Source organism: Carassius carassius, chromosome 20, assembly GCF_963082965.1.
Source record: "Carassius carassius chromosome 20, fCarCar2.1, whole genome shotgun sequence".
NCBI lineage: Eukaryota > Metazoa > Chordata > Actinopteri > Cypriniformes > Cyprinidae > Carassius > Carassius carassius.
Genome location: NC_081774.1, coordinates 27,386,083 through 27,458,171, shown reverse-complemented (window position 1 = coordinate 27,458,171; position 72,089 = coordinate 27,386,083). Strand labels below are relative to the sequence as shown.

General features: G+C 37.7%; 3 protein-coding genes across 5 annotated transcripts; 1 reads left to right on the top strand and 2 right to left on the bottom strand.

Annotated features, from left to right (window-relative positions):
- Nucleotides 1-17,565: 17,565 nt before the first annotated feature.
- Nucleotides 17,566-20,100, bottom strand: asip2b (agouti signaling protein, nonagouti homolog (mouse) 2b). Its single transcript, XM_059500965.1, has 3 exons — nt 19,796-20,100; nt 18,409-18,485; nt 17,566-18,188 (listed from the first exon to the last, which is right to left on the bottom strand). The coding sequence occupies exons 1-3, from the start codon at nt 19,941-19,943 to the stop codon at nt 18,003-18,005; spliced, it is 411 nt and encodes a 136-aa protein (XP_059356948.1). The 5' UTR covers nt 19,944-20,100; the 3' UTR covers nt 17,566-18,002.
- Nucleotides 20,101-47,123: 27,023 nt separating this feature from the next.
- On the bottom strand, nt 47,124-53,934 carry LOC132096763 (sorting nexin-16-like). Of its 3 annotated transcripts, none has more exons than XM_059502355.1 (8): nt 53,793-53,934; nt 51,003-51,165; nt 50,067-50,153; nt 49,721-49,953; nt 49,575-49,644; nt 49,284-49,420; nt 47,782-47,889; nt 47,124-47,614 (listed from the first exon to the last, which is right to left on the bottom strand). In XM_059502355.1, the coding sequence occupies exons 1-8, from the start codon at nt 53,876-53,878 to the stop codon at nt 47,518-47,520; spliced, it is 981 nt and encodes a 326-aa protein (XP_059358338.1). In that variant the 5' UTR covers nt 53,879-53,934; the 3' UTR covers nt 47,124-47,517. The 3 variants fall into 3 exon arrangements, with proteins under 3 accessions (XP_059358338.1, XP_059358339.1, XP_059358340.1); XM_059502356.1 differs by having other exon boundaries at nt 49,808-49,953; XM_059502357.1 differs by lacking the exon at nt 53,793-53,934 and adding an exon at nt 52,574-52,696.
- Nucleotides 53,926-68,818, top strand: ripk2 (receptor-interacting serine-threonine kinase 2). The gene is made up of 11 exons (XM_059502358.1): nt 53,926-54,564; nt 55,702-55,855; nt 56,010-56,165; nt 57,057-57,214; nt 58,694-58,743; nt 61,222-61,383; nt 62,977-63,062; nt 63,201-63,281; nt 63,405-63,498; nt 66,284-66,508; nt 67,560-68,818. The coding sequence occupies exons 1-11, from the start codon at nt 54,374-54,376 to the stop codon at nt 67,940-67,942; spliced, it is 1,740 nt and encodes a 579-aa protein (XP_059358341.1). The 5' UTR covers nt 53,926-54,373; the 3' UTR covers nt 67,943-68,818.
- Nucleotides 68,819-72,089: the final 3,271 nt, after the last annotated feature.

Sequence of the window (72,089 nt, the reverse complement as noted above, 5' to 3'; positions counted from 1 at the left end):
TTTCATGATTTTATAATCCCTTCGATCTACTGATGAGAGTGAAATAAACACTACTTGAGCTTTACCCTCCAGAACGGTTTGTAACAAAAGAGTTCTTTCGCCATCTTTCCAACCTCGATCTTCAGCAACACTTTCAAACAAAGTAAAGAAAGCATCCATTTTTTTCGTTAAACCTATGCAACAACTTAGTCTTATTTGTAATATTTAAAGCAGTGTTTGCAACCAACTGCTCACCCGAGGAGTCAACACTTATACTGCCTATTTTCCCCTCAGCAACTAATTTCAGACGTTCCGCCTCCTGAGCTAATTTAGCTTCCTGAATTCTTTGTTCACTTTTAAACTTCTCCATATTTTATTCACGCTTTCTTTCTTGGACTCGCATTTTCTCAAATTCAAGCTGTCTATCCAACTCACGTTCCTTACTCTGCCAATTTAGCATTTCTAATTGTTGCTCAAAAGTAAACCTGCTCTGTACCCCTGTCATAGCAAGCGAAGTTGAAGAACTTTTGGGTGATAACACTTTAGATTGTGTATCCTCTCTACTATTTTCTCTTTTACAAGATCCCGAAAAGTTTTTAATTTTGTATTTTTAGTTACCACTTCTTCAAAATCTAAATGCTCAAGTACTTTATACAATTGCTCTTTTGTAAGCCCATTCAATCCCTCTTCAGTAGGAGCAGCCAAAAAAATCTTGTAATTTATCAATTTTACGTAATTACTATTACTTTTCTGAAAGCCAAAAATAAAGTTGCAATTTTACCGCAGCCTTAAATGCACAGGCCAGAGTAAAATAATAAACAAATATAAACTAGACTGAACTTACGTCAGAAGAAATTTAGAGGCATCCCATATCTACATAACACAACAACTAAATAACTCAACCCTAGTCTTCGGTAAGCCTACATGCAGCTCAACGGCTAATCCATCTACCCGCGTCTGACGTACCTGGAGCAGGTGTCGCTCATTTCCCAATCACTCCACCGGCCTCGCTCCATTCCCACGGCTCTCGGCCCTGCCCCACTCGTCACACTCATATTTCAGCAGCACCATTATTACGTACCTTACTGCACGTTTCACGAGTGACGCTAAAATGCAGGTTCAATATGTGACTCTGGCATGTTTTTGTTAAGTTGATATAGGCACATATTGCTGTGTTTGTATTACGTTGCTTCAGGTGCATATTGCAATGGTTCACAATTCAAATATCGGATGATCGTGGCTAAAAGTTAATGCTGTATTGTGTTGGAAATATCACCTACACCAAACCCAACCCTAAATTAAATTAACAAATGCAAAAGTGATATAAATACGCATTTGATGATTCAGCTGTGCTATTTTAACTTCCTTTGTGGATTTAAGCTGTTTTATTGAACTGTAGTTTCACAGGGTTCGTACCAAAGCTCCTCATTCACCAAGTTAAACGTTGTTTCACGTGAGCTACCGAATGAACATAGCCTACTGAATATTAAAACACATGCATATAAAACTGGATATGTGACGTTAACATTCAAATGCATCAGTTATGAAATCTCACAGTCTCACTCAAATTTTTTTTTTATTCATAACATAGTATTCATATCACATAGTAAATTAGGCTTTATTAATCAAAACTGTGCACCTGCAAATCATACTTTGTGTGAAAAGGACTACAAGTTTTACTGCCTCTAGTGTTCATTTCAACCGGAAACTGCAGCGATTTAGAGGCACGTATTTCAAATGAGCCTATGTTATGTAATTATTATTATTATTATGAACCCACTTTATATCACGGGCCAGATTTAATAAACAGGGCAAATTAGAGTTAGAGCACAATTCCTCAAAAGCACCGATAGGAGGGGGAAATTCTATATGTGATTTACTGAAAATGCACACATAGAGATGCAACCAGATAATTTCCATAATGACCAGCACAATCTACCAAGAGCAGCACAAATTACCGCCTGCTTTAAGACATTCTTCTTTTGTGTGTTAAATAATGTTCAAAATATCAGTAATTTGACGAGTGCAAACATTAGTAATTGATTCATTTTAGTACTCTCCTCCCATAAATTTTGCGTATGAAAGAGAAGCTCCTACAAATGCATATTCAATAAGGTGCAAAAAGAACTGTGTCCATGCCTTTTCAGTGCTTATTTTTCCACTGTGCGTCTTTAGTAAATCCTGACTGTACTATTTTAAATGCAAAAGAAGGATTGTGTTGGCACAGCTTTTAGTAAATCTGGCCCTAAAGGCCACTGCACACTAAGCATGATGCAAAAAAGCGAGGTGAATTGCCGATGAACATTGCTTTCACACCGAGCTCGAAACGATTGATTGACTGATTGATTGATCATCATGCATGCCTGCACACAGGGCCATCGCAAGGGGGTCCGAGGCCCTGTGCGAAGATGATGTGCGTCTAATGAAGAGATGGCGAGTCAGGATCAGCAACTTCATCCTTGCAACACCGACTCAGAAAACACTATTTATTAGAAAATAATTCAAATATTGTCTTCTTTTCCCCTGAAACATTTATGGTAATTACTTTTGCTGATTCTTTGTGGCAAGCTTAAGCCTATATTGTGTGTATTTAAAAGCAGAACTGTTCAGCTGCGCTGCTGCTGCAGAACAATAAACACTGTTGAGTCACTCTTGACAGTCACGCAGCAATTTTTTTCACTACTAATTGATGGATGTCTAAAATATAAAAATAAGGAGATGCCCAAAACAGGCCTGAGGCTCGGCCTGTGTCTGAACTATGACATGAAAATTAGCCTGAAGCCCTGCTCTAGGGGCGTAAAAAAGTTGCGGTGAAATGCAGGGCTCTAGACCAGCCTAAACATCCTAACAACAAACAAATTTACTGATTCTTATACACAGAGACTTATATTCTTATACACAGAGGCCCTATAGAGGTGCGAGGCCCTGTGCGGTTGCACACTTGACACAGACCTTGGCGATGGTACTGCCTGCACGGTAGGTGGCGCCAACCAGAAATGCATTTTTTTCCTACTGTAGTTATGTATTTCGTAAATAATTTTAGCATCGTTCGCTGCTCAATATAAAGTATTAAATTAAGATAAATAACTTTTGGTTCTTCATCAGAAACACAAACTAACCAAAATTATTACAAGAATACATGTGAAAATTAGAATTGAAAATTAGCATCAAGCTACATTTCAAAATGTTTTTGCTCAGACACCCCTTTAAACAATCAACGAGTGTGTAATAAATTCCATTTGTGATCTAAAATGGATTTTGATTCTATAATAGGCAGACATGCAGTCTTTGTATGTTTTATAATAGCCTGAACGCTACCTGCTTGTCATAAACATCCTTTATTGTTATAAAAATACAGTCAACTGTATAGTTGTATATATTATATATATTATATGTGTATAGCTATATATATTAGCTTTTTCATGCCCTAAATGATAGTACCTGGTGTGAATAGCCCCATTAAGGATCTATTGTCTTGATTCAGAAGCGTCATCGTGCCAAACATTCCCGCCGGTTTTCAAGTTCAGTAAGAAAAGGCCTTAGGCGTCCTTAAATTAAAGGGATAGTTTACCCAAGAATGAAAATTCTGTCATTAATTACTCATGTCTTCTCCTCCTCATCCCAACGCGCCATAATGAATAAAATTATTTTTGTTTTCTTTGCAAAAAAAAAAAATTATATTCTCGTAGCTTCGTAAAATTACAGTTGAAACCCTGATGTCACATGGACTATTTTACCAATGTCTTTGCTATTTTTCTGGACCTTGATTGTGGTAATATCCTTGCTTTCTATGGAGGGTCAGAGATCTCTTAGATTTTATCAAAAATATCTTAATTTGTGTACTAAAGATGATCGAAGGTCTTATGGGTTTGGAACGACACAAGGTTGAGTAATTAACGACAGAATTTTCATTTTTGGTTGAACTATCCCTTTGAGCATTTCATACAATGGTAAATTAAATGTAAATCTGTAAATAATGTCAGTGGCTACATCTACATTTGTTGACACCTCTAAACTTTAAACCCAAATGCCATTTGAACCTCCTTATTGTCACAGTTTTCTGTCTTTCTGTCATTGTCTTATGTGAGTGTTGTGTTTGTTTGGTGCCATGTGCTTTTGTCCTGTCTCTTTTCTTACCCCGCCTATCTTGTTACCTCATTATTGTTTTAGTTGCTACACCTGTGTTTCTACCTTGCTCCCGGACTCATTTACCTTCACTCTGCACACCTGTCTCTCAATCACACACATCTGTTGCTCAGATGAGCGTTACTTAAAAACTTCCAAGATGGCGCGAGTGTACCTGTTGGCATGCCGTCTCTCAGAGTCTGATGCACCTGTTGCACCTGCTTGTCCTGCTCGTCTGGCATCAGTGCTGTTCTTATTTTCCATGGTGGCGCACTGGTGTCGTTTAGACTCAGTGTTGACCTATGATCGCCAAGTTTTGTTCACCATCAAAAACTGTATGGGATTTCATCCATTTTGTCTTGCTCTGTATTCTCGCTTTCAATCCTCTTTCAACCAACCCGCGTTAGAGTGCGCTCGCCGGTTACCTTGCTGCATTCCTCTTGTAAGGAAGCGCCGTAGAAAGAGAGGTAATCGTGGTGGTGTTAGAGTGAGAATCAGACGGACAATTGCCTCCTCCATACAATCAGCGGAGTTTCCCTTGGATACTTTAAACTTGGAAGGACTTCACTTGACGCGACGCTCATGGGATTATAGATATGTTTTTCATCTGCCTATTCTCCCGGACTTCTCTCGCTCGTCAGTCTGCTCTCCCCCTCCGCGATCACGGATTTGCCACAGAGGAATAAACTATTCAAATCTTCGCCAACTAGATTTTGTTCAAATGGATCTGCCCTCGTTACCTGAATCTCATCTGAATATGGCTCTAGTAAATGCTAGGTCTGTGTGCAACAAAACTTTTATTTTAAACGACTTTTCTTCCAGTCATGATTTGGGTATTTTATTTTTGACAGACTTGGGCCAGTGCTGGTGAATCGACAGTATTCGAGGAACTCTGTCCGCCGACCTATACTTTTTATTAGTACCCCAAGGTCCGCTGGCAAGGGCGGTGGGGTTGCTATGGTTTTTAAACAGACACTTAACGTACGGACCAGAGCCATGTAAAGAGAGAGTTGCGACAACTCCATTGACTCCAATGAAACGCTTTTTTTACAGCAATGGCGGCTCGTGGAGCCTCTAAATGGTTCCCGGAAGTAGCAGTAAACCGATGCCGCGCCGTAGAGATGCAGCAGGACAAACCGTTTGCGACGCACTTTTAAAAGATAAGACGTTTAAATAATAAGATTTTATATTATCAGTGCATCTTAATAACAATAAATTGTAAATTAAAACCTTCTAGTAGATTATTACTCATTAAATGAATAGATTTAAGGGATTTTATCAGATAACTAACAGATTAGGCTAGGATTGGAGCTGAATAAAGCTAGTAACGAACACCCTATTGATTGTAAAATCTGTTCTCTTAATTCAGTTTCATCCATCGTGTTTGGAATTAGAAAAAAGGAGTCTTAACATATATATATGTATATATATATTTTTTTTTGCATTGTGGGGAAAGTTAGCTTACTTAGCCTATTACGTAAGTTCAATATAACGTTTGATCACGTGTGACAGCGGTGAGGGGAAGTGGTAAAAATGAGATTATAAAGTTGTTCCTTATTACACGTATTAAATAATTAAATTCCTTAATAATAAAATGCACCCTATTGACATAAATTTAGAGTGAATTGAGTTACATGCTAAAAACATGGGTGGAGTGTTTTTAGTCATTGTGATTAATTGACTATAACCTGTCTATATGATGTAATACTACTGTATTATATACTTAAACTTGTTAGTGTATAAAAGTAACATACTGTAACATTCTGTGGGTGCTGGTAGGTGGAGGATTTGTGGTGCCACTGGACTGTTCTGTGATGGAGCATCAGTGATGATGCAGGTCAGGAGTGCTGAGGGGACCTTTTTTTTTTTTTTTGAGAGCTGCATTTTCATTCTTTATTTTTCTTAGTGCTGCCTTTGCATTTTTTTGATATTTTTTCTTGTCTCTTTAATTTTTTTAATAGACCCAGGTAACTGGCTGATGGTTAACTGGAATGCTGACTGGCTGCTGACTGACTTGCTGCTGGCTGAGTGGGTAGTGTCATATGTCCCTGTCTCTCCTCTCTAGCCATGTCCTCTATTTCTTCACTGTCACTTTCCCTTCCCTGAGTGTCCTTATTCTTTTTTCCCTCAACCTTTGTAACTGATAGAGGCAGAATACATGGTATTGCTAATTTTAAATATTGAAAATATCACATCACCTCAAAATGAGAAATATTGCTTCAAACTAGTACGAGTTTGTACTTATTATATATGTATCACCTGAAATAATATAGCTGTAATCAGCAGCCATTTGCTGTATGTTTACAGGTCTAGGGGTGCATCGTGGAGCAGGGCCCTCCTCTTTCTGACCACAGGACGATGTACAAAGATTGTGGGAATAGCATCTGGTCTCTGCCTACTCTTTAATTTTTTGGTCATGACAAATTGGTTTGCCTCAAAGTGTGCCTGCAGAGTGACTTGAGTTTAGTTTCCACACACAACTTTTTTTTGTCTACCCACATACGGTGCATAGGTAACACTGATGAATCCCTGCGATGTCTCACCATGAATCTCAGCTCCCTGGGTTTTGCAAGGATTTGCTTGTTCCTTATTTCTAGTAAATCATTTTCCATGTAAAAAAGTGCAAATAAATGTAAGTATAATTACCTAACAATTTTTTGTTGTTGTAATTTTTATTTATATTTAAATTGCTCCTGTTGACTTGAGCCAACCATTATTTTCTCCTCTCTATGTCAGCTGGGAAGCCATACATTCGCACACCTTTCTCTGACCGAGTGGAGCATACCCATGCAGCACAGCAAACCATGGTGGATACTATGCAAGGACAACATGAAAGAAAGGACACATACAAAATGCTTGGCATTCTATTACATTTATTAGAAATGTATTCATGAATTGCTGTAAATAGTTAATTGCATTTATTTGAATAAAAATACAAAGTAAACTCGTAATATATAATTACAGTTTAAAATAACTGTTTTCTATTTTAAAATGTAATATACTCCTGTGATGCCAAGCTGAATTTTCAGCATCATTACTTATGAATGGAAGTGTACATGTTTATATATGATTATGCTTATATATGAGTATACTTAAGTTGTTTTAAACCTGAATATATTGTGTACATGAATAAGTATTGTAAGAATTATACTAGATATAATAGATATATTATCTATAATACATAATTATATTATAAATATATTATAATTATACTATATGTAATTGTAAGAATTATAAACATTAAGCTTCATTTTACATGTCTTTAACATGCTAATTACTGCTGCTGACAGTTAATTGGCCCATAGTGCGGTGCAAGCTGAAAATCACCTGTCACCAGCCTGTCTCTGTACTACCTGAAAGTCATCAATATGACATTAGTTAACATGAGATCAGTGGAAAAAAGAACAATATGTAACGTAAAAAGGCAACAGCAACCCGTGTTTATACAACTTAACTTGTTTTTAAAATAACGATAATTGAACACTAATCATCAAAAATTACCTGATTTGATATTTTAAAAACAACATCGCTGTAACTACATACTCATGATACATACACATGTTAGTGTGTTACATAAATATATAAAATAAATGCATTTATTGACTCCTTATTACCAGAAATCGCAGTTCTGTCTCTCTACTCTTATCAGTTTGAATGGCCGCTAACGCACTTCCTGGAACTATTTGAAGTCGACACGAATCACGTGACAACCAAACATTTCGAACTTCCGTTGTCACAACTCTCTCTCTATATGGCTCTGGTACGGACAGTTTCCGTTAAAGCCTATTCGTCATTTGAGGTTCAGTGTGCCGTGTTAGAATCTACTACTTCCACTTTATTCTGTGCCTTGATTTATAGGCCACCTAACCTGAACAGTGCTTTTATTAGCGATTTTTCAGAATTTATAACTTTTATCTTGCCTCTGTATGATCATATGTTAATTTTAGGTGACTTTAATGTACATTTCTGCTGCCCAGGTCGACCCTTTGTTGCTGAATTTTTTAAATGTCTTGGATTCCTTTGGTCTAAGTCAACACATAAATCAAGCAACATATGTCCTTGGTCATACTCTCGACCTTATATTATCGTATGGGACACGTATTGATAATGTTAATATTGAAAATGCTTCCTTCTCTGATCACAAGCCGTTATCTAGCTAATGCTGTTGAATTATCTATCTTAAATGCTGCCGAGTCTTCCTCTGGGCCCGATGACTTGATTACTTTATTTTATACATTTTGTTCTAACATTTTAGATGCCATTGAACCCTTAACCTGAAACAACCAAAGCAAAAATCGTATTACTGGCTTGATGATAATACTCGTTCTCTCAGACAGGCCTGTCGTAAAGCGGAGCGGAAATGGAAGCATGATCGTTTAACTGTGTCCTTTGAGATTTTTAAAGACTGTCTGTTCAAGTTTCAGCATGCTGCAAAATTTGCTAGATCAAGGTATTTTTCTGATTTAATTGCCACACATCTTCATAGGCCTAAGATTTTATTTACCACGATTAATTCAATAATTAATCCGAGTTGCCAACACTCAAAAAAATTTACTTTCACTTTTGCCAATTTTACTTAATCCGTTTATGTTGTGATTACTTAAAAAATTAATTTAACAATGTGAACTTAATTTAGTCTAGTCCATTCAACAAAAAAGTGTGAATTGTCAGCTTTACTTAAAAATTATTTGTTCAGCCAACATAACATTGTTGCATAAAAGTAACAGATTAATAAAACCAATACAGACTTGAATCCCATTGGTTGAGGATTTTGCAGTGTATTATGGGTAATTGTTGTTCTGTCACCCTCTTGCAGAAGTGTAGCATCATTATATAGGTACGTGAGTAATAAAAAAAATCATGTTTGATTTACTGAACTTGTTCTGATATATTTTAGAACAAAACATACAAACAAATGGTTGGAAATGCGACATTGCGTTTCAAACATGTTTGTGATCTGTTTGATGAACTGTAATTAAGAGATGGTTTATATGTTGAGTTGTACTGAGCAGCTGCACTCTTATTTATTGATTCAGTGTTATGGACTAATTAAAGGGGGTGGTGTTTCTGAAGTGGCATTATTAAAAAATTTTGTCATCATTAATTACAATTTTCATGTACAATTAACTCAATTGTTGTTTGTTGAATCTACTAAGGTTTGTTAAGTTAAGTTTACTTAAACTTCTTTTGTAAAATGAACTAAATTATTGTTTGTTGAGATTACTTAAACAAATTGTGTGGAACCTGTTGACATAATATTTTTAATTAAACCCAACATTTCATTTTTTTGAGTGAATTTCATGGGGAACCCTCGGCTGAACTTTGTGAGAAATTTTTAACATTTTTTTCTGACAAAGTGATTGCCATCTGTTCTTCCTTCACTTTACAGTTCCCAGACCTGACTTTGAATTCGTTGGCTACTCGGGTATGCTTTTATAGTTTTCAACATGTTTCTTTGAAGGATCCGGGTGATCTGGTCAACTAAATGAAAATAACTTCCACCTCACTTGATGTCCTTCCCTCAGATATTATAAAAGCATCTTTCTCTGAAATTGGCCCCAGTATCCAAGTATTAATAAATTCATCTTTGGATGCTGGGTTAGTGCCAAATTGTTTTAAGCATGCTGTTGTTCAACCTTTGCTTAAGAAACAGGGTTTGGATGAGGGTACTTTAAATAATTATCGCCCTGTCTCTAAGCTGTCTTTCTTGTCAAAGTTGTTAGAAAAAGTTGTGCAATCACAATTGATCCTGTTTTTAAATTCAGCAAATTTATTGGAACCTTTCCAATCTGGCTTCACTGCTTATCATAGCACAGAGTCTGCTTTGTTAAAGGTATCTAGTGATATTTTACTTGCCGTTGATGCTGGTAAAAATGCTGTTTTAATGCTACTAGATCTTACAGCTGCATTTGATACAGTTGATCATGATGTACTTCTTTGGCGTTTAGAGCATTTGGTTGGTATCAAGGGTACTGCCTTACAGTGGTTCACTTCATAGTTCATATCTTAGAGAAAGGTCATTTTCTGTGTCATTGGGCAAATTTTTCTCTTCTTCAGCTCCTATTATTAGTGGTGTCCCTCAGGGTTCCATTTTGGGCCTGCTCCTTTTTAACTTATATATGCTTCCATTAGGGAATATTGTTAGAGGGCACAATGTTTCATTTCATCTATACGCTGATGATACCCAGTTGTATATCCCATTGAAAGCTGCTGATTCCATTCAACAGTTGTTGGACTGTCTTGATGATGTCAAGAAATGGTTAAAAAATAACTTTCTCCAAATTAATGAAGCTAAAACTCAACTTATTGTTTTTGGTCCCCCGAAATTGAGAAACGGGCTTATTAAGGAACTTGGCAATCATTTCCCCTCAGTTTCTTCTCAGGTCAGGAACCTAGGTGTCATCTTGGACTCTGAATTGTGCTTAACCAAGCAAATAAATTCGGTTGTTAAAAATAGTTTTTATCAGCTACGGATTATTTCTAAACTTAAATCATTCTTGTCGTTTCAAGATTTGGAGAAGGTCATTAATGCTTTTATCACATCACGTTTAGATTATTGCAACTTCTTGAATTTAGGCCTTCCTCAGTCAACCATTTCTCGCCTCCAGATGGTTCAAAATGCAGCTGCAAGGATTTTAACCAGAGCAAAGAAATTTGACCATGTCACCCCGATCTTAACATCGCTCCATTGGCTCCCAGTCCATTTCAGAATTCAGTTTAAAATTCTTTTGTTTGTTTTTAAAGCTCTTAATGATCAAGCCCCTCTTATTTAAAAGATCTTATTATCCCACATTCATCTAGTAGATCCTTAAGGTCTGCTGATCAGTATCTTTATTATGTCCCTCGATCACGTTTAAAAACCAAGGGCGACAGAGCTTTTTCAGTTGCTGCCCCTAGCTTATGGAATCAGCTGCCACTGGATATTCGTCTAGCACCTTCTATTATCATTTTTAAAAAGAGGCTGAAAACATATCTTTTATTATTTTATCCCAGGCGTTTTAATCTAATCTTAGTACTGTGTTTTTAGTATATTGTCTTCCATGTTGTTTTATTCTTATTTTATATTTATTTATTATTATTGTTGTTGTTTTTTCAATACTCTGTTCAGCACTTTGGTCAGCTACGCTGTGATTAAATGTGTTATATAAATAAAACTTACTTACTTACTTACTCATTGTCATGGACTATATATTCTCGTCTCACACACCACTCTGTCTGGCTGTATTATATGTCTGATGTTTCATGTCTTGCATTTTGGCTGTGTCTGCTCTGTTCTCGTGATTTGTTTCTGTTTTGTTTTTGCCATGTTGGCCTTTTTGTTTCGTGCTTATTAAAGTTAATCTTCCCTGCATCTGGACCCTGACCTTGTTCTTTCCATGGCGCCGTCTCTACCGCGCAGTGACACTTATATGCAACCCAGGTTCAGGTAAAACTATACCCATATCCCAGTTCAATAGCAGCAAAAGTGTTTTGCAATTCAACATGAACATCCTAGGCACATTTTACCTAACAGTTAATTATTTTATTATTAAGTACATTGCTTTTAAAGACTCCTAATATAAAGAAGAACTATTATTATTATTTACATTTATGTTTGCAAATGTTAACCTAAAACACTTCAACTTTCAACAAATGCACCACAGACTCAAATCAAACCAAACACATTAAGATTCATTCTGAGATTATGAAAACATTGTGTCATGACATAGACATTATGTTCCAGTCTTTTGCTGTTGAAAGATTGCGCAAGGCCATATCCCATTTATTTAAAATAAATAAATAAATAAAATAAAGGACATTATTTGTGTCATGAAATCTTTTTAGCATGGTAGTATACATGGCAATGTTAATGTGTTTGGTCTTGGTGGAATAGATCTGTTACACTGCCACAGCAGAGCAACTGCCAATACATCCACAGACATGCTGCTGTGAGCATGAAAGAAATGTTGCTGCTGCTGTATTTATAACATATACAAAATAACCCTTATATATGACATACATGAAATGACCCTGTAGCAGGTCTATACAGGTGGAGCTGGGGGAGGTGGAGGTATTCTAAAGCACGCTGCAGCTGCTAAAGCAAGCACTAGCCAAGTAGAATGTTGAATGTTTGGCTGCTGATGCAACAAATATGAATTGGCTCTGCCATGTGAATGATAATGTGAATATATCAGATTGAGTTACAACCTGTCAGTCTGCACCATCTAGAGTTTCATGACAGAACTTTGTATGTAATAGCAAAGTAAATTCATTTGAAAGGTATCCATTTTCGATTGCAATTTTCGGCATCCATGATTTTGGTCAAGTAAAGCCAAAGGTTGTGCTTCAGCATGACCAGATTGGCCATCGAGCATCCTATGGCTTGGGCAGTGCAATTTGTAGCGCGCAGAGCTAGGTCCGTTGCGCTCCTCAGCTCCCTGAGTGTTGCAGTGTCCGGGCCTGACTCATCAGTAGCAGCGAGGAGTTTGGCCTGTAAGACCTGGAGCACTGCCATGGAATGCAGTGCAGCGCCATCCTGCCCAGCCGACAAGTAGGTACGACCCACGAGCATCGAGGTGGTCCGGCATGGCTTGGATGGATGGGTGGCCTTGGCCTTCCAATCCAATAGCCGTGGGCGGACAGAGATGCGCGGCCACAGACTAATCCAGCGGTGGCAGATATTCGTATCCTTTTTCCTCAGAACTGTCGAGTGAGGTGAGGGCTGAAGAGGAAAAAAGTGCGGAGGTCAGCTCACCAGGAACCTCCAGGAAGAAGGGGAAGTATCTCTGGTGAGGGGCCTGATGTCACCAACAGGAACCACTTATCCAGACGGCTGCGGGATGGTTACTCGGGATGAGACCATTCCAAGCCCAACTTGTCAATGGCCCTCGAGAGAACGTGGATAAGTTAGGCATCCACCCTGAGTTTCGCATGGCTGAGCTCAGTCCGGCAAACGACACACTGAAGCTGCTCTTCGTCAATCCCACCAGAGACGCGACACACTCACTGTGTCCGTCATCAGTGTGCAGGGGAGACTTGCACAAGCTGCAATTATGGGACAGCATTTGCATCAACGACGTAGAAATTTGCTCTCTTCTCGCCAGATGGCGGCAGGGGAAGCGATGCTCTGCAGCAGGAAAAAACGGCAGTCAAACCAATGGCCATGTAGTTTCATTGCGTGACTGAATAAGGCTTCAGTTCAGGAGAAATGTTTTTTTCCCCATAGCACCTTTAAGCAGACACAGTATGAGTAAAGTATTGAAAAGTAACTGTGTTAATTACTTGAGTAATAACAATAACTAGCCTATGTCTGATTACAAGCAGCTCCACAAAGTATACACAAGCATATGTAGTTCATTAGAATTATTGAGTAGTTTTTACTGTACTTTGACCTTTGAAGGTATTTTTGCCACATTCATTTCAATATACAGAAAATAATAATAATCAGCAGTTAAATAAATATGAAACAGTTTGAGCACTACACAACTTCACTGTGTGATGGATGTGCATTTCAAAACGTTAATGAATATCCTCCTGTGTGAGCTTAAATGTGCATTTACTTTCTACGTTATTCTTTGTTGTGCCAATAAAAGCTTCATAGATCTTTCTACATTAAAGTGGCATCCAAACACATAAGTAAGTTATATCTGAATATAGACAGCATGTGGGAGACGTTTGGCTTGTGTTCTCCATTACTCCTTGAAGTGGGTGCAGGTTTTCCAGACATGAAAGATGGCAGAAATGTTCCTGTTACTTTTGAGTGATGTTCTTGTGAGGATCATGTAAGATCAGAGCCTTGTCAAATCACTATAAAAACTTAAATGTGCATTTTTGCAGAAGAACACCATAACAGATATTTATGGTCCTCAAGACGACAGATCTGTGGACTAGTTCTGCCATGCTGCAGATAATTCATGTGAAGTTTATTTTTAAATATTGCGTAGTTCGTAAAAGTCTCAGGGATGGCTGGTTGTAAATATTCACAATGAAAGTGCACTTATTTAACAAGGGTTCATAAAAAGTTTATGGAACAATGATAGACGGCAAAGTGAATAAGCATTTTATGGTACTCCCTTTCTTGGTTGATGTCATAATGGGCCTCTCTCCAAGCCTTTAAAAACGAAATAAAATAAAACAAACAAAAAAAGCTTGGTAACACTTTAGTTCAAAGACCAATTCTCACTATTAACTAGATGTTGATTAGCATGCATATTGCTAGCATATTGGCTGTTTATTAGTACTTATTAAACACATATTAATGCCTTATTCTGCATGTCAGTATTTAAGATCCCTTAATCCGACTACCTTACTAACTTTTAGGCTTATAAACAGCAGATCAGTTGTTTATTGAGACACAACTAAAGAGACACCAAAACCTTTAAATCCTCTACTAGTTCTTTTAAACTAAAAATAAGTTAATAATAACTAAAAATAAATACTCTAGTTTTAGTACTGCTTTTTATCAGAGATATAACAAATTAGCTAACACTTTATTTTAAGGTGTACTTGTTACATGTTACATGTATTTACTAATAACAATAAATTATACATAATTCCATGCAAGTAACCTTAAGCCAAGCCCTAATTCTAACCATAAAGTATATGTTAATTACACTGTAACCTTAAAATAAAGTGTAAAGTGTATCTTAATTAAGATTTATTTTTAAGTTATAATAAACTCGTCAGCAGTCCAGCCGACCCTTGTCCTCTTCCTTTCCTCACACAAACTCACTACACCTAAGTTTACTTGTAGTATATTTTACAGTAAATTTGAGAAGCTTTAAAGTAAACTAGTTGTGGACTACTTCTGTTACACTTAAATTTACACTTTTATAAACTAAAACAGATCAATTTAGTACCAATATGTAAATAGTATACTGGATAAATGGATTTTAGCATACTTACAACATAAAATAAACCTTTACTTAAGTTTACTAAATAAAACAAGCAGGTATAGAGTTCTTATTCCTGTTGCCACAACAAAAACTGCTTAAAATGCTGCTTGAATGCCATCCCCTATTATCAACACCTCTTTAGAATCTTTCGTTTAATTAACATCCATTTAACTGACTTTAGCATTGCATTCTACAAAAAAAAAAGAAAAGAAAGAAAAAGAAATAGCCAGCTATATCTGATATTGCAGAATTGTATTCATTTGTTTCTCATCTCCAAAAATGCAACACACACACACAGTCTCTAATGTACAAGTTCATGTCCACACTAGAACACATTCCCTCGTCTTTGAAGACACACCACAACTTGTAATGAATCAAGCTCTGCTTAAATAGTATGCAAGGGAGATTTACTGTGTATTCCTGGCACCAAACCAAACTGCAAATAGCTTGAAGAAATATTTCAGCCAAAAATGAAAATTAGCTGACCATTTTCTCAGGCATTTCAAGATGTGAGTTTTTTCTTCATTGGAACAGAAAGGGATAAATTTAGCAGTAAAGTTAGTAAAGTGCCGTCAGAATGAAAATCCAAACAGCTGATAAAAACATCACAATAGTAATCCATACGATTCCAGTCCATCAATTAATGTCTTGTCAAGTGCTGCAAGTTTGTAAGAAACAATTACATCATTAATGAATATTAACTTTAAACCATCAATAAAATGTCCATAAACCATTAAAATGCTTCTTCCAGTGCAAAAGTCTATCCCCTTTTGTTTTCTCACATCAAAATCCACCGACATGTTTATTTAGAACTGTTCTGGGCTGATTTCATTTGTAAAAGGTGCTTGATTTGTGCATATTTTTCTTCTGATTCAGACAAGATGACTTTTTCACTGGAGAAAGTAATATTATGGATAAAGGACTTTTACGTATTTTAAGTACTAAGTATTTTAGCTTGAAGCAATGCTTTGAAGTTTTAATAATGGATTTTTTAAAATTACAAATACACAGGTTTTTGATTACTTACACTGCTTGTGAATTATTGTGATGTTTTTTTGGACTCTCATTCTGACGGCACCCATCATTCCTTCATTGCAGAGGATCCATTAGTGAACAAGTGACATAATGCTAAATTAAATCTGTTCAGATAAAGAAACAAACTATCTACTCAGTTACTTTTTTTGTTTGTATGTTTGTTTGTTTGTTTAAAACAGTTCCTTTGAAAAGGTATTCGAGGAAAGTAAAGTTCCCATGATGCAGTTCTAAATGTTTTTTATTATACAAAGAAAGCGCACTGAACATGTTTGTAAATGATTTTTTTTTTCTTCTAATAATATTCAGTCAATATGACCTGACAGTGGATAGAAATATATAATGATGACAACTTTTCTCAAAGAAGCTTTTCATCCACATTAGTATCTACTTGACATCCACATATTTTGTGTGTGTATGTGTGTAGAAATCAGAAACATGACAGTGGAATCATCACAGTAGAAATGAGCATCTTAAAACGTGTTATTAAAATATCACAGTATGAGGATAACATTAGATTCACATTTACTGCACCTAAAATTAGCTTTTTTTAGGCACTGTTACATTGATTCTGTACAAGTTAAACAGTATATGCCCCTTGCTTAACAAGGGGTTGAAAAATATTGAGGATAACAGCAAAAAATGAAACTTGAATTCTACAAGAGTTTACTGTAGTAACAACTCCAGTCAACTAACAAGTCATATTAGTGTCGTGGTGCAAAAAAAGAGCGAATAACTCTAGTCATATGGGTGTTAAACATTCACTGTACTGTCATGTATGATCCATGGCATAGTAGTATGAGAGTGTGTAGAAGCACAGGTATAAATCCTGCTGGTGCACAGCTGCATGCGTGTTATATATGGTGGATCTGGAGGTCTGTTCCGGACAAGTATTTGCTAAATGCAAGAGAAAAAAAGCTTGCAACACTTTAAAATAAGGTCCCATTAGTTATAGTTAGGGAATGCATTCATTAACATGAACTAATAATGAGCAGTTCATTTGTTACAGCAAGAGAGGGGTAGGGTGGATTTTTCTTTGTTAGTTCTTGTTAGCTTAGGTCCATTTAATAATATTAATATTGATATTAATATTAATAATATTAACAGATAACAACTTTTGATTTTGATAAAAAGGAACATGAACTAAGTTTAATAAATATTATTTTTCATTGTTAAGTTCATGTTAACTAATGTTAACAAATGAAAACATATTGTAAAGAGTAACCGAAATGCTTTCTATTTATTTTATTAAAGAAATATTCCAGATTCAGCTGCATTGCGTTTATTACCACAAATATGAATCTCCACTTTAAAACTCTTTCTTTAAAAAAAGCATTTTTTTGTTTTACACTGACAATTCACAAAATGGTAATCTGTCAATGATGAAATACACATAAACAATATTTGTTTTCATATGATTTCACTCACTAACCTTTTCTGTCTACAAATATTTAAAATTTTTAAAACCTTACATGATTATAAAATTTGATTTAACAGCTTCACCGCTCCAATAAAAAGTTTTTAACAAAAAAATAAAATGAAAATGATGTAGCAGATCACAAGCTTTACATTTCTGTTTTTAAAATTGGCCTTGTTCACTTAATGTGGTGCGTGTGCTTTCTGCTGGTTTTAAAGCAAAAATGAGATCATTTCTGTGGTAATCAACATTATGCCAGTTGTACAGAATATTCCTTCAACATCAAAGTATGCAACTAAACTCGAGCAGTATTTTGGCACAATCTTGGTAGAAGCGAGTCAAATTAGACAGATGTGCCATCACCAAAAAACAAACAAAAATGGCTTCATATGTTGAATTGTTGAAAGCTGGGAACGAGATACCATCAAATTTCAAGAAATACTTATAAACCAACCAATAAGCAACTTTCCATGACTTTGTTTTTGTACGCTAAACATCATTTCATGTCCAATGTGCAGAGCTAAAGTGAAAGCAGCTGAGAAGCACCGATCCATATACGTGTGCGTCTGGGGTGATTAGGTCTTCTTGGGGCAGAGGTGTCCGAGTCTCCAGCAGTGGCAGATGGTGTTGAAGAGCCTGCAGTGGCAGGAAGCACATGGGTCACAGCAGGGAGTGAGCGGGGAGCAGCTCTCCATCAGACCGGCGCAGCGCCGTGCTGGAGTCTGGGCTGGAGAAACCGCCTCAGGCCTGGGTTTAGGTCTCTGGAGGACACATATTTTCATGAGAAATGAATAAACAGAGTAAAGAACAACTAATACAGTTCTGCTTTTTAATGTAAAAAGGATTAACTCGATTTCCAAAAAGGAATATTATATTCTTGCTCTTGCAAAAGGACAGATGTGCATTAGTCCACTCGAACAATGCTGGGTTTGTTGTATTAGGGTCCATGTTTAAGGAGACGGTGTGATGTGTGGAACGTACCACCACATGATGTCTCTGCTGAGACAGATACCGAGTCCTGGCAAAGAGTCTCTTTGGCTTCTCCTGATTCCATGCTCCTGTTGGGATGCACAGATGCACCGAATTAGGACGCATTTATGCATTCGTGTTTTTTAGGGAGTTCACATTTTATCGTTCCACACTTAAGTGGAAGAAACCCAGGTGGCACTTGAAAGAGACAGTGGTAGATTTTCCCGTCAGCCTGTTCACATGAGACGCCTGACGATAATAATGAGCCTTTCAGTGGAGCTGTTGAGTGCAGGCTAGTGAATGGTGAGACGGTGCATGGAAAAATGATAAAAAATCGGTTTTCTTCTAAGCCTCATTAGTGATGTTGACGGTAGCTGCAAATCCCAGAGAAGAAAAGAAGCCTTTGTGTTTGGAAAGCATGTTTATACTGGCCTGATTACAGTATGTGTGAAAAGCAACACGTCGTTGAGTGGCATAGTGAATGATCTAACATCATGTGATCAGTAGTAAATGATCAAATACCATCAGAAGGCATGGTAAAATGTCTTAATTCGTGTGTGAATTCAGGCCAAACAGGTGTTTTATCAAGGGGAACACATGCACAAACATTTAAACATTGCCTGCAAAAATGCAATATAAAAGATCAGGTATAACATTACAAACCTAGTTGATACAAATAATATTTAATATATCTAATCTTATACTTAATTAATAATCTGGTTATAAGTATCTATACACATTATGTTTTAAACTGTAACTATCATACTAAATGCTGTTGGTTAAATCATTATTTATTTCATAAATAATATAACATTGGATACATGGATACAACTAACTATCATTACATTAAATGGAATATTAAATTATGGATTTAGCCTGATGGGTAAATTAATATATTCGAATTTATTGTAATTAAAAAGATAATATAACAATATATGCATACAGACAGCTATATGCATTATAATATAATAGTAACTGTAACATGACTGTAACTTTGTAAACTGTCATTATATAATATAATTTTAAATGTTGCATTTAGGCTGATGGTTAAATGACTATATTTTATACATTTTAATTAAATTTTATATTTTTCATAATTTTATAATTTCATATAATTATCTAAAGTAGTTATAATTTAATATAACTGAATATAATTGTACACCGTCACTATAAATTGAATATTAAATGTTCGTTTTAGGCTGCTGGTTAAATTAAAATACAGGCTATTTATTATTTTGTAATATCATTATTTTATAATACAATAATACGTGGATGCGTGCAAATATTTAGATTTTGTTATATACTGTAACTATCATTATATTAAATGAAACATTAAATACTGGTCGCTGCTTAAATTATTACATGTTCTATTAATTTCAGTTCAAATATAATTCGTTACCTGTTGTTGTGGCAGAGCTGTGGTGCGCCACGTCGTTTTCGTGCTTCTTGCGCGCATCTATCCTGTTCGCCTCGCATGTGATGGACTGAACGACTGTGAAGAACAAGCAGGCGAACAGCACAAATCTTTTCATCGACGCCGCCGTCATTTTCCGATCGAACGGATTGTTTAGGTGTGCCGGGCTCGCGTCAGACTGTCCTCCTTGAGATCACTCAACAAGTGTGGTCCGTGCTGAAGCCCATTCGCTGCGTTTATAAAGCCCAAACTCACCCACGCCCCCTCCGAGACAGCACTCCTCATTCAACACTCGGCCAAAGTGTGTCTGTGCATTTCACTCATCTATCACTGCTCCACGAACGTGAAGTGTGTTGCCAGTCATTCACACACACACACACACACACACACACATGAAAAGTGGGGACATCCCATAAGCGTAATGGTTTTTATACTGTACAAACTGTATATTATATGGCCCTACACCAACCCTAAACCTAACCCCCACAGGAAACTTTGTGCATTTTTACTTTCTCAAAAATGCTCATTCTGTATGATTTATAAGTGTTTTAAAAAATGGGGACATGGGTTATGTCCTCACAAGTCACCCTCTCCTTGTAATACCTGTGTCATACCCATGTCATTATACAGAGTTGAGTCCTGATATGTCACAAAAACAAGAGCACACACACACACCTCAACAAAAAAAATCAATGCATTAAAAATGAATAGCCTACAGAAATGAATATGACAATGTCTAAGCTTGCATTGATCATCTATATCTAATGAAGCTATGAAGACTTGATTACCTGAAGTTTATTTGAAATGTTTTGACTTTGAAATTGTTTGCTCTTCAGCTCCATGGTCTCAGTGGAGACTGTTTGTGTGCAGAGATGCGCAATAGGAGCAGACTCTGGGTTTGCCACGGCCGCTAAACTTCTGAAACCTTAAAATCGCTGTGTTTGGGTCACCGTCCTGGAAGCTCCAAGAACTCGTACGGATCGCAGCATGTTGTCCTCCAGCATTTCTCTTTCCCTTCATGAGTTTTCCAGTCACTGCTGTTGAAGAAGCATCCTCAAAGCTTGATGCAGCCATCGGCGTGATGCACAAATAACACCAAGCGGCAGAAGTTCAGGTCTTTGGGGCTTTTGATAGGAGTTTAACAGGTGGACTCAGATATTCCACACTTTTGTTTATTTAAAATACTCATAGAAATTAAGTCACAAACGTGTCTTTGGTGTTTTGTTCTAGAATTTTATCTTTAACTGGCTTCTATTAGATCATAGTCAGTTACTCAGAGAGACCTATGAGGAGATAGCTATACATTTAGAGAATAGTTGCGTCAGGATAGATAAATACTTACACATTCAAAAATGCATTTTCTTTTCTTTTATAATATTGCTACATTGCTCTTTCATAGCTTAAGAGGGATCTGTGGCTACTGTATATACATTTTGGTTGTGAATACAACTGCATCATATTTTGCACTCAGTACCAGTTTCATGTGACCTCAAACAATCCCATCCATAACTGCAATGTTATATAACAGCACCTGATAAATCTAATGTAATGCTAAATAAATCTTTGTTCCCACACTTTTAATACAACCTGTTTAGAATTATGGATATTGCGCACCAATTCATAATATGATATTTCAACACTATGACAGTGAGTAACTGTATCTGAAAGTGATTTACTTTACCGGTTTGCTGGGTTCAACTAAACTTTTATAAATAATTTCACTCCAGCATATTGTTTCTGAGAAATGTTTATTCAGCAAGTGCTTGGAACTATTAATTTTGACCCAATGTACCACATCATAATAATTCACACAAGTTCAGTTTTTAAGTCATCATTGCGTTTTTAACTTCAAACTGTTGCGTCTGGCTAAAATATGAATCCCCTTTTCGTAATTTAGCTTTAGATGCACTTTTCCACTGGAGGAAACATTATTATGGATCATGAACTCATAGAAGTTAGAAGTAATTTCGGTTGCACTTTATTTTACAGTACGTGTACTTATATGTACTTATAGTGTACTTAGAGTGTATTTATCTAAGAAAGTTCTGGTAATAAAAGGTAACTACATAGGGTAGGGTTAGGTTTAGGGGTAGGTTCAGGGTTAGTGCCTAGTTATTACATAGTTATTATAATTACAATAATAAGTACATAGTATGTACACGAGGAACAGGACTGTAAAATAAATTGCTACCGTAATTTCAAATGCATTAAATATGGATTTTTTTTTTGTCTTACAGCTATACAGCTTTTCACATCACAAGGCATTGTTTGATGGACTACTTGTGGATTATTGTAATGTTTTTATCAGATGGTTAGACTCTCATTCTGACTTCAGCAAGTGATGTATTGCTAGATTTCTCAAAATCTGTTCCAATTTGGATGTCTTAAGGGTGAGTACATTTTCAGCAAATATTATTTTTGTAATAAAGAAAGGGTTCATTTTTCAAAAAAGATACTCCACTTTCGCAACATTAAAATGTTGCTGATCAAAATGAGTACTGTTATCAACATTCCTGATTATTTGAAACCACCATAAACTTAGCTAAGGTTAAATGCAGTTCTCTAGTATGTTGGCAAAGAAATGCATTTTGTATTGATATACAGCATAGTTACATCTAAAGATAATGGTCTGTGAGATAAGCAAAGTTCATTTGAGTGTACTCATGTAAATCTCTCCTGTACCCCTTGTGTGTGTGTGTGTGTGTGTGTGTGTGTGTGTGTGTGTGTGTGTGTGTGTGTGTGTGTGTGTGTGTGTGTGTGTGTGTGTGTGTGTGTGTGTGTGTGTGTGTGTGTGTGTGTGGGTGGGTGTGGGTGTGGGTGTGGGTGTACAATGTAGTCTTGTAATAGTGGCTGGTATTTCAGATACGTCAGCTTCACCTGTAGATAACTGCAATAAGACAAGGTGAAAAACATCAAATGGGATCCAAAATTCTAATATGACATCAAAAACCATTTTTCATTTAAACCAGGGGATAAAAGTTTCAGCATTTGGAAAAATGTAAAACAATGAAGCTTTATGTAGAAGAAGAAATGTTTTTCTAGGTCTCTAATCAAATTAAACGTGGGGTCTTCTAAAACCATGCTGAACATGATCACCAGGTTTTGCACAAACTTGTGAAATTCATGTCAGCTCAGATTGTAGTTAAAGCAATAGGTAAATAATGCCAAACGATGCATTTCCCCAGACAAATTAACACACATTCTGGTTGTAATTTAGCTAATTTCCCTGCTCCATCCATCCGTCCTGTATCAACATTTACTCTACCATGTGTAGATACTCATCTCATCCCAGAGGTTTCAGGAGTCCCTTGTGTGATACGTCTTGAGTAATCCCTGATATCGTGCAGTTTTCATGCCTGATAAAATGCGAGTGAATGCAAGTGTCTGCCCGAACTCTGTTCGTTGATTTTTCAGAAAACCACCAGTGTCACACATCACTACCAAACTGTCACTCAACCATCTTCGTTCCATATGGTCAAATCTCGTTCCAGAGCTGTGCTGTTGTTTTGTATTTCCTATTTAGAAAAGGAATTTGGTTTCTGCTGTAATACTTGTCTGCCCCAAAGAGCCTCAGTGTTCAAGAATATACTTTCAAATGCACATGTGCTGACAAGCCTCTAATGGCTCCCTCATGTTACAGAAATGTGTTCAGTGGAAGAACTTTAACATATAAACATCTCTTATATCACACATACTAATTATGCTTTACATCAGTGTACTGTAGCTTCTTATTTTACCATTTTGGGGTATTTTGAAAAAGGATTAATAAAAAGCCTCAACTGATATTTTTGCAAACTTAAGACGTAGCTTTAGATCTTAGTCAGGTAGTGGCATATTTCATTTGAAAACAAGTCTGTGAGGTATAGGAGTACAATGCATTCTGTGGATTGTACTGTTGTTTAACAAAATCTGGATTGTTCAGCTGATCAGTCTTTAAGAAAAAAACTTTCAAAAACTTGATTTACTGTAGGACCTTAATACAGTGCATGTCATTATGAGCGGAAAGCTTACAGTCTTTACAGTCTTATTTTCATCTGTGTTAAATTTAGTACAGCATCTAAACTGATTACAATCTATACATTCAATTCAGTTTCCAGCTGAAATAAACACTAGTGTCCTTGAGGAGTTAGTTCACCCAAAAAATTCAAATTAGCCCATGTTTTACTTACCCTCAAAGCATCCTAGGTCTATATGACTATATATATATATATATATATATATATATATATATATATATATATATATATATATATATATATATTTATATATACACACACACACACACACACACACACAGTGGGGAAAATATTTGTTTGATCCCATGCTGATTTTGTAAGTTTGCCCACTTACAATAAAATGAAGGGTCTGTAACTGTTATGGTAGGTTTATTTTAATAGATGGGCACAGAATACCAACCAACTTTGGGGCTGTGTTTCTGCTAAGGGTACAGGACGACTTCACCACATTGAGGGGCAAATGGACAGGACTATGTACTGTAAAATCTTGGACGAGAACCTCCTTCCCTCAGCCAGATCACCTTAGATGGGTCATGGATGGGTCTTCAAGGATTACAATGACCCAAAAAATACCACCAATCTTTTCAAAGTTTTGATAACTTACTTTTTCACTTGTTGTTTCTTTTAGCATTCAAATTGGGCTGGCTGATTAATAACATTTTTATGTAGTGTGATAAATTTAGAACACACATTTAATATTGACTTTACACTGACTTTAACGTTTTAGAGAGAATCTGAGGAGTGGACCAAAATCCCTTTCTGAGATGTGTACAAACCTGGTGACCAACTACAAAAATTGTCTTACCTCTGTGCTTGCCATCAAGGGTTTCTGCACCAAATACTAAGTCATGTTTTGCTTGGAGATCAAATACTTATTTCACTCACTGAAATGCAAATAAATTTCTAACCTTTTTTTTTTGGTTGGTATTCAGGATTACAGACCCTTCATTTTTTTGTAAGTGAGCAAACTTACAAAATCAGCAGGGGATTAAATAAACATTTTCCCCACTGTATATACATTATGTATACACATTAGTGCTGGGCAATGACATTTTTAATTGCAATTAATTGCATGATTTTCAATAATTAATTCAAAATTAGTGTATTGCGCAGTTTTATTTTAACCTGTTAAATTGCCCAGCCCTAAAACAAATACATGCAGTATCCAAGGCTGTATATAACTTTTCTGATAAAGTAAACTTATTTGGTATTATCTGGTACAGCATTGCACTTGCGATGTGAAGTGCTCAGGTGCAAGTCCCGTGAAACAAGATTCATGACTGAAAAAAAGAGTTGAATGGCTAAAAGCAAGCTAAAATGGCGTGGCGTATAAGTTTTTATATCACATTTCATTATTTTCACACTATCAATGTTGACTGCAATAAAAGTCTTGCAATGTGAAGCAATGCGTTTGTGTAAAAAAAATACATAGCTTTATAAACCACAGCCTCTAGCTTCCATTAGCTCTCATAAGGGCATTCATGAGAGAGTGGCATTCCAGTAGATGATGTAGGACGTAGGTTAGGTGAATTGACGGTGAGTAAATCATGGAATAATATTTATTTTTCTTTCTTGAATTTAATTTTGCTGAAATTTTGCAAAGGAATGTTGTTTCTTTCACAAAATCAATACTAGGCATTTATTCTTTGTAGATTGCAGATTCCATTTCAAAGTTTGTGTCAGAAAAGTGATGCCATATGTCAGCTAAAATAAACCCAAACATTCTTAAAAATATTACTATGTGACAGTAATCTATAGCTTGGCTCATGTAAAAAATATTATGTACAAAAAAAGTATTATTTTCCATATAATGTACATTATTGTTGCTCTTATGTGCCCTGCCTTTCTGAAACGTGTCAATTTTTACAAAGCTCATCATTCAGGAAAGCGAGGCGTGCTCTGATTGGTCAGCTATCCAGTGCAACATAATTGACTGAATACCTCAGCGTGTGTCGAAAATGTTACACCCTTACCATACTGTGGTGCTGTCTTCCAGCACGTTGAGACAAAACCAATAAAACCTATTATAAATGAGGCATTTGTTGCATCCAGTGGGGACATAATTACTGATTATAATGACTTATACTGTCTTTTTTACATGTTGTTTTATGTATTGAGTTGCATAAACATAAAACCATGTCTGCATTTGTGATCAGAGAAACTACAAACAACAAGCGCCACTCTACACTGCTCAAAACTTGCGTTTGAATAGTCAGTGGCAAGCTCTTAACTGTGAGTCAGAAACACCAGACTGTTCTTGCAAATTTGGAACTTACCCACTTTATAGAACAGCCTTTGTGAAACAAATGCAATGGAGGCAACTGGTTTAGGAAACAGTCCTCATCCTCCATAAAATGCACTGCACACATCTGTATATTTGAGTTGAACTGTTCTGGAACAGTGTTGTAAATACTTAACCACTGATTTCTAGTTGTGTCCTTTCTAGTTGTGATTTCTAGAAAGCACCTTTACTAGAATGTATCGATTTTTTATTGTAGGCTTATTTATTGTGTAAAATTTTGTCTAACTTGTAGAATTTATATTAGATTATTTGTTAAAGGAATAGATTTCCCCCCTATAGATTTAAATTACAGCTGTGGCATGTTGTTTCTTCATAACAAATGCTATATTGATTAATTAAAAAATATTTTAATTTAATTAGTTTAAAAAAAGTAATTAATGGCCTGGTAATGGTTAATAAGCTAGTCTTATTATAAAAAATGCTACATTTAAGAATTATGGTACAAACCCGATTCCAAAAAAGTTGGGACACTGTACAAATTGTGAGTAAAAAAAGTAATGGAATAATTTCCAAATCTCATAAACTTAAATTTTATTCACAATAGAATACAGATAACATGTTGGAAGTGAGACATTTTGAAATGGCATGCCAAATACTGGCTTATTTTGGATTTCAGAGAGCTACACATTCCAAAAAAGTTGGGACAGGTAGCAATAAGAGGCCGGAAAAGTTAAATGTACATATAAGGAACAGCTGGAGGACCAACTTATTAGGTCAGTTGGCAACATGATTGGGTATAAAAAGAGCCTCTCAGACTGGCAGTGTCTCTCAGAAGTCAAGATGGGCATAGGATCACCAATTCCCCCAATGCTGCGGCGAAAAATAGTGGTGCAATATCAGTTACTCAGAGTTTCTCAGAAAAAAATTGTGAAGAGTTTGGAGTTATCATCATCTACAGTGCATAATATCATCCATATATTCAAAGAATCTGGAACAATCTCTGTGCGTAAGGGTCAAGGCCAGAAAACCATACTAGATGCCCGTGATCTTCGGGCCCTTAGATGGCAGTGCATCACATACAGGAATACTACTGTAATGGAAATCACAACATGGGCTCAGGAATACTTCCAGAAAACATTGTCAGTGAACACAATCCACCGTGCCATTCGCCGTTGCCGGCTAAAACTCTATAGGTCAAAAAAGAAGCCATATCTAAACATGATCCAGAAGCGCAGGCGTTTTCTCTGGGCCAAGGCTTATTCAAAATGGACTGTGGCAAAGTGGAAAACTGTCCTGTGTTCAGTCCAAACAAAATTTGAAGTTCTTTTTGGAAAACTGAGACACCATGTCATCCGGATTAAAGAGGACAAGGACAACCCAAGTTGTTTTCAGTGCTCAGTTCAGAAGCCTGCATCTCTGATGGTATGGGGTTGCATGAGTGCGTGTGGCATGGGCAGCTTACACATCTAGAAAGGCACCATCAATGCTGAAAGGTACATCCAAGTTCTAGAACAACATATGCTCCCATCCAGACGTTGTCTCTTTCAGGGAAAACCTTGCATTTTCCAACATGACAATGCCAGACCACATGCTGCATCAATTGCAACATCATGGCTGCATAGAAAAAGGATCCAGGTACTGAAATGGCCAGCCTGCAATCCAGATTTTTCACCCATAGAAAAATATTGGCGCATCATAAAGAGGAAGATAGAGCTAAGACCTAAGAGCAACTAGAAGCCTGTATTAGAAAAGAATGGGACAACATTCCTATTCCTAAACTTGAGCAACTTGTCTCCTCATTCCCCAGACATTTGCAGACTGTTCTAAAAAGAAGAGGGGATGCCACACAGTGGTAAACATGGACTTTTTGAGATGTGTTGATGCCATGAAATTTAAAATCAACTTATTTTCCCTTAAAATTATACATTTTCTCAGTTTAAACATTTGATATGTCATCTATGTTGTATTCTGAATAAAATATAGAAATTTGAAACTTCCACATCATTGCATTCTGTTTTTATTCACAATTTGTACAGTGTCCTAACTTTTTGGAATCGGGTTTGTACATGGCCAAAAGATGGCATTGATTAAATCATTAATATGGAGCAAGTCGTGGCGTAATGGTTAGAGATTTGTACTTGTGATCCAAAGGTTGCGAGTTCAAGGCTCGGGCTGGCAGGAATTGTTGGTGAGGGGAGTTAATATACAGCACTCTCTCCACCCTCAATACCAAGACTGAGGTGCACTGAACCCCCAACTACTCCCTGGGCACTGCAGCATAAATGGCTGCTCACTTGTCTGGGTGTGTGTTCACGGTCTGTGTGTGTGCACTTTGAATGGGTTATATGCAGAGCATGAATTAAAAGTATGGGTCACCATACTTGGCTGTATGTCATGTCACTTTCACTTTTAAAAAAAATAGCCTGATGAACTGTTAAGGAGTAAGAAATAAGCAATATCAATATAAGAAAATGTTAGGTTGGATTGACTTTGAATGGCATGTTGAAATAACATTCTGTCAAATTATAGCCTATAAGTGCCTAAATAAGCAATTGACCTATCGGTAAGCCCCACCCACCTTAGTTGCGAACTCGGACAAACAAACAGAGTTGCTAACCATCTTACAATGACAGCTATCAGTGTGTAAAGCTTGTCCCTATATCTTTTTAATAGATTTTGTTCACAGGAGGACCACCATTCAAGTGGTACTTAAATATGCCATGGAGGGATATATAAAAGATTTAAAAATAAACATTGTGGGTATTAATTTGAAAGCGAGGGTTTACTGATCACAATGCAAAAGCAGGAGAAGCCTCATGTTATGTTCGTCATGATTACAGATAACAACATCCCGGGTCAGCACTGTTCATGTATCGCAAGGTACAGTTAATTGCAAGGCAATTAATTTACATTTAACCAGTTTAATATGAAGAGACACTGAAATGTAGACAGTTTGTGTATTGAAATGTACTGAAAATGTAACTGAAATGTATATGGGTTTGTATGGACTCACTAACTTTAAACGTTAGCTACTTTTAGCCAGAGATACCTTGTTGAAGCACAAGATGACATTAATGTTCTGCTTGAGCATATGAAAATTGTAATTTAATGAGAGTAAAATGAAAATGAACCAGAAAATGTAAGTTTTTATCTTCATTGGGATTGGGGTTGAATGCTTTGGGACAATTTGCTCCATTTTTTTTTTTTTTTGGTTTAAGAAATAGAATAAAATAAATTCCATTGCCTATCCGCTCAGGATACCTGGAATCACTGTTACAAGTACCACAGGCACATCGATTTTGTAAGCATAAACCCCATAAAAAATGATGCAAGCTTCAGATCTTGCAGTGTTTCTCTATGGGCTAGTTGCATATCTCCGCCATCTTGGATTTCCGGTCTTGCGAGTGTGTGCGTAGATATTTCCGGTTGTGCTAAATGTCAGTGCAGAGAAACGGAGAAGTCCAAATATTACTTTCTATACGTTTACAGGATTTATAATATCACTTCAAATGCAAATAAGATATACACTGCTATTATTACTATACTATAAACGTTAACTGAGCCAGTGGATTTGAAACTTGTGTATGTTTGGGTCTGGTGAATGAATTAAATACACTAATGTTCACGAGATGAAAGTTGAACTCATGGTGTGTATACACAGCTACAAAATGTATTTTTATCTTACCAAATATGTAAATGTACAAATTACTTATTTCTAGAAAATGTCTGCATTATTTTTTTTTTTTAATGAAATATTTACCTCGTGAGACGTGGGCTGCAATGTATCTTCAGAAGTATCCATTTCTCAATTGTACACATACATCAGTCTGTTTCATCGTTATTTTCACATCGTTATTATTAACACAGTAAAAAATACATGACTAATTTTAATATGTGTTTAATCTGATAATTAATGCAAAAGAATAACATTATACATGGCTGCTCATAGACAGATAATGATTTATGCTGCAGATCTTTCACAAAACAAATAAACGTAGATAAAAATACACATGAATGCAAACAGCGATCTTTTATTTAATGCAAACCTACCATAATTATATTACGTTTAATTGTACAGTTAGTTTTAAATTGTTAACAAATAAAGTTAATAAAACATGCTTTATCAGAAATCTCTGTGCGTCTTGTTTGACAGTCAGAAACATTGATCTTACATAACAGTCAGAACAAAACCAGCTCTTCGCAAATGAAAAGTATTGAGTGGTTTGTGTTTGAAAGAAATCCCGTGGACCTCACCTGACGCTGATCGCATAATCAACAGAAGAATAAAGCAATCTCCGCGTTGTATCTTGATGAATTTCCACACAGAGGTACGCAAAATGTAGGGAGGATGTTTCCCCATGTTTTTGATATACCACTATCCGCTGTTAAATTTGAAAAACATTAAATATATACATCTAGCCAAGTTTCGTATGTAAGTTTCCCTTACAGTCAATGCGAGCGTCGCAAGACCGGAAGTAAGTATGCACACACTCGCGTCGCTGAAGCTCACCGGCGCCATCTTGTGCACCTAGCCCATTGCGCTGAAACCTAAAGATGTCAGAGTTCCGCTCCCCTTGCAACTGATACTCGACTGCCATTGGCTCATCTGCATTCAAGGGGAGGAGCTTACTGTCATGATCTCAGTGGGGTCTGAGGCTTTTTCTGTCCTGGAGCACATGATTTAGGTTTTGCTGGCTCGCCAGGTGTTTCACTATTCCCGCTATGTTTTCTCCGCCCCTCTTGTTATCCCTGTTAACCCTTTCTCCCTCACCTGCACCCTGTCTTTCGCTGATTATCTTCCCTTTATCATGCCCTTGTGTTTGCTGTCTTGTGTCAGTCCGTAAGCGTTGTTAAAGTTAAGCGTTCTCCTTGTTAGCCATAGTTTGCTGACTTCGTTTTTTGTGTATTTTTTCCCTCTGTCTAGTCGATCTGCTGTTCCTGTTTTTTTGTTTGTTTTTTTCCCTGCCTTGCCTCTTGTTACTCAGTAGCCCGCATCTATCAGGCGGCCGACTCTACTTACCTTTGCATTGCCTTCGGACTCTGGCTACAGCTTTCCAGTGCTGATCCGCCACCTGTTCCCCGCTGCTGTGCGGCTGTCGCCGAAGACTCTACTAAAAGTTCACACTTAACACCCCCCCCCCCCCCCCAATGTTCAAATCAAATCTACACCCTTGTTCATGTGAAACTTCTTTGTGGACATCACAAGAGGCGCATTATGAGTAATCGACAGTGTGTTAATAAAGTCAAACATGACATCATAACCATTCATACGACAGCCTTAATTCCATAACTATGACAAACAACCACCATAGAGAATACATTAATCTTACAAGCCAACTCATATAAATTAGAAATCATGCAGATCAGAATCTAATAAACAAATGGAATTTGAACTGCTCTGGATGGACATCAATAGAGAATAACATAAGCCTTATTTAAATTTGTAGGCTGTAGATGGCCAAGTGCATCTTGTTTCAATAAAGAACTAAAATTATCTGGGCTCCCAACTCCATCTTAACCAAACTCATTTTAGGCTCAACAGAGGAAATGCTATTGAAGAAAGTGATTCCTAGATTTGTGGTTTGTTAAAGATTTCAGGATTATAAATAGTTGAGCCCAGCAGCCCGCCTTCAAATATTACTGCACATTGGTCTCATTCAGGAAGGAGATATAGACTAGCTGTATCAAGAAATAGAAAATTCATGAGGTATAAAAAATTCAGCCTACAGCTGTAGGTAATTACAACATGCTTGTAAAACTATTTTCACAGCTTCTCAACAAAAAATAATTTCCTTCGAGTAAAAATATAGAACTTTCCTTAAAACAAGATAGTTTACTTAAAAAGCAAAACTGTGTGAGAAAATTCTGATATTCTGAAAAACTTGTGCAAATTGACAAATAGGTATATAATTTCTTGCAGAATCATGACTTCAGGCATTCCCTGGTTTTGTGTGTTTTTTTCATAGTTACTCCATACTAATATTTCATTGAACAAACAACACAGACTGGTTTTTCCATTGATTCAACATACACATTTTTAATTGTTCCTTTTATGACACTATGGTTAGTTCTATGGTTATTTCTCTATTGTGTTGAGAGTGTCTGTAGTTGGTCTAGGAAACATCATCTGATTAGCTTCTACAGGCTGATTGTTGCTGTGTTCTGATTGGATCACAGCACTTTCAAAATTAGGATTTCTGTTTTTGGGTTTGGTAGTTAGCATACTAGTCTCTGTTTAAAAACTAAGAACTTTTATTTTGGCCTTGACAGCTTCCAAACCTAAACTCCCAATAAACAAATTATTGTTTTGTGCATTTTTGTCCTCATAAGTCTTTTCATTTTGCATCTTTTTCCTAGAGAGGTAACTTACATTTTGAAAATCAAATATGTGTTTTAATGCAAGTCAGATATCAGATATGTATCTGATCGAAAACGCATCTGGAAGTGGCTCAAAATGGATGTGAATTTCTGCGTTTACATGTGCAACAATTTTTTATTATATGAGTATACTGATTTGTGTGTGTGTGTGTCTGTGTGTGTGCCACTGTAAATGCAGCCTTAAACATAGTTTTTCCAGTTGTATGCAGGGTGCCTTCTCAGCTTCCCCTGCGGTCTGTGTTGTCCTGTCTGTTCTGTAGCTCGTGGTCTGGGCAATCAGTGCTGATCGCGGTGGGGGTGCGCAGATCACGAGCTGATTCTTCCCTACCTGTCGCTCATTCTTTCACTACTTTATATGTCTCTGCCTTTCTGTCTGTCGCCATGAGTAGATTGTTTTGTCTTTGCCCGTGTTTTGTGTGTGTGTCCAAGCTTCACTCTCACTTTCTTTCTTCCGGTCAAAAGATCTGTAGTTCGGAAATCCGGCAGCTCGAGTGGTCTGCAGTGTGCCGGCCAGCTCGGAGACCTCTGTGTGCCCCAGAACATTTCTTTATTGTTTTTGTTATTTTATGTTTTGTGGCGAGAATAAAATTTCTCCTTTGCCCTACTCTGCATTTGAGTCCTCTGTCTAGATGGCACCCTGACAGAATCTACTCACCAGTAAATGGATTCAGCAGAGGAAACGGAGTTGCGCCGAGCCCTTCTGCTGCAGGGCTCTCTTCTGGGTTGACAGCAGGAGGAAATCGTGGCTTCTCGTCGCACCTACATGGAGATCACTCTCCAACTCGACCAGCTAGCAGAATGGCTTGACCAGCTGCAGGCCAGCCCTTCAGCAGCCCCGGCTGTTCCACCCGCTCCTCGCCACGCGGGACCGCGACTTAATCCGCCCGCTCCATACTCGGGTGAGCCCAACTCATGTCGGTCATTTCTGTCCCAGTGCTCGCTGACTTTGACTCTCCAGCCTTCCTGTTTCCCCACGGAGCAATCCAGGGTAGTGTTCGTCATCACTCTTTTAATAGGTCAAGCGAGAGAGTGGGTAACGGCCATGTGGGACAGCAAGCATGACTTTTGCGCGTCATTTGAGGTGTTCTCAAAAGAGCTGCGCAAGGTGTTGGACTGCTCAGCATGCGGTATTGAAGCAGCATGAGTATTGTCGCTGCTTCAGCAGGGAGAGCAGTCGGTGTCTGGCTACTCCATTCACTTCCGCACACTTGCCATGTCCTGCGGCTGGAATGAGAAGGCTCTCTAGGATCACTTCCTCCACGGCCTGGCAGAGCATGTTAAGGACGAGATCTATTCTCTGGAGCTGCCCTCTGGCCTGGATGAGCTTATCGACCTCGCCATTCCGGTCGATGACCATATTAATCTCCGTTGTCGGCACCGAAGAGAGGGGATTCCCCATGAACACGTCACTGGGGTCGCGTGTGGAGCAGCATGTGACATGATGTCTTAACGCCGCATCCTCCCGGAGGAGGAGCCTATGCAGATCGGGAGAGCATGGCTGACCTTAGGAGAGCTATGGATAATCGCCTGGATAATCAGCTGTGTCTGTACTGCGGTGGGGCGGGTCATGTGGTAGCGGCGTGCCCTGTTGCGGGGTGACGCTTTTCACGCAAGGGAGAGCGCATGGTGAGCATCACTACAACTCGACTGCCACCTGGGGGCTGTTCAGAGTTTCAAGCTGCAGTACAGTTTGGGGGAGCTGTTTTCCAGGTTTCGGCATTTCTTGACTCTGGAGCGGAGGGCGACTTCATGGATTCCAGACTGGCAACATGTCTGGGGATTTCGGACATTGCGCTGGCCATACCTATTTCTGCCAGGACCCTTTGTGGCACCCATCTAACTAATATTATTCACACCACTCTGTTTGTCACATTAACTTTGTCTAGTAATCACGCTGAAGGGATTAAATTTCACCTTATTCACTCACCCACCGCTCCAGTGGTGTTGGGTCACACCTGGTTGATTAAACATAACCCTCATATTAATTGGGCCCGTGGCTCTATTTTGGCTTGGAGCCCTTTCTGTTTAGCTCAGTGTTTGGGTGCTGCATTTTCCCCAGTCTTGTCTCATTCTGTGTTGTAGGAGGAGCTGGTGAACCTGGCGGATGTACCGGAGGCTTACCATGATTTGGGAGCGGTTTTCAGTAAGTCCCAGCTTCATCTCTGCCTCCGCACCGCCCCGTACGACTGTGCGATTGACCTGTTGCCGGGCACTTCTCCACCTAGGGGGCATCTTTACTCTCTATCGGGTCCAGAGAGGGAGGCCATGGAGAGGTAAATACATGATTCTCTGGTAGCAGGCATTATCTGTCCCTCTTCCTCTCCAGCTGGGGTGGGGTTCTTCTTCGTGGAGAAGAAGGATGGATCGTTGCGACCCTGTATTGACTATCGGGGGTTGAATGACATCACGGTAAAGAATCGTTTTCCTTTGCCGTTGATGTCATCGGCCTTCGAGCTCCTTCAGGGGGAAACCATCTTTACGAAGTTGGACCTCCGCATTGCTTATCACTTGGTTCGGATTAGGGAGGGGGACGAATGGAAGACCGTCTTTAATACCCATATGGGGCATTTTGAATATTTAGTTATGCCGTTTGGGCTTTCCAACTCACTGGCGGTCTTTCAGGCACTTGTCAACGACGTGCTCCGAGACATGGTCGATTGGTTTGTTTTTGTTTACATCGACAACATCCTGATCTTCTCCCAGAATGACCGCGATCATGTCCAACACGTCAGGCGAGTGCTCCAGCAGCTGCTGGAGAATCGTCTATTCGTTAAGTTGGAGAAGTGTGAGTCTCACACACAGTCGGTTCCGTTCCTGGGGTTTATTCTCTCACCTTAGGGTATCCGAATGGATCTCGCCAAGGTAAAGGCAGTTGCTGATTGGCCCACCCCAGATAGTCGTAGAGTAGTCCAGCGCTTTCTGGGGTTTGCCAATTTTTACAGGCGGTTCATTCAGAACTTTAGCCAGATCGCTCCTCCTCTGACTGATCTCACCTCCACAAAGAAACTATTCTGTTGGTCGTTGCAGGCCCAAGCTGCATTTGAGAACCTTAAGAGTTGATTTACCTCGGCCCCCATTTTAACGACCCCTGACCCATCTTGTCAGTTCATTGTGGAGGTGGACATGTCGGAGGTGGGGGTTGGGGCAGTTTTGTCTCAAAGATCATCTTTGAACGAGAAAATACATCCCTGCGCCTTCTTTTCTCATCATTTAACTCCCCCCCCCCGGGAAAGGAACTATGACATCGGGAATAGGGAGTTACTAGCTTTTAGGCTGGTGCTGGAGGAGTGGCGTCACTGGTTAGAGGGAGCGCAATCATAAAAATCTTGAGTACATTCACACCGCCAAGAGAATAAATTCTAGGCAGGCTCACTGGGCATTATTTTTTGGACGTTTCAGGTTTACCATTTCTTATCGCTCTGGCTCTAAGAATGGTAAACCTGACGCGCTGTCGCAGGTTTTTTAGGCTAAGGCTAGTCCCACCCTCCCTGCGGCCATTTGCATCCCGAATGGGTTGTGGATGCGGTCACCTGGGGGGTGGAGTCCAAGGTCCGCAATACACTACGCAACGCTTCTGTTCCCATTGGATGCCCAGAGGGTCTGCTTTTCGTACCCGAGTCAGTCCGAACTAGCGTACTACAGTGGGGCCAATAATGAATAAATTCATTTCAAGATATGTCTATGTCTTATTAGATTACAATTCTTGGCTTCTCAATGAATGTTACTTGTTTTAAAAAATATTTAGACTGATTAAAATAATCAGCTCTAGTGCAACAGCATCTTCCAGCTGCTCATTAATTTGTGTTTTTGAGGCCAGGACCTAATGCTTCCCTCACATTCATCAAGCGGGGCTGATTGTCAGGCCTTTCAGCTGACCCTGAAATCCTGAAGTAGTTATTTTTCGGTGCATACACATCCTAATAAAACACATTCTCCTCCCTTAGGCATAAATCATTACCCACTCCAATGGCCCATACTACTAAAAGTGTTACATTCCATCCCTGTACACATTACCAGCGTACACACACTCACACTCAGCATGAGGTGTTTGGTGACAGCTAACGCTTAAGGTTGAACAGACGACTGGAGCCGATAGTCTTTTGTTTTGTTCTATTGTGTAATTAATAGAGCTCCACAGTGAGGCTGTAAAGCGTCGCCTAGAATGTGTTTTATATTTGGCATGGGATCATATTCAAGTCAAACTATGAATCCATGGGAACATATTTCTTCTTCACACTTGTGCCTATCCCTTCAGTTGAAGCAGACTTGTGAACGTTATGTCCAAATGTTCAATCTGACTTGACAGGTGTGTAATGTGAATGAAGACATCATCCAATTTTTCACGCTGCTTAATTCACCATTTATATTTGGTTTGATCCAGTTCGATTCCTACCAAGACTTAAGTCATGCATGGACAGACTATGTGTCTTGCTTATGATAAAGGAGGTCTGGAAAGTAATCGTCTTGGGGTTAGAATTTAGCTTTGCTTTTCGTCTGCCCATACTGAGCCTCAGGAAAGAGCAAATGGTCCAGAACAGGTTGGACTGTGCTTTAGAGGTGCATTTTTACACATTGTTATTGTTCTCCTCATTTCGTTACTAAGCAACTAGCCTTTTCACACTGATAAAAGCTTAGGAGTTGGATTAATGCTAAATATCACACTTTGCAAACTAGATGGTCATAAGTGCTATGAAACCTGAAAAGCAACAATTGAAAACCTAGAAATGTGAAGGAATTGAGGCCTGCCACAAAAGCCTCTATAGCACTGAATTAATTTGTTTATTTGTAGAGCTGAAATGTGTTTTTTTTCAGTGTTAAAATGCTTTCCACAAAAATGTGCAGGGATGACAGTAACCCATTTATGGATTCATATCTTTGAGCTGCTCTCAGAACTTCTGAAAATATGTTTATCTGCACATCCTGACACTGAGATTTTCTTACCAATGACAGGAGCAAGGCGGGGATTTATTATTTTATTTTTTTAATGTAATTTGTGTTTTTTTTTTTTTTTTTTTTATGTCATGGAACATGGTTAATGTTTTATATGAAAGTGCAGACCATAACTCTATGTGTTTGTAAATTGCATGTGACGTTGTATCAAAGGAAAATGCAAAACACACGGCCGATCAGACCCATCGAGGACATAGACATTAATCAACTCTGAAACTAATTAAAAACATAATTCATAGAATTAATTCATGAGATGATTTATGATCAGTACTGAGTGGATTCAGTGTTTACAAAGAGCATTAAGAGTACAAGACTGCTTGCAGATGTTTTCTTGTATACGCTTCTGGTAGTCTCTCAAAGCAATGTCTGCCGGTTTTAAGAAGAGCTGTTCAAGGAAGCCTCAGTAAGGGAAGTGTATAGTTCAAGGACAGTGGGGTGTATTATTTCTCATTCTGTGTTAAAAAAACAGAATTGAAAAGAAATATTAATCTACTAGGATCTGCTCACAGATCATTTGCAAATAAATGAGTTTGCTTGACTTGTTTTGTTGTTTCTCTGAATGGTTTCCTATTTCAGTCAGACTTTGTTAATCTGGCAGTACACCCACAGAGCCAATAGATACTGATATCAATGATAATGTGCTGAAGTCATGTCAGTTATGACATACAGTGCAACTCTTTATACACTAGGGCTTTTGACTTGACATGTGAAAGGGAAAAAAAGAGATGTTACATAACTGTTTTTTGTGAATTACCAGACGTGACAGGGCCGAATACTCTACGGCTCTGAACGATTTGCCCAAAGTAAGAGATATCATTCAGAACTCAAAAAATCATTTATGTTCTTCCAGCACATGATTTGAGCTTTCTTATTTATTGATTTATTGATGTTACAGTTTATTATGATTATTATCTCTTATGGAATCATATGGAATGTTCAACTCTGAGACTATCTTTGAAACATATCTCTCTACTCTATGAAATCTCCTGAGCTATAAAAGAGCAACCACCAAGCAGTAAGTCAGGCGAGCTGACTGATTTGTTCTGAAAGTGATTCTTATGCTTTAGTTCTTCTGTGCCATTATCATTATACTGTAGCTGTGGTGTGGACGTTTCTTTATAGTCTTCATTACAATTATCGTCCTTGGTATGAATATAAACCACAGACTGCAAAGCAAGAGATCTGCCATATCTTCTATATTGAAGCACCACTTTTCATTTTGTGATTCTCATCCACAGATGCATGAAAGGTCTACAAAATGATGCATGATACTGCAGAAGTCTGCAATGTGCAGTACATTATCTTACAGGCACATGGTGCAGTGAAGTATGAGAGAGAGATGTATGCTCAGTACATTGTGTTCATTTTTCATTGCATGAGGGTGTGATATTCTTTCCCACTCAAATGAAGCAGATGGACACTGAAGAAGCTGTTCACTGGAAAATTTCCCCAACATACATTTCCTCCTCCTAAACAGCATGTATGTATGTAAGTTTGTGTGTATGTATGTATGTATGTATGTTTTTGCTTGCTTTCTTACTTGCTTCCTTACATTGGAAGCCTAATCCCTGCCTCCTGCCGTGGCTAAATGTACAGCCTATGGTTTTAACATACAGATGTCGACAATATCACAGTATGGTGTCATAATATTTTCCCCATGGATTACTCAGTCAGCCTATGCAGCAACCAGTAAAAATGACTTTAAAAGATTTTTGTATTTTCTCGCTGCTTTGAGTCCTGAACATATGCAGTCTATTACCACATTTGCTTGTTGCTAATCAATGGCATGTTCTGTCTCATTTCTCTGCATTTAATTCTTCCCAAAGCGTCATGACCAATTATGGTTTAACGCGCCATGAAGAGATGAGAGCTAAAGTTTTTCTGTGACGCACAGATTTCTTGCGAATTGTTCTGAAACAAGCTTAAAAATGAAGTATATTGTTGTATTACATTGTCCTTAACACATGCACCATTCATGAGCAAATGATATGGACTTTTATTATATTGAGATGAACTGTGGATAAACTAAAAAGCAAGACATCTTTGATGTTACTGCCAAATGGAACAGCGAGTTCGTTCTAGCACTGTTTTGTACTGATTCACTTGCATTCATTTGTTCCATGACTAACCGAGATTGAAGGATCCCGTGAGCAGGATTACTTTCGAAAACTGCTTGCTTAATTTTAAAGCAACATTGATGGGAAAACTTAAACAAGTCCAGGTTCTGGCTGTTGCTAATTTTGCAAGACACAACAGAGGTGACCCCATGATCCCACCAGCTCACAGAATCGCCTTTGCTCAAGACCTGGCTCATGAGTTAGTACTTATTTAGCAGTATCATGTTTATCAGGCCTCCAACTTTCTGTGAAAACATCATAAATGAAACATCATGTGGCCATTGTGTTGTATTTCACTACTGCTGAACTTCTACAGATATCATATTCTAGTGATCGATGGAGAGCACTGAGGATCTAAAGTAAGGGAGTATAGTAGTGTCCGGGAGATAAAATCTGATAGCTTTATCCTCAGGGATAAGTGGAATTGCTGACTGGCCCATATTCACATGTATGACTTTAGCAGGCTGAGATATGTGTCATCCACTGATTGCAGATGACAGTGTGTTTTCTTTCCACTCAGGTACAGTGGCCAGAAATCACTAAACCCTTCAAAACATTCTGACATTAAATGTCTGAACTAAAACAAATGCTTTCAAGCTTTGGACCAAATTATTCTTCCCTTCAGAAAATTCTGCGAAGGAAGATGTGATACTTCTTCTGAGTTTACATATTTGCTGAACACTTTTTTCTAGAAACAGAAGGTTTATTATTGTGCTTGTTGCACCATTTGATTTGTTATTAATCAAGCTGAGGGAATGATTTAAATTGATTTGAACAAAGTAAAAATTTAAATGATATTTAAATCATGAAGGGCTCGTTACAAACAACTAATCATTTACTGTGCAAGATTTCACACACATCACCAACCTAGCTTACCTTTTACAGAGATGGATATCATGCCATGTTTTAAGATTATTTCCAAGACATTAAGCCTTCATCTTTCAATTTAAATTCATTAACGTTATACACTGATCAGCCTCAACATTGAAACCAAATGCCTACTTTTTTATATACAGGTGCCTCTCAATAAATTAGAATGTCGAGGAAAAGTTCATTTCAGTAATTCAACTCAAATTTTGAAACTCATGTATTAAATAAATTACATGCACACAGACTGAAGTAGTTTAAGTTTTTGGTTCTTTTAATTGTGATGATTTTGGCTCACATTTAATAACAACCCACCAAGTCAACCAATTAGAATACTTCACAAAGCAATTAAAAAAAACAATTAGTGAATTGTTGGCCTCCTGGAAAGTATGTTCATTTACTGTACAAGTACTCAATACTTGGTAGGGGCTCCTTTTGCTTTAATTACTCCCTCAATTAGGTGTGGCATGGAGGTGATCAGTTTGTGGCACTGCTGAGGTGATATGGAAGCACAGGTATCTTTGACAGTGGCCTTCAGCTCATCTGTATTGTTTGGTCTCTTGCCTCTCATCTTCCTCTTGATAATAGCCCATATATTCTCTCTGGGGTTCAGGTCCGGTGAATTTGCTGGCCAGTCAAGCACACCAACACCATAGTCATTTAACCAACTTTTGTCCTTTTTGCAGTGTGGGTAGGTGCCAGATCCTGCTGTAAAATGAAATCAGCATCAGCATGAAGTGTTCCAAGATTTCTTGGTAAATGGGTGCAGTGACTTTGGTTTTCAAAAACACAATGGACCAACACCAGCAGATGACATTGCACCCCAAATCATCACAGACTGTGCAAACTTAACACTGGACTTCAAGCAACTTGGGCTATGAGCTTCTCCACCCGTCCTCCAGACTCTAGGACCTTGGTTTCCAAATGAAATACAAAACTTGCTCTCATCTGAAAAAGGACCTTGGACCAATGACAACAGTCCATTCCTTCGTCTCCTTGGCCCAGGTAAGACACCTCTGATGTTGTTTGTGGTACAGGAGTGGCTTAACAAGAGGAATACGACAACTGTAGCCAAATTCCTTGACACTTCATTGTGTGGTGGCTCTTGATGCCTTGACCCCAGCCTCAGTGCATTCCCTGTGAAGTTCTCTAAAATTCTTGAATCCAGTTCGCTTGACAATCCTCATAACTGCAGTTCTCTCGGTTGGTTGTGCATCTTTTTCTTCCACACATTTTCGTTCCTCTCAACTTTCTGTTAACATGCTTGGATAGAGCACTCTGTGAACAGCCAGCTTATTGGCAATTAATTTTTGTGACTTACACTCCTTGTGAAGGGTGTCGATGATTGTCAGAGACCATTTTGAAGGCTCAGGAAACTTTGGTATTTGTTTTAAGTTGATTAGCTGATTGCTGATTGCATGTCATCATATTCTAATTTGTTGAGATCGTGAATTGGTGGGTTTTTATTAAATATGAGCCAAAATCATCACAATTAAAAGAACCAAAGACTTAGACTACTACAGTCTGTGTGCATTGGATTTATTTAAAACATGAGTTTCGCAATTTGAGTTGAATTACTGAAATAAATGAACTTTTCCTCGACATTCTAATTCATTGAGCAGTACCTGTATCTATTATACCTACTCCTTGTGCTGCCAAAACAGCTCTGATGCATTAAAGCATTGACTCCTCAAGACCTCTGAATGTGTCCTGTGGTTTCTGGCAACAAGAAATTAGCAGCAGATACTTGCTACAAGTCCTGAAAGTTGAAAGGTGGGCTCTCCTTGGATGGGATTTGTTGGTCCAGCACATCCAAAGATGCTCAGTTGGATTGAGATCTGAATTTGGATGCTAAGGCCAAATGTGTTTTGTGTTCCTCACACCATTATCCTGCTGAAAGAGGTCACTGCCATCAGGAAAAACATAACGAAAGGGTGAATGTGGTCTGCAACGATCTTTAGGAAGGTGGTAAGAGTCAAAGTGAATGCCTGTAACGACTGAGACACAGGAGACGAGAGATCCAAGAGCAGTGTGAGTTTAATGGGTAATCCAAAATCAGAATCAAACAAGCAGGGGGTCAAAACCAAAAATCAGTTCAAAACACAAACAGACAAACAAACAAACAGGAACAGGACTCGAAATACTAGGAACGCGAGGAAACCAGGTGACGGAAAGTAAGGACTCCATGACACAAACAGAAGCAGACCGGTTTAAATAGGCAGGATAATGACTATGAAAGTGAAGACATCTGAGTGCAATTAACAGGTGTGCAATTACCGTGATGAAGGCACAAGGCTTTGCGGGAATTGTAGGGCCTGCGGTGAGGTGCCTATGAGGAAGTGAGACCACTAGTGGACACCCAGGGAAACACAGACCAGACACTGTGACAATGCCAGAACCCAAGGTTTCCCAGCAAACATAAAATAGCCATTTAAAAATCATACTTACCACTATGGCAGCAATAGCCAGTAAACTGCAATGTGTCTTATCGTTTAATGGCCTGTGTTTTCCAATAAGGAAATTTGTACATAACTCAGTCAGTCCCATTGGTTTTGGGTGGGGAAACATGTTTGTCGGGCAGAAGCAGTGTTTAGCAGGCCGGTTTGAAAACAGTTGCTTTGTCCAAAATCAATTCCCCATCATCATGTCACAGTAGGCGGAAGGCATTGCATTTGCACCTACTGAGTGCCATAAAGAATGAATGCAATGAATGAAAACACACAGCTGTTTTGTGCAACTGACTGTTGTGGCGGGAGGAGCAAACAACAGAGACCGTAGGTGTGGCATCAGCCCTCGGAGAGGCTTTTAATAAAAGAAAATAACAAAAACACCAGGAATAAAGTATCTAAAAGAAAAGGATGTTCAAAATAAACAGGGGATCACGCTCCCCTTTCGGTCCAGGGCACGAGGGGTGGCTTCTTCTAAGCAGCTTCGTCCTCCTTGGCCCACAGCACTTTCCGGGTATAAACAGCCCAGCATCTTGGCCCATCAGTCGTATAACAGGCACGGTTCTTGACCAGACTGCGTGTCCAGCAGCTTACGGCTCTAGCGGTGCAGGAGGTCTATACACACCCTTCCTGGACCCATGAGGACACCAGCGTGCATGCAGGGGAAAGACAACAGTCTCCTGGGGAGAGGCGCGCTCTGCATTTGAATTGTGCATTGTGCTTCATCACTCGCTGCCAGCCCTGGCTGTTTCAGCACCCCTTCTCTCTCACTCCTGTCTGGAGCTTGGCGAAGTGGCGGAGATTAAGGGACCGGGTGATGCTGATAATTAGGGGCGAGGCAGGTGACTCATCACACAAGACAAATGGGTTTATTGGGGCAACACTTTTATAGACTACTGACAGCTCCAGCAGATAAAAAAAAAAATTACATGACAGATCCAGTCACCAAAATGTGGATTTGCACTTGAATTTTGGAGTAAACACATTCCTTAGGTTTTTTTTATTGAGGGCTCATCAAAAAATATTTGGCATCTTATATTCTATGTAACTGTGAAGTTTTTGTTAGCATTTATTGAAAACATATTATGATTGACACACCATCACTGTTTGGACTTTGTTTGCACCGTTTTCATAATTGAGATAGTTGTCATGGATTGTGATTTGAGTTTTTTTTATTAGGTTTAGGTGTGTCTCGTTAATTATCCTCACTTGATCTTTGTATTTAAGTTCCTGTCTGTTAAGTTTGAATTTGTTATGTCTTGTTGTGGTGTTCATCGACACAGTACCGTGACAGAAGACCTGACCTAACATTGTTCGGGAGGCAGACACACTCTTGCAGTTTAAATCTAGATTAAAGACCCATCTCTTTAACCTGGCTTACACATAACAAACTAATATGCTTTTAATATCCAAATCCGTTAAAGGATTTTTAGGCTGCATTAATTAGGTAAACCGGAACCGGGAACACTTCCCATTCCACCCAATGTACTTGCTACATCATTAGAAGAATGACATCTATGCTAATATTAGTCTGTTTCTCTCTTATTCCGAGGTCACCATAGCCACCACGTCCAGTCTGTGTCCAGATCAGAGGGTCACTGCAGTCACCCGGATCCAGTACGTATCCAGACCAGATGGTGGATCAGCACCTAGAAAGGACCTGTACATCCCTTAAAGACAGCGAAGACCAGGACAACTAGAGCCCCAGATACACATCCCCTGTAAAGACCTTGTCTCAGAGGACCACCAGGACAAGACCACAGGAAACAGATGATTCTTCTGCACAATCTGACTTTGCTGCAGCCTGGAATTGAACTACTGGTTTCGTCTGGTCAGAGGAGAACTGGCCCCCCAACTGAGCCTGGTTTCTCCCAAGGTTTTTTCTCTATTCTGTCACTGATGGAGTTTTGGTTCCTTCCTGCCGTCACCTCTGGTTTGCTTAGTTGGGGTCACATAATTTACAGCGATATCGTTGACTTAATTGCTAATGATTGCACAGACACTATTTAAACTGAACTGAGATGATGACATCACTGAATTCAATGATGAACTGCCTTTAACTGTCATTTTGCATTATTGACACACTGTTTTCCTAATGAATGTTGTTCAATTGCTTTGACGCAATATTTTTTGTTTAAAGCGCTGTATAAATAAAGGTGACTTGACTTGACTTGACCTGTATTTACCACCATTAGTTTTTTGTGTTGTCAGTGTTTTTATTTTCTGTTTCTTCATGGACCATTTCGCTGTCATCACCCTGGTCTGCCTTGAGCAGAGAGATTGCACACTCGAGGAACACCTGGATGAACTCCTCGGTCTCGTCAATCATACCAGCTGAGACTGAGCTCAGAGGAAGCAGTAGATTTATATTCCGATATCTACTCTTCCGCCATTTTCTGTCTGTCCTGTCTCCCACTTCTAAAGCCTGGATTCTACCTCGGCCCTTCGACCCACTGGCTCCACCTTGGCTCATAGTTCCATTGTCTCCACCTTGGTTCGTTATCCCACTGGCTCCACTGGGCTCCCTCATCCCATCACCTTGATCAGTCATCAACCCTCCATTGCTACGGGAGTCCAATTCTCCAGCTTCACTTCATCCGTCTGGCTCCACAGTCCTCTGTTGCACCCTGGTTCTGCCTTCCCTGTCTCCACCCCTCCGCTCCTCCTCTATTGGCGTCATCTCCATCAGTCGGCCCCCTTGAGTCATCAGCCCTTCCTCCACTCCCTCCATTCACAACACCGTGGAGAATATCTCTAGCTGTGGCCTGGGCCTTTGGCCTTTGTCATCCTCCGCATCTTCTGTCCTTATCAACCTCCACCAGTTTTGAATGTCAAATATTATGTCACCAGCACTTGCTTGGAATTACCAAAAATATTTGATTAAATCAGTGGATTATTTTTATTTTTTCCGCCAATTCATTGACAGGACAGTGACAATGATTATTATGAGCATTGTGTTCTACGAAGGGGAAAGTGTAAAATAAATGGATAGATTGATTGTTTGACTAGTTTTCCCTATTCCCTAGACAAACTGCAGGATCACTGGCCATACAGTCCAACTAAGGGTACATTTCATCTAAAAAAAGGGATACCTGTGCATACCCTCTATATGAGGTTTTGTTACCTACAATGCATTTTGAAAGAGTATATCCAGTGTTCACTTGCCAAAACGCTATTTCCCAAACAATAGGGAGTTAATTAGTGTGCTTGAGCTTGAGCAAGAGATGCAGTTTGTCTTATTTTAATAAAAGTCATTATTTTTATTTTATTTGTGCACAAAAAGTACAGTATTTTCATGGCCTTGTCTTATGAGTTTGGAACGGCAGGAGGGTAAGTAATTAATGACAGAATTTTCATTTTAGATGGAACTAACACTTAAAAGTGTAATCCACTAAATGTAAGTTACAGTCTAAATGCAGTCTATGGAGAATAAATCAACATGCCGTGCATTGTGTCCTTTCATAAAGGAATACGCCTCAAAATATTCTGCATTATGCTTTTTTTTCTGAGGTGGCAATGCTGTTTATACACAGAAACAAGCACACACTTCACCATTTATATGGCACATAACAAAGTGCTAAACCAAACCAATAATATGTTCCACTGTTGTGGCCACTTAACAAAAAAAAAAAAAAAAAAAAACCTTGACAGTTTCAGATTTTTTTTTAATGTTGGTGAGCTACATTTATTTTTCTCTAGTGGTCCCACTTCATTTTAGGTGTGTTTTAAAACTATGTACTTAATAAAATAATGAATTATTAGTTCCAGTGTACGTATTGTGTTCATGTTTAAATGCAAAACACTTTCTGTTATTGAGGTGGGATATATGTGCAAGGTTAAGGACATGTTTGGTGGCATTTGGGTATTTTGGCTTTGGAGATTTGTTAATTCGTGGAGATTATCAAGAAGAAAAAATATTGTGTAAGGATAAGCTTTTGTTTCACTGATACCCTTGGATTCCAAGGATAAAGCTAAACAAAAAATACATAATCACTGCAGAACTCTATTTCATGTTGAATTTTGGATGCTGCATGATAAACCAACCAGGCTTCTTAACTAGCTCAACCAGCTTCACCAGAAAGATCATGCTGGTCGACACTGACATGTTGTGTGGACAGATATAGTCGCTGGTAAGAGCTGTGCAGAACCAGCTGCACTAGAACAGTTAATTCAATTATCAAATATCTCTAACACATACAATACATGTATCAATAAAATGTAAATAATACATACAGGGTTTTTTGTTTTTCATGAAGTTTTACAGTTTCTTGCTTGATGACCCATTTGAATCAGAAGAATCTGAGTGTATCAATTTATTCCACAATCCAAATCACAAAAGCACAAATGTGAGTAATCCAAAACAGAAGTCAAAAATCTGGGTAATGAACAGAAAATTGTATAGAAGAATGTATCAGAGAGCAGGTGAAGTTGCTTCTTTGGCTGCTAAAGTCACAGATGTCGCAGATGTCCCATAAAATCTCTATGAAACAAACCTTATAGAATCATGTACTCACAAACATCATATTTTAAGTTAAGTTATTAAAAGTGTTTGTGCTCCAAATCATTTTCTGGAATCAATCAGTTTTGATTCATCCAAAACAAAACAGTTTTTCTGTTCTTATTATGGACCAAGAACAAACAGAAGATTTGAAGAAAGTGCCCTATTTGCAGTTTTTATTATTATTATTATTTATTTGATGGGTTTCTTGGAACTGTGCTTTTCTGGACTTTTATTTGCTGATCCGCACCAGCACGCTCCATGAGTCCTTATGAACCCCAGTTCAGAGCTGAAAAGCAATACAAGCAATATAATAAGACAAAACGCTCCCAAGACACATACTGATTCTCAGTAAAACTATGGGCTGTTTATTTAAATAATAACATTGAACTAGCATTCATTGTGAAGGGAGTGTGTGGGAAAAGAATCAGTTATATGGTAGACATGTATGATTACCATTTATTTGGTCTCCTGAGGGCATCTCTCTCCACTTCTTTATATTCCTGTGCTGTTAAAACGTCTCTGGGCTCTCTGTTCAGCTTCTCTTGGGTTCGATACATGCCACTTTATGGGTTAAACAGGGAAAAGTTAAACATATGTGATATGTTAGTCCAGCGGTACAGTCTTGATCAACTTGAGAACATTATTGTCACGGCAGGGATCCAATGAGGCACGGAGATAGAACCAATTGCAGGTAAGTCATTTATTAAAGGGTAATCCAAAGGGGTAAACAGTCCAGGCAGGGTCAAAACCAGAATATCAAACATAAACAAGACACGAAGACAAGGCAAAGCAAGGCAAGAAGCGACGGACATGAATAACTATAGGACATTAAACAAGGACTCCGTGACTAAGACTCAGACAGACCAGGTATAAATACACAAAAGGATAATGGGGAAACAGGAGACAGGTGGGGAACAATCAATTAACTAAACAAGGAGGAAGGTGACCAAATAAGGAGACAGGAAGTGATAATGTGACAGACACTGTGAGAAAGGGGGACATCTAGTGGAAACCCAGGGACACAACCCAGACACTGTGACAATTATGGAGTGTTTATGGCATGGCATGAGGATGGATTTCACTTACATTAATCATGCAACTTAATTCATCTTAACACATACTTAACCCTGTAATACAGCGTTTAACTTGTCAACATGATCAAACTTTCTCTGGGAATCTTCTACATGTCTTTTATCATCTACATCTACTGTATATGCCTAAATATTCACTGGCTGAAGCAGCTTGAACCTGATTATCCAATTTTTTTAAGAAAAATAATTTTCAAATTTGAGTATCAAATATTTTATTCATCCCTCAATCATCAATGCATGTTTTTACACAATAAAAACTACAGAGCTTTGATCATTTAATTTACATTACAAGCTATCATATATTTCATGTTAATTTTTTGCAATATAAATATCAGCGGCTGCACCAAATTGTTTATTTTTGCTCAGGGACTCTGAATAAAATCGATGTGTTTACTCGATTATGAGTTCCATATTCTTCAATATCATAATCTATTAGCTATAATGATGTAACAGATATGATAATAATAAAAAATAAAAACTCATATGCAAACTTTTTTCAAAAAGGTTAAAAAAAAGTGATGTTACATCACGTTACATTTAAAGTATGCAATTTTTCTGACTTTTATTTGATATGTCCGGCTTTATAGGGTTAAAAGTAAAAAAATTGCTCAGTGTTGCATTTAAAATCTGCAAATCTAATACAAATATAAAACAAATTACACTAAAAATTGAAATGGGCACAACACGTTTCTAAAAGCAATTAGTGTTGCTGGTAGAGGCTGCATTTTGTGCAGCACTTAGTGCAATTAGACTTCATCTCCTTTAGCTGAAGAATCATTTTGGAGTCATTAATTTCATCCAGAAATCCACCTGCTTGTCTCTGTTTCCTAAGCAACCCACAAATAGCTCATGTTGCTACATTACTTCTTTGTTCGCTCCGGCTGGCTGATTAGGAGTTCTTTGTGCAGCAGGACATTTCTCAGGGACTCAGTCTCTCTCTCTTCATCCATTAAGTCTCTTTGAAGGCAACCGTTGGTCCCTCCCGGTGTCTCACAGAAGGCCTTGTGTAGGAGCAGCAGGAGAAATAGATTAGTCCATTGTGTTATTTATTTTTGGTTGTGGTCAGGGATGTGGTTGTAAGCTGGTGTGACCAGATAATTGGATGCATTATATTTGGCCGAATGCAAAATAATTAAAATAACTGAGCGAGCTTACCCATTTCTCTCTAATATCGTCAAAAGCAGTGGGTGGGTCATCCAGACGTAGGAATTCTCTGACTGCCTCACTTCAGTAGAAAGAAAGCAGTGTTACTCTGTTACCTCATGGTTTTCCATTAAAATGTGACATTAGTATATACATACTTTGAGTTCTGCAGATGAAAGAATGCCATACAGGTTTGGATCAACATAAGGGGGAGGGAACCATGACATATAGCGTAATGTAAGTACCTAATTCTCACATCTTTATGAGCAATCAGGTTTTGTAGAAAGTTTTGTAGGCCCAGTTGTCTCTCTTCTAGAAATTCAGCGCTGAAGTTCTTGAACCAACGCTTGGGTGGTAGGGTAAAGTTAAACGAAGGAAACGCCTCCTTCAGCTGAAAACACACACATAAAGAGTCACCCTCATCTAAAAGAAGGAAATTCTAAGAAAAGCTGAGCATGTCTCCATTACTGGACTGTCAGCTGACATGAGTCACCTGTGCCTGACCTTGTCATGTAGTCGAGAAAAGTCTGTGTATCGTCTAAAAATGTGCCAGCTCTCTTCTGGTGCACGCTTCACTAAGATCTTGTAGACCTGAGAAGAGTAAAAAGGGAACATCATGTCCTCTTTATCACTAAAAACAGCCTTTGAATCATTTGCCAACTCTTTCCATGTGATTCTTAAAGGGATAGTTCCCCTAAAAATGACAATTCTATCATTTACTCACCTTCAAGACTTTTGTTCATCTTCGAAACAAGAATAAATGTCTTTATAATGAAACTGACAATTCAAAACGTTATTAAAAATGACATAAAAGTATTCCAGTTCAGTGATTTAAACCAAGTATTCTGAAGAGACATGAAAATTTGTAAATGCAGATTAAACAGATTTAGTTTAGGTTTTTATTCACATATAAACAACTGATTAACGCACATTGACACATATGGATCATATTTACAATGTTTTTATAAGCTTAAAGTTTCAGTTACATGAACTTCCAATGGACAGACAGAAATCTCTCAGGTTTCATAAATAATATCATAATTTGTGTTCTGAATTTAAGGTTCCGGAACGACATGAGGCCGAGTTCATTTTTGGGTGAACAATGCCTTTTTATTTAGGTTTGTTTGAAACAAAGACACAAAATGACTTTAGAAGACACTTGTATGATGCGTTTATGATGCTTTTGTTTCCTTTTAAAGTGTGAAGCTCCACTTTCCATTTTCTTTAAATGCAAGTATAATAATATTATTAATATTGTGTTTCACGCAGAATAAACAAAGACATGCGGGTTTGGAACAACATGAGGGAAAGGAAACGATGATAGAGTTCCCACTTTGGAGAGAAATATGGCCATTGAGGGCTAGACATTTTAAATATGAACAACAGACAACCGAATATAAATTCATGACAGCAGAGTGAAAAGAACTAGTAAATCCTTACTGTAAACTTGGTTTTTTCCTCCATGACCTTATATCCAAGCAAGGTGACCTTGAGTGTCCTTTCTTCACTGCGTTCTCTGCAAAATCCATTGCTGTAATACTCCATCGCGTTCCCTCTCCTTACAACATCCGGACTGAGGTTCTGGTAAAACATGCTGGATCTTCTGCAATGGACCTGGTGAAGAGAAAAGAGTCATATGTTAGCTGAAGTTGACTGAATGTCATCTTCTGCATTCCTCACTATTAAGAGAAGTGAATCAGGTCACAAATGAGACACAACCAAACCACACCTTCTCAATTTTAAAGTCATTTGTATTTGCACGGTACGATAAATGTGGATCTACAAAAACCTTGCATTAAAATTACAATGTTTTCACCCCTTTATTTCAAATTAGCTACATTTTATTACAGTTATATGAAACAGTGTTGCAGAATCATGTAGCATCTGAGTTTTGGTCTGAGAAAAACGATGACAAATTATTAAGGCATTTTGTGATGTAGTTAGGCATTTAATTAATGAAAAATTAAAACCACGGTCCATTCTTCCTCAATGCTGTTTAATGACCATTAGAGTTCCCAAATCACTGCCTTTGTTTTGCATATTATTATTAGGTGTGACAAATAGTGAACACATCACTGCTTTGCTCCTTCAGGACATCCTGCTGCAGGAGTCAGTGCTAGGCGCTAGATGGCGCCATTGGCACAATTCCTTTTTAAAAATGTATTTGAATCAGTCTATAAATAAACGAGAAATCTCCATTGTGTTACATCATTTATTCTGCAGTTCATTACTGTATTTAATGATAATCTAGCCATATTGTTTATGATATGTTAGCTATTGAAAGTCAGTGTCTGGTATGAATATGGACTGGCATATGTAGCAATAAAATATCTAGAAATCAGTCGAAATTGTATCTCAGTATTTTCTAGAATGCAGTACATACTTGATTTTGCTAAATGTATTATAATTGTAATGTAGTTTTGGTTGTGTGTTTGTGTATGTAGGCATAACAGACAGAAACATCTGCATTTCATTCTGCATAAATATGAACTATAAAATATCTCAGCAGTTTCAGTCTTACAATAACTTTTCTTAATCTCATTGGGTTTTTTTTTCAGTTCCGTCTTTATAAATAATGTGTGTAATATTACATTGCACAAATGATATTCAGAATATTTGTTTTTCACATAAAGCATTGTTTTTAGACGATTTTAATAATTAATGCTATTGCTAAATGATATCAAGAATAATTAAACAATATCACAAGCAAGAATGTGTTTTCTGATTAGTTTACATCGCAACTGAAATTCAGAAAAAGTCACAACTGTGCAATATTGCTTTTATAACAACAGTATAACATTATAATAATAATGATGATGATGTAAAAGCTATTATTGAGTAAGACACAGTATTAGACATACTATTTCCAGTTACTTAGTTTTGCTGAACCAGTAAAACAGTTCTAAACAAAGCCAAGGTAAGTGTTTTGGTTCAAAAACATTTTACGTTGTGCTTCTTTGAAAGTGTGTTCACATCCTGATAGCAATCAATAAGTTAAGTGATCTACTTACATGTTTATTTATATCGTCTATGGAAGGCGTAGGACCATAAAATGTTTGTCCAGTCATATTTCTGGGTCCGAGGGTTATGATAGGCCATCTTAACTGCCTAACTGCAGAGTTTTCGAGTAACATCCAGTGGCACTGAATCAGTGCTGACAGTCGCTTGTCGCCATCTACTGTCGAAATCATGCAATTAGAAAAAAAACAAAAAACAGACTGCATGGATAAAAATAAATTTTAAAAAACTTGAAAAGCAGTGACATTAAGTTTTATAGCTGGGTGTTTCAAATCTCATATTGTAAGATTGGCATTCTTTCTTCCACAATATATATATATATATATATATATATATATATATATATATATATATATATATATATATATATATATATAATACCAAATAACTTACTCCTGTACACTGCATTTCCAGTACTATCCTTGGTTGTTTTTGGCACTATAATCACCATTAACAGAATGAGCAATAATGTAACTCAGATACTTCCTCTGCCACTTTGCCAAGAGCAAAAACACTTCCTGTTACCACGAAAATCATCTCCATCCTCTGCATGACAGCTAGTTATCATCACTGAACCCAGAACTATAGCCAAAGTAGATTACATGAGGAAGGAATTTTTCTATTACAAGTCGGCATACATTTCTTTGAGTTTCTGTTTTTGTATATATAACAGGCAGGATGCAGTGCCATATTAGTGTGAGTGAGGAAAAATCTCTTGGGAATTCCCTTTTACATCATACTGGAATAACCCAGGAAGCCTGCATGGGCCAAAAACGTACGCACACGTCAGACCGACGTCTTTGACCATTTTAAACAGTTCAAAGAAATTCAAAATCGTGGACGATTAAACACTATACATAGCCTAACTATATTATATTTAACTGAACTGTTATAAACATACAAATAAATGAACAAACACGCTAGCAGTCGAAACTGTGTATCGTGTATAAAATTTCACAGCAAAGGTCCAGTTAATGATATTTTCAGTTTGAAAAGTTATGAGTTATGTGTAAAAGTTATTATACGCTTAATAACAACAAAAATAATTATATACAAAAAAGCTGTTCACACGTCACAGTCTTCAGGTCTGGTGAATGTTCCCCCCCCAAAAAATATATTTTTAATAAAATTAAAAGGTGGAACCCGTCGACAACTGGAAGCTGAAGTCAAAGTCGTCGTGTGATCGGCGTTGTTGTTGTTTTTTTTCCCTACCTGTGTTCCGAGAAATCCCGCCCCCTACGACAGGATTTGCTGCACGGGTTTATAAGTCGTCTACGATTGGCTAGTTGAGATGTCATTCATCTATCCCCATGTCAAGGGCGGGACTACACGGGTGGTTACATACACACACACACACACAAAACAAAACGTTGCTGTTTTAGTCCGACCCACTCATTCACGCACCTGCGAAATATTTACCGAGCGCTCAGCCACCACCACCACTACGCCTCGTAATCGATAAATGTCAAACTGCTGTGATTTTATTTGATTTTGGCGGTCATTTGCAGTTTGTTTTATGGCATGATATAAAATGCGTTGTTCGGATTGGGGGCGTGTCTCCAAGCGCGATCCGTAGGAAACATTCCTTTTCCAGGGATATTTTTATTACATAAATTAGTAACGTTGATCCCCTAACCGCCTGTCTCTTGGTAGTGTGGATTAGACCGCATTCACAACATGTGAGTTCGTTATTGTCTCTATCTGTGAGGGTTTTAAGCAGTAGCAGCGCGCTTTCAGTTCTCCTTTCCACTGAAGCTGAACGGGCCCCGTCTCGTCTCATAATATTCTCAAACATGGAGCACACCGGCTGCGTCAACATCTGCAGTCTCACCAGCACCTTACCGGTGATCCCATACCGGAAACTGACGGACCTGCACTACATCAGTAAAGGAGGCTTCGGGACCGTGTTCAGGGCGCAGCACAGCGACTGGCGCACCAAGGTGGCGATCAAGTGCTTGAAACTGGATTCACCGGTTGGTGAGAGGTGAGTTTTCTTCCTTATTCGCTTAAATGCACGATGATTGCTGGGCTTTTATGCGCTCTGATGGTTTATGTCTGGTATGGCCACAAATGCTGGTTGTTGCAGGTTTTTAGAAAGGTCACTGATCTGAACTACTATGCAGCACTTACGTACATACATTAAGTATGCGGTCAAACAGTTTGCTTTAAAGGTACTGTATGTTCGAGACGACGTTTGAATGTGGTGGGCCACGAGCTATTTTGGGACAAACGCTGTCTGTTTTGTGATAATAAGCACCGAGTTACAGCTGAGAAGTTTCTAAGATCATGAAAAACCTGGAAATGTCATGGGATGTCATTTCCAGATCTGAAAAAGACATGTAAAGAAGTGAAAAAAATAAATAAAAATGAAAATATTTAAATGAAAACTTAAGGTAATAGTTCACTTGAAGATGTCATCTTTTACTTGTGTATTTGTATTTTATAATTTTTTCTTCTGTTGAGCACTAAAGGATAATTTAAAGACAATAGCTGTATCATAACGTTTATCTATGTTTTTAGAGATTTTATTTTTCCAGAATCATCCTAAATTGGATAATTAATGTTACAAGTGGGGCAAATGAGCATCTATGTTGGCCTCTATCTCTCAGTGATAGTTTGTCATCATTTTTAACTCATTTAGGACTTTTGTTCATCATCGAAACACAAATAACATTGTGAAGAAATTGTAAAAGTTATCCATATGAATCCAATTTTATTAACTTTTTTTTAAAATGCAAGAGTTTTGGGTGACGTTAAGCTGGTTTCATTGAAAATCTGTTAATTTGTGTTTTCGAAAGATGAACAAAAGTCTGGGAGGTGAGAAATGATGCTAATGATGATAATATTGTGTATGTTAATATTTACCGTAATATACTTTGAATATACTCTTTAGCCTTTAAAAAGGAAACTGAAGCACCATAAAAGTATCCTAATTTATGAACTGTTCCAATATGTCAAGATTTTAACTGAACGAAGTTCATGGCAGAATGGATAATGCAAGGCATAAATGAACAGTTTGTGTAAATTAATTGGTCAAAAACTGTGGGAAACCTGGCAGTTAATAACTTATACTGCATTTCATGATATTGTCTGACAGAGAAGCCCATTCATCTTTTTTCAGGGAGAGGAACTGTTTATTGAAGGAAGCTGAGGTGCTTCACAAAGCTCGATTTAACCACATCATCCAGATCTTTGGGGTTTGTAATGAGCCCGAGTTCTTCTGCATTGTGACCGAGTACATGACCAATGGATCACTGGACGAGCTCCTGCATGAGGTATGAATGTACAAACAGCATTCCTTTTACATGACATACTTCATTTAGTCTGGTAGTATTAGTGTAACAGTTCACTTTGAGTTTGAGTAAAGCGCAGTTTCACTTTCTGCTTTAGGGCATAAAGGTTTTTGAATCTTGACTTCTTCCGTTACAGAAAGATATGTACCCAGCGGTGGCCTGGCCATTGAGGCTGCGTATTCTTTATGAGATCGCTTTAGGAGTAAACTTCCTTCACAACATGACACCACCCCTTCTGCACCATGACCTTAAAACTCAGAACATCCTGATGGATGGGGAGTACCATGTTAAGGTCTGCTTGAAGATGTCTCTGTACCCCATTTTATTACACTTTCACATGTGTTTGGATGCATTTGTAGATCTAGTTTCCTGGAACTTACAAATGAAAGCAGTTACTGAAGTATTTGAATGTAAATACTCATACTTTTGAATTATGCCTTAACATGTCATCACTTATATGGATTTGGAAAGAAAACATTACTGTTCATTATTTTGTCTCTGGTAGGTCTGTAAACCTTTATACTACTTTAAAGGGATAGTTAGCCCCAAAATGAAAGTTTCACCATAATTTACTCACTGTAATGTAAATTCAACCTTACTTTGACTGTGAATTGACTTAATTCTGTGAAACAGGATATATTTTCAATAATGTACGGGTCACTCTTTAACTTAGGGCTGGAGCTCTAAAGCTTCAGAAATGACACATGCACCATAAAAGTATCATGGAAGTGCTGTAATTCAAGTTTTTTAAAGCCATAGAATTGCTTTGCATGAGGAGTTGACTGACATTTTTTTTAGTTGTTGTTCACTAAAAAGTCTTGAATTGCAGCCTTTAAAATGTATGTCTTCTTTTATTGTGATTGGAAATGCTAGCACAACATTTTGTCTGTTGTTTTGCAAAACAGTAAAAAAAAACAAGGGTTGGAAATGGTGGTGAATGTAGTACAGTGGTGCCATTTTTGTATCTTGACAGACACCATTGAAAACCTTTTTTTTTTTTAATTCAACCATTAATTAGCATATATTTTGAAAGTATGTAATATATTTGGTCACACTTCAGTTTGGGGACCAATTCTCTCTATTTAGTGACCATTAACTATCATTTTTGCTTCTGTAAACTCTAATAAGCAACTTGATAATAGTGCATCTAATGTGCATCTTATATATCTGTGTTTGTGAATAGATCGCTGATTTTGGCTTATCTAAATGGCGCCAGCTCTCGATCACTAAAGGGTCCAGCTCCAAACCTGCCGAAATGGGAGGCACGGTCATCTATATGCCACCTGAGGAGTACGAACCTTCCAAAAACCGCAGAGCTGATGTCAAATATGACATGTACAGGTCAGTTTCTGTAGATTTGATAAAGCTTCCAGTTTTGACCGGATGGAGGAACTTCTTGTTTTGCAAATTATTTCAACTATTTGCTTTTAATGTACTGCTCTCTCTCAGTTCCTGTATTTTCTTGAGGGGGCATCCCCTTAAAACGTTTAGATGTCCTTATTGCACCATGGCCCGAGTCTATTGCTGACTCAGCAAAATTCCTGTCAGATGAGGGAAATGTCAGAAAAATTTAAAGGGGTCATCAGATGCAGCACGCACTTTTACAGGTTGTTTGAACTGAAATGTGTGTTGGCAGTGTGTGTTCACCCATCCAACCTTTAATGTTTAAGATCCACCCAGTGTTTTATTTTTATTTTTTCTCGTTAAATAATTTCCCCTTTCTCAAATCGACCAATCTCAGATGCCTGTCTTCATGAGATCACACAGACATGCCCCTCCCACAATAGTTTGATTGACAGAAGTGTTTCAGCACAGACTGGACTGGTGTTTTACCTCAGACCCGCCCTGAGTGAACTGTTATCAGTTTCACCACAGGAGCAGGATGTCTCCCAAGCGATTGAGGTGTTTTGTTGTTGGATGTTATAATGAACATAGCACTCGTCATTTACTTCTGATATCTGAGCCGCTCAAGACACAGTGGATACATTTGTTTCTGAAGGGAATGCGCCCTTGATCTAATTAGCAAGTTTCGCAATGAATGCGGCTAAAGTAAACAGTGGCTCAGAGAGTAGCTTGAAAGAAATGGGTGGGGTCAGCAGACCTTATTAACATTTAAAGTGGCATGCAAGAAAACAGATTGCTCTGAAAAGAGCTGTTTTTGAGGGGGTAAAAAATTTTTTTTTTTTTTTTTTCAGTACCATTGAGAAATTTTAACTAAACTATGTTACAGACTTTTCATTAAGACCCTAAAGAATCATATCAACTTGGCATCCGATGTCTCCTTTATAAAGTGTTTTCCAGGCCTGGAAAAAAAATGAAACATTTTTTCTAGTTATTCTTTCCTCTAAAATATATTTTATCGTCTAGAAATCTATAAAATCCTTATCCAAGGCACAAGTGAAAAGTCATGGAAATTCATTGATTAACAGATGTGCAAACTCTTTGATTGGGAGGGAGGAATATAGCAGGACAGGATATTGGAAATTATAAAATACTTTCCTAATTTTTCAGGACAAAGAGAGAGGCTGGGAAACATAATTTTTTTTTTAACAGTTTCTGGGTTTAATCATAGCTCACCAAAACTACCCATTAAAGAGGCCTTTATTTTGTCCTTAACTGCTATGGTCAAAAAAAGGGAAGTGGTTTAGAAACTAAATGTCAACCTGCCAGCGTCCCTGAGGTTTTGAGATCTTAGTCAGAGGGCATGTTGAAATTATTACACAGATAGGACAGTGTGTGTTTTATCTCCAAAGGGGGATTGCCAGATGTGGATGCAGCAGTGAAACCGTTCTCTCATCTGTTCTGTGCTTCCTTTTTCAGTTACGCCATCATCATGTGGGAAGTGCTTTCAAGACGGATACCGTATGAAGGTAGGGTCCATCATGAATTAGAGAAAAATGTATGTGTCTATGTGAGTCACATAGTTCACAAGTCTTATGTTACATTCTGAAAAATGTTACACTCTTGAAAAAAGTGAACAAAGCATTCTTTTCAATCAGATCTTTTCTGTGAATCTAGTGAACTGGTTTAAAAAAACGTTCATGAATCTGATTATCAGTTCTCTGAGAATTTTCTTAATAAAGCACAAATATATAAATGTTTACAGTTCGATTGTATGACATTTTTATCAACAGTCAAATGAAAAGTCTTTTCAAAGCATTTTAATAAAACATGCTAAAACTTCAGCCAAGATACGTAGGGTCATTTTAGATTTATTCATGTTTGATACTAATTATATTTGGGGTTTAAATTACTTTGATTTAAGAGCCGATTCTTCTCTTTGTGTGTTTTAAGACAACAAAGCATATTTCCTAATTTGTGCATCACTGTGCTTGTGGTGAAGATGTTTAATATTGACATATGTAACAATGGGACTATTTTGTATCATGAAAACTAATATCAGTCTTTGACATGGATGAAATACTGTACTACAATACTCTGAGTTTTCTCTGCTTATTTTATTCAGTATAACACGTATAGGACAAACAGCAACAACTAAAACTGTAAAAAAAAAAAAAAAACCTTCAAATAAAATAAATATTAACTAAAGAAAAAGAAAAAAAAAAAAACATAATCTGATTTTATTTCAGCTAGTTGACAAGGCAAAGCGGTCACTCTTTAGTTTGGGGGCCGATTCTCTCTGGTAACTAACTATTAACAAAGATTCCACCACAGTAAACTCCTTTGCTGCTTATTTATAATTAGTTAGGTGTTTGTTAAAGGGGTCCTAGTATGCTCTTTTAGAATGTCTTGGATTTTATTTTGGGGGTGTACTAGAACAGACTCTTATACTAGGCTGTTCAAAAACACATTATTTTTCACATATTTTATATTATTACAACATCTCTCTCCCTAGTCTGGCATGAACGGCTCAAATAGTTCCTGTATCAAATGGAGGCCCGCCTTCTGAATTACTAGATGTGCTGTGATTGGTTAGCCGTCCCAGTGTGTGTTGTGATTGGCAGCTCTCTGCGCCTGGTCAGGAAATGTCTTGCCCTTACCACAGTTGCTTGAGAGCTTCAGTGTAAATATTGCCAGAAAAACAAATCAGTTTGAGCGCGATTTAAACCCAGATGATTGTAACCAGTCTAAGTTCATCTGTCTTGGGAAAGCTAGCGTGTCTCCGACATAGTGATAAAACACTCGTTGCCTTCTCTGGTGCAGCTTAACTTAGTCTCAGCCTCAGACGTCACTCCCATGATGAATATGTGATAAATAAGTGGAAACACATCAGGAGTGTCGAAGTCGTCATTGGATTGGTTGAATTCTATAGGATTTCCGGGAGACGTGTGGGTTGAGTTCGTTAACGTTCTGTCTGGAAACAAAGATACTGTGGCGCCAAACCCGAGTGCTTATCAGGATCAAATAAATGCTGGATTTTGTGAAATATTAAAATTTTGCAGCATAGAATCTTTAAAATATGAGTTTTTCACACCGGTCTGTTATTGTTGTGACATTTCCATGCCCCGAAACGTGCCGCTAAATGAAACGAACTGTGATTGTTTGTTTGACATGTCGGTCACATGGCCTCATGGGCGGGCCTTGGCCAATGAAAGCTGCCATGGCTTCCAGACCTTCAGCCGTCAGTATTTGTGATATCAAAAATCACGGAAAATTTGCGTTGTAGTCCACATGAGTCGTTCGTTATAGTTTTTGAAAAGTGATTTCTGCTAAATAAAATATTTCCTTTGAAGTGGACTTTGAGCTTTGTTACTTTGCAGATCTTTTTTTATGCTTAAACAGCAATATTACAGACTAACTAAAGTTGAAAAAGTGAAAAAGCATGATAGGACCCCTTTAAATTTAGGTATGTGGTGGATTAAGGGATCTAGAATATGCTCATGCAGAAAAAGGTATTAATATGAGCTTTATAAGTGCTAATAAACTGCTAATGTGCTAGTAACAAGCATGCTAATAAGCAATTAGTTAATTTTGAGAGTTGGTCCCTAAACTAAAGTGTAACTGGCAAAATTTCTCATTTTCATTTAGTTTAACTTGATGTACTAAAATGACTAAAACTAAAACGAAACTATTGTTTTTTTTTATATATAAAAAATGTAAAAAAGTACAACAAAATTAGTAAAACTTCAACTAAAATATAAAAATAAAAACTAATTCAAAACGTTGATAAACTATACTAGTATTTGAAACTAACACAGCAACCAGTGAAGTCAGAATCAACACTAAGCCCATTTTGCTGTGTCATGTTTTTGATACAAAAAAAAACGATGACACAGATTTTCTCTCATTGACACTTCCTCCTCCATTTCATAAACTGCAGCAGCGCGTCTTTCCAGGCAACATTCCTCAGTTCTCTAACGCTTTCCTCTTGTTCTCTCTGTGAGCAGAGGCCACCAATCCCATGCAGATCATGTTCAGCGTTCTCCGTGGATCGCGACCCGACACGGGCCTGGACAGTCTGTCAGCAGACATCCCCAGCCGAGAGACCCTCATTAACCTCATGACCTGCGGCTGGACCACCAACCCAGATGAACGGCCCTCCTTTCTCAGTGAGTTTCAGCCCACACCCAAACTTTGACCTTTCCCCTGCTTTTCGCAATCCCTCTGAACTGGTTTGCTTCATGCTGACAATCCAATCCAATTATTTTAAATGTCTAACCACAATTCAGTCATTGGTTTTTACTGGCATCTTATTTTCATCTAATGATAAAATTTGGTGTTACAGACAAGTAGAAATGTTGAGTCATTATAAGTTTTCTCTTATAAAAACCCTGCATCAGTTCAGGGCAATGAGGAAATGGCTGTGAACGAACAGAGAGCAGTGAGGTCATCGTCATGTGTCATTCATCTAGAATTAACCAGATAAGGCTTAATAAATCAGGAATTAAAGCAAACTGTGTGAAAGTCTAATATCTAAATGTAGGCTTTGATGACTTTTTGAACATACCCCATTAACAATACACAATTATATTTCATAGTTAGCAGTAGGCTATGTTGAGGAAGATCTTTTTTAATATGAAAGTAGTAAAAAAAAAAAACATCTAAACGGCACACAAGTCCACCTGAAATGGTGATTTGGGATACACATCATGTCAGCTCTGATATGGTTAGCAGTTGAGTGGTGCGGTGATGATGTTCTTGTTTTTGTAGGCCAACCCGGAAGTTAGCATCACCCTTGTACCCTTGACAAAAACCCAATATGATTTTCCATTGGATTTTGGATTATTGTGGAAATTAAACTGTGGGATGAACAGAAGTTTATAATTCTTACACATCATAATCGTCACAAATGAACACAGCTTTTCTGAATGTTAAAATTTTAATTAAAATTAAATGAAAAATAAAATGTATGCATTTAGCAGACGCTTTTTATCCAAAGCGACTTACACTGCATTCAAGCTACCAATTTTCTCCTAACATGTGTTCCCTGGGATGTAGAAGTCTTAACACAATCAACCAATTGTCTGTGAATAAATTACATGATTACCACCAAGCTACTGACAGTTTTTTCAGTTTTTATTAAAAAAAAAAAAAAAACATTTTCCCATTTCCAAGTGATTATAAACGCAGTGGCTATTGAGTAGATGAGTTTACCTGTCCCGGAAAACCTCTATAGTCCCATTTAGCTACTTCAAGACAAGTAAATGCTTGACAAGTAAATCACTGATTACTGAGGTGTTTTATTTTGTAAAATAAAACGGAAGCATAACTTAAGCTTTTGTTAACCACAGACCTTATTTCAGGCATTTAACCAAAAACCTATTAAAAAAGTGCATCATCTTGCATCACTGTATTGATTAAATCATAAAGGTGAATATTTGTAAGATAAAAAGTAAAACACTTACTAAAAAGATGAAATATCAAATAAATAAATAATAAATATTTTATGTGTTTAGCTGCTTGTCATGTAACCATTAGGCAACAATCAGGGAACTATAAACATGTGAATGTGTATTTTTTATGGCATTATTTTATTGACAAATGTCGAGAGTGCATTGTTGTAGCGCAAAAGCACATTAATATAATCATATATACGCTGCTTTCACCCATAGAGAGTGTGCGCACTTCACTACAATAATGCGGACTGCAGCTTTGAATTATTTTGTAGGTTAATAGCTGCTTTGATTGTCATGTTTGTACAGATTGTCTTATTGAACTGGAACCCATGATGAGAAGATTTGATGAGATTGATTTCTTGGAAGCAGTGTTGGAAGTCAAACGAAGTAAGGTGAGTCTTTAAGGGTTAGACTGACATTAAAATAGACCTTAAAATTTATTTGATTGCATCTTCTAGCTCTTAGGTAAAAAAACAACAACAAAAAAAACTTTTTATGTATCATAATTTTTCATGCATTCCTTCCCTCAGTATATGAAGCCATCAAGCTGTTGCTCATCGACTCAAAAAATTCAGGAAAAGATTGTGAAGGAACAAAATGTCCCTTGGCCAGTAAGTTACATTTTTTATTTATATATAAATCCTGGGTTGTTCTGGTTTGTTGATGATTCAGTTTTTAAGTAGAGATAAGAGCAGTCTGGTGATCAGGCTTAATTTGTTCATGTTGCATGACAGGACAACAGTTCAACATCTGGATCAGGATCCTGCTCTTCCCAGGAAGCAGAAATGTCCCATCCGGGCTTCCTTACCATATCAACTCCCTCTCAAGGCAAGGATTCATTTCTTCTAAAAGTGATAGATCACCCCCAAAATGAAATTCTTCCATCATTTACTCATGGAAATACATTGCTGAATGGAAATAAATTCACAATTGGGCTTTTCACACTTGAAATAGTAAACCATGTGTCATAAAAAGAATCCTTGGTCATTTTGATTACATTTTTCATACTTTAACTGGGTATAACTATTAATCCTGTGTTTTCATAAACTGATGTTTCAGTCTGTACATTCCTAAACTCTGGGTTAACATTCTTATTTGGATATTAGTGGCCATGGACCACAAAACCAGTCATAAGGGTCACTTCTGTGAAATTTGAGATTTTTACATCATACATTAAAGCTGAATAAATATGCCTCCCATTGATATGTGGTTTGTTTGGATAGGACAATATTTGAATATGATTTTTACTTAATGTCCAAGTGATTTTTGACATAAAAGAAAAATCAATAATTTTGACCCATACAGTGTATTGTTGGCTATTGCCACAAATATACCCATGCTACCCATGACTGGTTTTGTGGTCTCAGTGTCATTGATTGGTTGAATGAACGTACATAAATGATTTAGCATTGCAAATCCTTGTATTATATATTGCTGTATCAGGGCTCGACATTAACGCTTGTCCGGGACAAGTGGATTTTGTGAAGGGGCTAGTGAAAGAGAATTTTACTTGCCCGACCGGACAAGTAACCTGATCAAAATTTTAATAACAAACAATAACTAGGGCAGCACTGAAACATTGGCGAGAATGGTTCTGATTTTATTACTTTGAGTGTAAACGGTGACTAATAACGGATAATGTATTGACAGTATCAAGGTCACGTCAGTTGAGGCACGTGCAGCCTGACTCACGGAGATATCAGCAGCACTATAAGAACAACACACACACACAAAGAAACAAACATGAACAAACATACTGCGGTAGAAAAAATATAAATATTCTATATATAATATGCAACATCATATTTAACCAGGAGTGAGATTTTCCTACTTTTCAGCTTAATTGCAAATGTGATATTGATTTGATACAACTTTAGTTAAATAAACAAGTACCGTATTTTCCGGACACTTTTTTCATAGTTTGGCTGGTCCTGCGACTTATAGTCAGGTGCGACTTATCAAAATTAATTTGTCATGAACCGAGAGAAATGAATCAAGAGAAAACATTACCGTCTACAGCCGTGAGAGGGCGCTCTAATGCTGCTCATTGCTCCTGTAGTCTACACTGAAAACATAGAGCGCCCTCTCGCAGCTGGAGACGGTAATGTTTTTTCTTAGTTCTTGGTTCTAAATAAATGCGACTTAATAGTCCAGTGCGACTTCTTATATATGTTTTTTTCCTCGTCATGACGTATTTTTGGACTGATGCAACTTATACTTAGGTGCGACTTATAGTCTGAAAAATACGGTAATATTAACTGACTTGCATAACAGACACATTATGGACAGTTTTTGCTCCATTTCACTAACAAAAATAGTTCTAAGCAAAGCCACAGCAGAACAGTCGCACATCTCAGACCAACACACAACAGTCTTTCGTTACAAAATGATTCATTTATTGAATGAATCAGCCGTTTGAACAAATCAGTTGAATCAATGATTCACTCATTAAGAGAGTGACTTGTCACCACCTACTTACTGGTGGTTTAATTTCATATTTAAAAGTATCATTGCATTTTTCCAACATTTCATATTTGTATGTCAAAAAAGTAAAACATTAACCTAATAACATGATTTATGCATTTGGACAGATGGAGTTTGTTGAAACCAATTTCATTTGAATAGTAACAACCATATAGTGTCTTATTATTCTAACTTAATGTATGGATCACATGTAAGAATTCAAGGTAAATGGAGACATGTACATTTAATCAGTTTAGGTATATATCGTCCTTCATAAAGTTAAAAAGTGTAACAGTAATCAATTTAAGGCAAATATAAAAAATATACTGATTAAAGTAATTCCCGATAGAGCACTGATGAGACTGCTTCAGAATAAATTACATTTGTGTAAAAAAAAAAAAAACAGTTTTTTCCCCTGGACAAGTAACTTTTTTTATTTACTCGGACAAGTGAATGATTGATTTACTTTGAGCTCATGTCAAAGCTTAATGTCAAGCCCTGCGTATGATATTTTCCTGAAAGGGCTATAAAGGTCTCTTCTTCACTCCAGTTCAAGTGTTTTTCATCACCATTTGTCATTTTCCCCCTTAAACGTAATTAAATTACTTATCCACTGATAAAGTAAAGTAAGGGATTACTATTCATTTTTAGGTAATTTAATTAGTTACTTTTAAAGTTCGTGTTACATGCTGTAAAAAAATTCTAAGGTTTACAGGTATTTCAAGATCTAGCCTAATTAGCGATTTAAATAATTAAGTTACTTATTGAGTAACTAAATTACTTTTTTAAGCAGAGTAATTAGTAATTTAAATACAACATTGATGATGTAATTGTAATTAATTACTTTTGAAAGTAACTTACCCAACACTGATCATAATGTTGTAACACTACATTGTTTTGCACTATATACGTTTTTGCAACACAATGCAAACAGGAGCAAACTCCAGAGTGGAGTTTAATAACAAACTAGGACATCATGAATGTTCCTATCGATTGACAATAACCCAGGGTTAAGCGTTATGTGAAAATCCCCGAGTAAACAATGAAAAAATGTTGGGGTAATGTAATCACATGCACCTAATCTATTCATCTCATTTCCATCTGCCATCTTTTAACTGGCTTGTTTATTGGTGCTGTTCTACATCAGCAGGTGTGTCAGGTGCTCAGGCTGGTCCACCGGCATCATTAATTTCCCTTCCACTTGATCCTCCAAAGCCTCTTGTGGACCACTACTCTCGGAACAACCTCAGTCCCGAATACCAGACGGCGCAGCCTGTGTCCGACATCAGCATACCTTTTAAACCGCGTGCGCCTCAGAGTGAAATCGACCTGGCTCTTGCCATACAACCCCTCACACTGCAGCCACACCCACAAGGTAACCATCCCCGTTACCCAAACCTTGAACAGGGTCGAAGCATGTATAAAATAAATTGCTATCAGATTTTCTCTTGACTGTCATCTATATACAATGAATAAACTCCATGAAATTAGTCCCAATGTTGAAAAAAAATACATTTTCTAACCGATGAGACCAGATTGTTTATACCCACTGAGTAGTTTTTTAATATATGGGGAATATCCTCCAACATGTTCTCTTCGATGAATCCCTTTATCCATTAAGCATGTTTTATTAGATTGTGCTGGTTTTAACTCTTTGAGAGAACTTTTTTTGATTCCGTAAACACTTTTGAAGAGATTGACCCAAAATGATAATTCTGTAATTAATTACTCGCCCTCATATCGTTCCAAACGCGTAAGCCTTTTGATCATCTTCGGAACACAAATTAAGATATTTTTGATCAAGGATAGCAAGGATACTCGATCAAGGCACAGAAACATAGCGTGGACATTTATAAAATAGTCCATGTGACATCAATGGTTTTAACCATAATTTTACGAAGCTACGAGAATAATTTCTGTTCGCAACGAAAACCATAATTACATATTTATTTAGCAATTATTCCACCCAGAGTTGTCATCTTCTCCCATTTTGGAGAGTACCCCAGAATGTAATCGGCGCTGTTTACTACAATCTACTGAATGTAAACAACGCGGATTACGATGATTTAAAAATTATGGTTCGTAAAATTACAGTTGAACCTCTGATGTCACATGGACTGTTTTACCGATGTCCTTGCTACGTTTCTGTGCGTTGATCATGATAGTATCCTAGCTGTCTATGGAGGATCATAGAGCTCTCAGATTGCATCAAAAATATCTTGTGTTCCAAAGATGAACAAAGGTCTTACGTACTTAATTTTGGGTGAACTAACCCATGAAGCCAAATACAGTTTTGTAGTTTTTAGCAAAAATAAATTATAAAAACATGATATAATTCAGACAAAATATTTCTTGCCATGAAAATAGCCGCAGAAGCTGGAATGGCATTAAACACAAACAAACATAACTCTTGACTGTTCTTGCAGATTTTGTCACAGCATCGGACACTCAAGGGCCGGCGACTCGCTGGATTGCTGCCCGAAGGGAGGAAATCGTGCGGCAGATGACGGAGGCATGTCTCAATCAGAGTTTAGACGCTCTGTTGTCCCGTGAGCTGCTGATGCGCGAGGACTATGAACTGGTTGTGAACCAGCCCACGCGTACCGCCAAAGTGCGGAAGCTTCTGGACACTTGCGAGCGGCATAGCGAGGACTTCTGCCGCGTGGTGGTGCGGAAGCTCCAGGACAACAAACAGATGGGCCTGCATCCCTATCCTGACCTCTGCACCACCAGCCCTCCGCCGCCACCTTATACAGCCCCCAGTGCCCCCTTCCTCTCCAACTCCTTCAACAACATACGAAACTTCTGACCTTCTCCCAGCTCCCAATCACTGCTCCTGAACCGGAGCTCTGTGAGTCCTTCTTTCAGTTAAGGATGGTTCCTATTCACATGCTCTTACATTTGTTTGTGCTGCTTGGCCAAAACTTTGTGTGCCTGGACAAGTGCTTTTGCCCCTGTGGTTAAGGTGTTGGTGCCTAGTACACACTTTTTATGGTATCAACTTGAACACATCGTACAAGGCCGACTTTGGTGAAATAATCACTCGGCTTGTGTTGGACGTAATGCCAAAATCCTTGATGAAAGGGACGAAAATTTAAGCAGTACGGCAGTTTGACCTTGTCACGTTTAAACCTTTATTCCAGCCATCAAAAGAATCTGGTTGCTGCTACTTGGAAAGCAGTGAAACGCCTAAGCAATCGATCCTGCACTTTTTTCATGCCAGGGAACTTGGTAAAATAGAAGACTTGTGGTAAAGTTATGAGTGAAAACAAACCTTCCTGTAATGCGAAGTAACGTCCATATTACTGCACAGTTACATGTCTGAACTTGATGAAAATTCATGTGAATCGTTGGTTTCGTTCTTCCTTGTTTCCCACAGTGGCTGTTCATTGTTTCGCTTTGTGTTGAATGTGGTGTTAGGGTTGGTGGACAGATGCAGACCTTAGTCAGGGTAGATACAGTTAATGTATGGGTTGAAAGTTTCATTGTATTCAGTGGGCTCAGTCAACAAATATTTCTTGAGAATTAGACATTATCTTGAACATTACTTTTTGAACAGATATGTTGCATACTGTGTATCATGGCCCTTTTTCATTTGTATCACTTTAAATAAGAAATTTAAAAAATAAAGTCCATTGGCACACCAGTGGTTTAATGGTTTGGCCATGCAGAGATAGTTCACCCCAAGACACCCTCATGTCTTTTCAAACCTATTTGACTTTCTTTTGAAGAATGTTTTATCAGTGGGGTCCAGTGTCCATTGGTTTTGGACCCCGTTGACTTATTGTACAAAAACAGTCTTCAGAAGAAAGAAACAACAAAGTGGCAAAAGGTTAGTTTTGACATGTTTGGATTTTTGTGGTCTTTTGACAAATTTGTAAAATTATTATTATTATTATTATTATTATTATTATTATTATTTGCCGAACTGGCAGTGACAGACTCAACAAATCAAGCTCTTTGCCTGACTGTTTTTTCCATTGATCCAATCAGATGTCATTCTTTCCTTGCTGACTACTGTAGCATCCTCTTCATAAGCAATATTACACAACACATTTTATGAAGCAGAATCAATCCAGGCTGAATAGGGTAGCACAGTGGGGTCTATAATGATGGAGTTTACACAAACTGGCTGAAGTCAACTTTACTTACAAGCCTTTTCTTTTTTTCTTTTTTTGTTGTTCTCAAATGGCATTTCAGTCAAGTATGGAATCCCGTTTCTGCCACTGAACAAAAAATAAATAAAGGCATCTTTTTTACATCTTTCGATTCTGACCTTTTTCTCACAGAATTGTGAGAGATAATCTCACAATTGCAAGTTACAAAGTTAGAATTGTGAGAACTCACAGTTCAGGCTTTTTTCTTAGAATTGCGTGATTTAAACTCACAATTGCAAGGTCAGAAAAAGTCAGAATTGTGAGAAACTTATAACTTAGTTTATATCCCACAAATGTGACTATAATGTGCAATTCTGAGAACATATCAGGCTTTTTTCCCCTCAAAATTAGGACTTTATAACTGCAATATCTCACAATTCTCAGAAGAAAGTCGGCATTGCGAGTTTGTCATGCAATCCTGAGAAAAAAAGTCAGAATTGTGAGATAAAACAGTTGAATGCAGCCCAGGGTTGTTCACACTTCAGCTTAGATAAGTGTCTTGGATAAGTTCTTTCTTAGTAAGTATTGTGCCATCTACAGTATGTAGCCTAGTTTGACTCCAGATGTAGCAGCAGACAGAGGATAGTTTACAGAACTTTTAATACATAAAAGCATGAAGCAACTGTATTGAATATACTGATGTTTACATCACATCTGGATAGATTTTAAGAAATGCTACTAGCAACACGCTTTTATCAAGGAACAAATAGACAACACAAGTGCTTCTGTTTACACAACCGTCACCCATTTAGACCAGCAGTTTTTTGCCATGTTGTTCGAAGTTTTGATTTCCAATGTTAATTATGCTTCCTATGTTTTAAGTTTGAAGTTCTTTAGAAACGAAACCAAAGGGAATGCCTGAAGCTAGCACTGAAAATATCGGCTCTACTGATCTTTAAGCAGAACACAAACTGGAATTCATAATGCTGAATTAAATTTGTGCTGATGCTTTGATCTTTTTTGCTTGACCGATGAGCAAGTCATGTACTAGATTAAATGAAACATTTGAGAAGTGTTTTGCTATGTTTTCTCTTTTGTGTGTATGTGTGTGTGTGTGTGTGTGTGTTTTCAGGCATTGAATTCCTGTGCCGGTGGGTATTGCATGTGTCTGTGCTATAGCCTTCCCGTCTGTGCAAACAGACATTGTTTTAGAGGCCTTATATCATTACAGAGGTGATGTATTTTCCTTAGATTGATTACGTGAGTCCTCTGAATGCCCTGAAATTGTTTTATGTTTCCTTCTCTAAATCAGTCAGGCTGTAGTTTTGGATTTAATTTCGTTGCGTGTAGGAAACCCATCTTGCTGTTAGTGTTTGATGTTATTGACTGGTTATCAATGCAAGAATCTGATTTTTTGTTATTATTTAATTTTTTTGAGCAGAAAGGAACGGCCTTTTTATTACAGATTTTTATGTTGGCTGTCCAGGGTTTGGGACCATTTACAATATAAAGAGTATTTGCTGTCTGTTATAGTTTTGTATTTATTTATAGAGTTTCTTTGTGATCATTTACATGCATCGTAAGTAGTTTGTAACGTTATGTATATAGTTTTGAAAATATCACTTGCTTTAGATTATTCAGAGGCTGAATATACTTTAGCACTCATCTCAGCAATATATCAGACAAATACTGAATTGCCAAGTGGGCTTGTTATGTCTGGATGCAGAAAATGTTGCATTTTTGTTCCTATCACATTTTAATTGATGCAGGCAATGACTACAATTGATATAAATGTTCTTTTTTTGTATTGCCTTGAAGCTCTTAGACGTAAGATCTAAATGGCTTGTCATCTAATATAAAATGAAAATAATGTATAGCACATGTAGCAGTGTACAAGTAGCATACATCTGTGCTCTGGTACTGTGTGAGGAACTTCCACAAATCTGGTCAACTTTGAAGTGTTATTAAAATGTGTAGAATTTCCTGAATGTGTGGGGTTTCTTGTTTTTGTGTTGCCTGAAAGTATATTCTGAACTCTTCTATTCCTGCACTGTTTACATGAGAGTTGGTACTAATCTGGATTGAGTAACGTGACCATGAATGGGGTACTTGAACTAATTAAAGTTTTCTCTGAACTTGGCCGATTTAAAGTCAGGATATGGTGTCACACCACAGGACATGGTTTTCAGAGGCAAAATGTATCAAGTTCCTATGTTTTCAGAAATGTATGGATGAAAAATGATTGCCATTTAGTAATATAGGCAATAATAAAATTATGCCGAGGGTATTTATTAACATTTTTATGCTTTACTTTTTCATTTATAAAAGTTGTAATTTGTTGAACCATGCTTGTGACTGTCACATCATAGGACAGTTTTGAGATTTGGCTCAAAAATGTAAAAAATCTAATAACACTGCAGCTTTTATAACAACAGGTCCATGTAGGACAAAGAAATGTTTAACCATTTACTGCATTTTACATAACCACTATTAATTCTATTCATTTTTATCTTGTGGGACAGAGACACGTCAACAACCCATATGTATATGTATATATACACTCACCTAAAGGATTATTAGGAACACCTGTTCAATTTCTCATTAATGCAATTATCTAATTAACCAATCACATGGCAGTGGCTTCAATACATTTATGGGTGTGGTCCTGGCCAAGACAATCTCCTGAACTCAAAACTGAATGTCAGAACGGGAAAGAAAGGTGAATTTAGATAAGCAATTTTGAGCGTGGCATGGTTGTTTGGTGCCAGACGGGCCGGTCTGAGTATTTCACAATCTGCTCAGTTACTGGGATTTTCACGCACAAACATTTCTAGGGCTTACAAAGAATGGTGTGAAAAG

What these genes read in the sequence shown, in the direction of transcription:
- asip2b (XM_059500965.1), bottom strand. Translation starts at nt 19,943, where the DNA reads ATGACGGCGGCGTCGATGAAAAGATTTGTGCTGTTCGCCTGCTTGTTC. An exon ending in CAGCTCTGCCACAACAACAG is followed by an intron (nt 18,486 to 19,795) that starts GTAACGAATTAT and finishes GCATCCCAACAG; the next exon opens with GAGCATGGAATCAGGAGAAG. An exon ending in AGCAGAGACATCATGTGGTG is followed by an intron (nt 18,189 to 18,408) that starts GTACGTTCCACA and finishes TGTGTCCTCCAG; the next exon opens with AGACCTAAACCCAGGCCTGA.
- LOC132096763 (XM_059502355.1), bottom strand. Translation starts at nt 53,878, where the DNA reads ATGACATCTCAACTAGCCAATCGTAGACGACTTATAAACCCGTGCAGC. An exon ending in TTTCTCGACTACATGACAAG is followed by an intron (nt 49,954 to 50,066) that starts GTCAGGCACAGG and finishes GTGTGTTTTCAG; the next exon opens with CTGAAGGAGGCGTTTCCTTC. An exon ending in ACGATATTAGAGAGAAATGG is followed by an intron (nt 49,421 to 49,574) that starts GTAAGCTCGCTC and finishes CTCCTACACAAG; the next exon opens with GCCTTCTGTGAGACACCGGG.
- ripk2 (XM_059502358.1), top strand. Translation starts at nt 54,374, where the DNA reads ATGGAGCACACCGGCTGCGTCAACATCTGCAGTCTCACCAGCACCTTA. An exon ending in TGGACGAGCTCCTGCATGAG is followed by an intron (nt 55,856 to 56,009) that starts GTATGAATGTAC and finishes CTTCCGTTACAG; the next exon opens with AAAGATATGTACCCAGCGGT. An exon ending in GTCAAATATGACATGTACAG is followed by an intron (nt 57,215 to 58,693) that starts GTCAGTTTCTGT and finishes TTCCTTTTTCAG; the next exon opens with TTACGCCATCATCATGTGGG.